Source organism: Lonchura striata, chromosome 28 (assembly GCF_046129695.1).
Source record: "Lonchura striata isolate bLonStr1 chromosome 28, bLonStr1.mat, whole genome shotgun sequence".
NCBI classification, from domain to species: Eukaryota; Metazoa; Chordata; class Aves; order Passeriformes; family Estrildidae; genus Lonchura; species Lonchura striata.
The window spans coordinates 1180075-1250680 of NC_134630.1; the positions used below are offsets into that span (position 1 = coordinate 1180075).

Below are 70606 nucleotides of genomic sequence, written 5' to 3' on the forward strand. Positions count from 1 at the left end.
TAAAACTACAAAACCTACTTATTCTATCATTTCTGACTAACACAACTCGTGACCCTCTCGTGAGAGTCCAGACACAGGTGGATTGGATTGGCCATCAGGCTCAATCCTCATCAGAATCCAATCACCCCAGGTAAACAATTCTCTAAACACATTCCATATGAGAAAAACAAGGAGCAGAAATATAAATTGTTTTCTCTTTCTTTCTTTCTTTCTCTCTGTGAACCTTTATGAAAAAGCTTGAGAGAGAGAGAAATGTGCTTGCCACACACCGCGACTCATCTGAAGAGCTCAAAGCATCATTTTGAAGGCTCCAAGTTCTATTTGGAAGGTCCAGAGCTTCATCTGTAGGGTCTAGAGCCTCAGTTGTTTTGATCTCAGAGGGGAGATCTGTGGAAGCTAAGAAGAGGGTTTGAACCCCAGAAAGACCTTTTGGACTTTCTAAAGAAGGCTTTGGACTCTACAGATGTGCCTTTACCCTACAAATGAAAATCTGGACCTTCCAAATCAGGTCCTACAGCCAATAAAAAGTAATATAAAACAGGCTGGAAGCTCAGAAATTCAGGTTGTGGCCCTAAAATTGAGGCTTTATGCATGAAAAAAATTAATAGGTAAGATGATACAAAAGACCCTTTAGAACTTAGTGATTCTTCTCCACTGCCAAGAAGTTAAGCTTTAGGCTGTCATGGGGAGCTAAATGCCAGCAATAGCTTTCTGTCCTGTTACCTTTTGTGTGGAAGAAATCCCTGAACACATTCAGTTTTGGATGTGCTCTCTGAAAAGTGCAGCAGGGCATTTTGAAGTGGGCCTTTTGCTCTCCTCAGAGAGAATTGCAGGCCATGCTCCAAGGCTATGGGATTCCCCACATCTCTATGCAGATGAGGAGGAAATGGGTGTTGTCCTACCTTGTAGAGCAAGAGCTGTTGTTGGATGTAGCCAGCCACTGTGTCCCAGACAGCCATTCACTCTGGAAAGCAAAGCCAGGCTGTGCTCTGCATCTGCTGGCTCTCAACTCTCCCAGAACCCCTGGGCTGTGGAGCATTGGCAGATGTGCCACTGCTGTCTGCAGCCTTGGATAGAGACACCCACAGGACAGCTGCCGTGTCCCACAATGCTGCATGGGTCCTGGCAACAGTCCTGTGGTGTCTGCAGATGTCTGTACCTCAAGGGGTGATGCTGGGCCAGTCTCTCCCAGAAGCCTGTCTTGGTCTACCTCATGCTGGTGAGTTGATCCTCAGTGGAGAAAGCCCTGACAACCTCTAAAATCTGCAGCTCCCTGTCTCAAGTGTCACAGAAGAAATGTTTCATCTTTCCCAAAAGGCTATTGAAGGATGAGCCACCTGCAGACAGACTGTTGAAGCTGACATGCGCCCCAGTGTGACTCGGGGAACACCCACACCACCGCAAAGAAGCAAAGACGAGCACTCTCACTCCCTCCCTGCCCCCAACCCTCCACACACACCTCCCCCACCCCAGAGTGTCTTGGGACATAATTTACTCATGAGTACATGAGGAAATGAGTCTTTGAAATCTTAAAAGAAGGATTGGAGATGGCCAAATTGCAGACTGAATTCTAAAAAGGGGCTTTGATCCCCGACACTGAAGTTTTAGAAAACTAAAAAGGAAGGTTTGGGGGCAAAAATGAGCCTTTGGACTCACAAATAAGGCTATGGAACTTGAGCCTCAAAAAATAATGCTTTGGACCCTCTAAATATATCTTTCAACTCTAAAAGCATAAACCTTGGCAATTATTAACTGCTTTTTAGGAATTTAGCAAATTTTAGCAATCTTATAGTCTAAAAATATGGGTTTAGACTTTAAATTGACTATTTGTTCTCCCAAACACAGGTTCTGGTGATTTACAATGTATGCGGTTCTCCCTCTTTGTGTGGATTGTGTCATAAAAGTAATGTTTGTACCTGAAAAACTCAGGGTTAAATCTGAAAAATAATCATTTGGACCTTGAAAATGTGTGGGATCTAATTTTTTTTTTTTTTTCCCCTTGGGTTTCAGATTCAGATTCTGACCCTAATAATGAGGGGGCTGCAACTAAAATATCCCTGTGGTATAAACCCTGTTCTTGGCACCAAACATGGGTCTCATAAAAGGTATTCTGAAGAAATTTAACTTAATTACAGGCCAAACTAGTATGTCTTAGGTTAGAAATAAGGGTATGCATTCTATTCCTATCTGTTAGGGGTGCAGAAGTTATCTTCTGTTAACTGGGCAGTTTTCTTTATCTCTTCCACAACCAATCCTGCTTCTGGGGTGATATTTAGGCCATTGAATCTCACTGCATGATAAAAATTACATCATCCCATTGTGAGAAGATCTGCCCAGAGTGAGGAGCTAAGCATTCTTACCTGGATATAATTAGAGATTTAAAAGACCACAAGCAGCCTTTTCCCACTAGATTCCCAAAAGAGCAGCTTTCTTCTCTACTGGATTCCCAGAGGAAGACTAGGCCCATCTGAACCACTACTAGACCTTCAGAAGAAAACTACACCCTTCTACGGAGTCACTCTTCAAAAGAACCACATCAGTCACTTCAGGAGGGCTGCAGCCACCATATAATAAGACTGCTACCAACACCCTGACCCGCAGCACATCAGGTTGCATTTTAACTCTGTCAGTGGTTTTTTCTTTGTACTATTGCATTTGTATTTTTTTTTTCCTAGTAAAGAACTGTTATTCCTATTCCCATATCTTTGCCTGAGAGCCTTTTAATTTTGAAATTATAACAATTTGGAGGGAGGGGATTTACCTTTTCCATTTCAGGGGAGGCTCCTGCCTTCCTAAGCAAACACTTGTCTTTTCAAACCATAGACAGATTTTGTTGCCCAATGTGCGGCTTGAGGGCATTGAGAGAAAAATGGTGAAAAAGGGAGTAACAGTTCTTGAGTAATCTAATTTTTGTGTGCTGATATAGAAACCTCATTAGGTGTCACCATGTAGTCTATCTGTCTGAGACTGAGAAGCAAGATGTTTTCTATTGCCATCTGTGTAGCCCTTGCCCTCTGGGCAGTTTTCCTTATCTCCTGTGAATGGGCCCATCAATGTCTCCGAACATGGCTCAGAGATAACTCCCTCCAGAGCCATTTCTGTTTAACAGGGGATCAAGAGCCCACCACATGACTCAGAATGGCATCAGCCTATGGTGAGATGCTCTGCCCGGGGGAAGGAGCTAAGCATTCCCACCTTTATATATCCTGTGATTTTTCAGACAGAGAGACAGCCTTCCCACAGGTTTCCAAGAACACACATGTTGCTATCATGCTGGCATGGTAGTGTGGAGGAAGGGTTTTAGAAAGGCCTTGGGAATGGGAAACACCAGTGCGAAACCCCCTCATTTTGTGGCAAAGATGGGTCCCACATTTGCCCACTGCCGAGGGAGAGCCCCGGGAATTAGAACTCCTAGGCTCTGCAAAAGCTGAATATTGCATTCGATTTGATTATTCCCCAACCAAAGAAGTGAAACTATATGAGCAAGTCAAACAGTACAAGGTAGAATTCAGGGCGGGTCAATGGTGCGCAGCTATCTATAAGCGAAGGTTTACATCCACCACTGATTTCCATCCCTGCAAGCTGGACAAGGGAATGTGGGGACAGACCATACCCAGGAATCCCCTCTCGTCTTATTGGAGGTCCATGCACTTCTGGGCATCTGATCCTTGCTTCCCCCAGCATGACCCAAATTCCAATTGGGAATTGGTCAGCAAAAGGTGAGAAAAAAATTACTAAGCAGAGTACAAGTCAATTTGATGAACATTGTGATGCAGAAATTTTCCATTGGGCAAAATCCAAAAGAGTTGCCATCTCTGTGTTTTTACCATGGGTTGCAGCAGCCAAAGCATTGAGTGAATTAGGCAATCTAGAATGCTGGGTGACGAAGCAGGCAAATTTAACATCAGCAGCCCTGAGTGACCTCCTAGAGGACGAGGAAATAACCAGAAAGGCTACCCTCCAAAATCGGGCAGCTATTGATTTCCTGCTGTTGACACATTGTCATGGATGTAAAGAGTTTAATGGATTGTGTTGTTTTGATCTGTCATCTAAAGGTCAGAGTGTCCACTCATCCATTCAGGAAATGAGAAGCCTCATTGGGAGTATGAAGAAGGAAAATGAGGATTGGTTTAAAGATCTGTTCAAAGACTGGGATCTTTCTGGGTGGGCAGTGTCTCTTTTAAAAGACATCTTTTACTTTCTAGTTGCACTGTTTTTAGTTCTGTTAGCATTCGGGATTCTTAAGCGAATCATCTCCAAGGTCATCACCTCAAAGCCAAAGGCTTCCGCGCCTGTTTTCATCGCTGCTGCTGTCACAGAAGGCGATTGGTGGGAAGACGACAAGCAGAATGACACTGCAGTTTAAGAGCCACAGTTTTACCTTCTCCCAAGGCACCGTTCATCTTATTAAGTAAAGAAGAGGGAGATGTTGCTATCATGCTGGCATGGTAGTGTGGAGGAAGGGTTTTAGAAAGGCCTTGGGAATGGAAAACTGAGGAAAAGATACATTTCTGTATGCCCCATTGTTTCAGGAAAGTTTCGCTTCAGCATTCCTCTGTAAACCCCCTTCTCCCCACCCCTGAGCAGTTCCTATTGGACCCGACCCCTGTGATGATTCTGATGTGCCTAAGCTGGACAGTGTCTCCATTGTTTAGACCTTATCTCTTAATTTTGCTGTATAAAAATTGTATCTGGGCAGTAGCCCAGGGTCTTTGGTCCCTGCAACCATTCAGGCAATACAATCTCTTTGGACAGCATACCATTGGCCTCTCTTTGTCTCTTTATCTCGATCCCTTGCGGCAACCGAGGCGCACCGGTGCTCAGACTGTGCTAACCCAGCCACTGCCTGGTAAGCCCAGTGCAGTGGGACCGCAGCAAACCCCGGTCCCTGGAGGGGACAGCTAGCCGGAGAGTCCCGGGGGGCCGGGGAGGGATGGGGGACAGCCACAAGTGACCCCCGAAAGCCGCACACACAGTTTTCCACTACACTAACTACACCTTTTCTACAAGACCACTGCTCAAACAGAAGCCACATCTGCCACTACAAGAGGACTGCAGTGTCATGGTTTGACACTGGCACAATGCCAGTGCCCCCATGAAAATGTGATCCCTCCCTTGAATGCTGTGAAGTGGAATCTAGAACAGAGCAAAGCAGGCCCAAGCTTAATAACAGGAAAAAACTTTATTAAGCTACTACTACAAAAGAAAAGAGAAAACTAAAGAAGAGAAAAAAACCATACAAAAATCAAATGAAAACTTTGCGAAGCATTCCTCCCCCCACCACCCAACTCCAACAAACCACAGTGAGACACAATCTGGACCCCAATCAGGTTTCCACCCTCCAGACAATCGATACTCAGGCCTTCGAGGGAACAGAGTCTCTCCTGTGCCACAGACCCCTCAAGAAAACACAGCTCCACATCCTGTGTTTCCATGTCACACATGGCACCGCCCGGAGAAAAGTTTGCCATGGTGACCCCTCTCCTTTCCATGCACAGTGCTCTCACCACCAATGAATGGATGGACAGACTGCTTTTAGGATTTTTCCTTTCAAGGATGCCCTGCCAAGAGGGGAGAAAACAACAGTTCAGTTTTTCATTGTTTGGGACCACAGTCCCCCCCATTTTCCATTTCCCCTGGGGCCGAGGGCTCAAGAACAGAGATCTTCTTCTCTTCTCTTTCCTTTCCAGGACAGGGGGCACCACCACAAACCCCCTAACCTTTTCTCTGTTCACTCCATTTTTGTCTTTTTCCCAGCTGAAGCAGGTCTCTTGACTCACTGGCACCCTCCCAAAACACAGTCTCTCTTGGAGGAGAAGATTGGTTCAGGTTGTGGCTAACATGGAAAAGTCCAGCCAAAAACCACTCCTTGTCCCTCTCCCATCTAGAATTCCTCCTTCTAACATCCCAGGGTCCAAGGTGTCCCTCTTCCTCTCTTTCAAACCGAGGAGGGGAAAGGAAAATTCACAAAGCTTTCATTTCTCAAGGAAGGGTTAAAAGTCCGAACTCCCAGGGATGGCTCAATGCCCAGACATCCAGCAACTCCCACACACTGGGCACCTTGCAGTTCCTCCCCCCCCACCCCACTCCTCCTTCCTCCTGGTGGAATTGCTGACAGAACTGCCGCTGTCTCTTTCTCTCTCCCTCTCGGGAGAGAAACTCTGGGGGGGGGGGAATGGAGACATCCCAGATTTCTTCCACCTTTCCATCTGCAGGGGCCAGCCCGGTTCCAGTCCTTCCACCACCCTTGGGCCTACCTTTGTCAGGCCATGGGGCTTCCCCTCCCCCACCCAGCTCGTGGCTGGGTAGGGGAGAGTTTGCACTGCATGCTGACCAGAACCAAAAAGAGCGAGTTCGCCTCGCCATTCTGCTTTTAACCCCTCTGTGTTCTCAGAGGCGTGTCCACCTTCAATTGGTCAATATCCATATTGACCTCTTCCTTCCGGGAAAAATTCTCTTTCCGTGTCAAACCACGACATGCAGCCACTCCAATTTGGACTGCTATCAGCATGCTGGCCAAAGGGGTGTCAGGTTTTATTCTGACTTTGTCGGTGGTCTTCCTTTTATATTATTGCATGTATTTTGTCTCTTTTCCCTTTTCCCAGTAAATTATATTTCTGACTTAGAGTCTCTCACTGGTTTTGTTTTCAAACCAGAACACTAGCTTACCCTGGCTTGGATGGCATGTGGTCGTGGCTATATTTCTCCCATTTGCAGACCCTTATCTAAACATGGGTCCTATAACTAAGGGTACTGTGGCTGTTATTCAGGTTGTTTTATGGGTTAATAAGGTGAGGAATTAATAGATCTTTAACTTCCTCTGGAAGGCAGGTACATGGATTCAGAGGTACCACACACTAACTGTATGCTTTGGGGGTTATTTTAACAATGGTACCTACTGTGAGGAAATGACACCAGGGGAAATTTTCTCCCAACCCTTTAACCATCTCTTTGGGTCTGCCCCACCAGTTTTTGAAGGGTTCAGATCCACTCAAAATGCTAATGATATCATACAATTGTTGGTGTTGCTGATAGGCCTGTTCTATTTAGCATTCAAGAATAAGGGAAGATTAACCTGGATAACCACCCTGACACCTACACCAGAGAGTAGGGATGCTGTTACCCTGGAGCCTGAGCCTGCCCCACAGTCCACCTCAGAAATGAACCATCCAGATTTGGTGGGGGTTCTGGTGAAGAAGACAGGCCAGATGCTGAAGGAGTACATTTCCCCAGCTGGTGAGAAGCCCTCCCCCTGCTTCAAAGAGGGAGTCTAATAGTGCAGCAGTGGAACCCACAGATGTTACAACTGTCCAGGTTCCAGCTGAACCACAAAGGCAGTCACAGCCAGCAGCAGTTGCCCCTGTAGAAATAAGGAGGTCTAAGATTAAATCAGAGCACCCAGATTGGATAAGAATGGAGTGCCCTCACAACCCACAGAGGAGCCAGAGGTTGTGATCATCACCAAGTCCCTGATGTAGAAAAGTCTCCATAATCTGCACAATGACGTTGTATGATGGCGACATGAGGCGTATACAACCTGGCTGCTTCGGGTCTGGGACCTTATGGGTACAGGCGTGCAGCTGGATGGTGATGAGAATTTGGGACTCTTGACCCAGGATTCAGGTATAAATCAGATTTTTGTAAGGGAGCCAGGGTCCCTTTCCCTCTGAGAGTGGCTTTTAATGAGTGTCAGAGAGAGATTTGTGCACAGGGAGAGAATGCAGGAGCACCACCACAGAATGCACTGGAAGGGATCCATTGAAGAAGAGATCCAGCAGCTGAGAGAAGTGGAAGTATTGGAGGTACTCTTTGGGAGGGATGTATGCCCAGGAAAGAAATAATAACCAGGGCTAGAGAGGCCCTGCCTCTAGCCAGGAGGAGGCAGAGGCAAACCAGATCTTCTGGATGGTGTGGATCCAGTGGCCTGGCATATCAGAGCCACAGAAATATGGCACCTTAGCTGACACTGGTGCTCAGTGTACCCTAATGCCATTGGGACACGTAGGGGCAGAATCTGTTTCCATTGCCAGGGTGATGGGAGGATTGCAGTATTGATAGTGGTGGAAGCTGAGGTGAGCCTGACTGGGAAGGAGTAGCAGAAACATCCATTGTGACCAGCCCAGAAGCCCCATGTATTCTGGGCATAGACTTTCTGTTACAGTGCGCTCAGGATATGCTTTGCGTCTTTTTCCCGGGACCCCTGTGGTTGGAATTGGATAAGTGTGGTCCCTTCCTTCCTTCTCTGATGGGGTTGGCAGAGAGCCAGAAAGCCCTCCCTGTCCAGATCCTAGATAAGGCCATGGCCCTTCCTGTTCACTCTCTTTTCCCCCTTATCTCATGGAATAAAGAAACTGCAACCACATTGGGGGAATTGGAGCCTCTTTTGAATCTTTGCCCATCTCCTGATGTGCCTTCCCTCAAGGCCTTGTATATCTGGGCTAGCCTAGTAATTTGGGGGGCTGAGAGGGATAGGAGCATGAACTTTCTCCAGAACAGCTATTACAAAGACCCAAAGGGACTCAGGAGGACTTTTGGCATAGCTGCTGTAGAGGCAGAGAACATTAAGCAATTGAACACCTTACCTGCCTCCCCAAAATACAGAAATACTAGAACACTGACAATCCAACTCTTCTGGGATGGGAACAAACTATAGCCTTATTTTTAATAATAAATACTTCCTACAGTTATTTTTAATAATAAATACTTACTACAGTGTGTACCTGTAGTTACCATAAATGGAGTAAAAGCAAACACAAACAAGAAGCAATGTCTTCATGTAGAGTGTCCTGAGTAACCCCGAATGTTATTGTTATAGTATCGACCTGTGCCAAAAAAATCATTACTGCGTCTTTAAGAGCCTGCGGGCCGGAACGGGGGCTGGGGCTCGGCAGCGCCTATTTAAAGTTGGAGCGCGCAGAAGGAGCTGTCTCTGGCCTCGTGGTTTGCTCCTTGGGTTTTTTTTGCTGCTTGTCAGTACTCACAACAGTAGCAACTCAAGAAGCTCTGTTTCCCAATCAAAAAGTGTTGCAAAGTAAATTTTGAAACAGCTGCCTGCAGTCCCAGCCAGGCATTGAGTGGAGCAGCCCCGCTCTGTGCAGCCCGCCGCAGCCTCCAGCGGCGCCTGGCCGACACGGGCAGGCATGGAGCCGCCCGGGCCCGGCTGCCTTGCCATGCCTTGCTGTCTTCTACCGAGAGGAAGAATCTCTCCACGAGTTCTAGGCCTTGAGTATCAGCCGCCAGAGAGTGCCAGCCACCTTCGCCAACGGAGCTGCCACTGCTGGAGCGATAAGAGAGATGGATGCTGTTATAAATTGAGGCGAATAATTTGATTCAGCCTTTTAAGATCAATTAATAATTTTATTAATTACAGCAAGCTGTAGCAAGCAAACAGCGCTGGGTGCAGCTGCGGAGACTGTGTTCCGCCAAAAGCTGACCCCCTTTCCTTCTCTTCAGTCCCTTTTTATCCTGCATAAGTGAGGGTGATGAGTCTCCTTCCACTGTGGTTATCAGTTCCAGCACAATGGGTTTTACAAGTGGGGGTGGTGAGTCTCCTTCCACTGCGGTTATCAGTTTCAGCAACAATGGGTTTCCACTGCGGTTATCAGTTCCAGCCAGTCCTGCAAAATCTTTCACAATCTTTGTGGTTACCAGTCAAGCCTGCAAATTCCATGTCCCGACTTCCCCCACTTTTATCCTAATTTCATACTTTTGATGAACAAACAAGTCAATGCAGTTCCTCACAGTCCCCCATTCCATATTTTATCATTTTGTTCATCAAATCATTTTATTTCTTGGTGGGCTAGAATTAAAGTCTCTTCTACTTCAGGATCTCTAGGGAGAGTTTCATATTTGGCTTTGATTAGCATCAGGTGTGCTGCTTCCAATCTTCTTTTTACTATTTTAATTACCTTGTTGAATATACATGGGCCAAATGTTAATCCTAACACTAATAATATTAAAGGACCCGCAATTGTAGATAGCAAGGTAGTTAATCAAGGAGAGTGATTAAACTAGGTCTCATACCAGCTCTGCTGGGCCTCCCTTTCCCTTTTCCTTTTCTCAAGTCCTGCTTTTAGTTTTGTTATAGTGTCTCGTTCCACTCCAGTGTGATCTGCATACATATAACATTCTTTCCGGAGAGCCGCACACAGTCCTCCCTGTTGTAAGAATAGCAGATCTAGTCCTCTTCTATTCTGCAGAACTATTTCTGATAAGGACTTTACTGACTTTTCTAATGCTGATATTGATTGTTCTATACGTTTTAAATCTTCGTTTACAGCAATCCTCAGGGAATTAAACTCCTTTGTTTGTTTTACTAGGGAGGCTACTCCCGTACCGACACCTGCTCCCCCTGCAAGTATTAAAACTGCCACTGTAAGTGCGGTCAAAGGTTGTAGTTTTTGTATGTGGTGTTCTGGGATGTTTTGTACATTATACATATATTCGTTGGGGTGATAGATAATTTTGGGAATCACAGCCACCTGTATACAATAGTCAGAGGTTTCGTCAAATATTTCTAAGGAAATACAGGGGGTGAATCCTCCTTTTGAGCAGATCCACTTGGTGTTTTTAGCGGGAACTAGCCATTTAGCTGGAGTATCTTCCCGTTTAGCTTTAGTAACAGTCTCACATAAATATTCCAGGTGTGTGGGTACTCTGCCAATACATCGTCCCCTCCCCGTTATTGAAGCCAAAGTCATTCCTTTACCTCGGGAATCTTTCCAATTACATTGCAGGGGATTGTTACCATTAAGACGTCTCGCCTTTTCAGATATCCCTACAGCTTCGTAAAATGGAGGCCTAACATTAAAGCAGAGCCAACAGTGTTCTGTTAATTCTGGCTGAGTAGCATTTAAGACTTTATATACTCACTCCATTAATTTCCAGAGAGTGTTAAACTGGGAATCCCCACTTGGCGGTGTTGTAGGAGTTGAAGTTTGATTATCTGTTATCAGGTTCCTAGCTGTTAAATCCCCAACTATTACAGGATTAGGGCCCACTGCCTGTGTGTCTGCTGGTACAGGCCCTTTCTTTATGGTAAATACGCTCCCTCTGTCTTTTTCAGGTTCCCAATACTGAAATCTCCATGATCTTCCCACTATCCATCCTGGGTCTGTGGGCTCAGTTATGTTTAAATGCACAAATTGGCAACTCCCTTTCTACTCACCTAAGAAGACGCCACTAGAATCCTTTTGTGGAGGTGTACACCCATATGGTCTCCATGATACTTTAAGAAATTTATTTCCTGCTGCTTGCCAGTCTGAGGCTATTGTTTCACACCCTCAGTACCCACAGAAATATTCTCCAGGGTAATTGTAATACCCCTTTCCTGGGTTCGATGCTGGACACATGTAAAATCTTGTGGTATTAAAACAGGGCTCTACAGGGGCTAGTTTACATAACTGTGGGGTAAAAATAGGGGGTCCGAATGTTATCTGACTCCGAATTACCCTGCCATCTATTCCGGTTAGCGTCCACTTAAAGGGCTGGTGCAGAGCCGAGGAACCCTCCCCTTTATGTATGATACAAAGCATTAAAATACTTATAATCTGCCAATAAGGGTGGGGTCCTGACCTTGTTTTTATGGCATAATATCCTGTTTTCCCTTTTTGGGTTTGTTGCCTTTTTCGTGTTTCAGAGGCAATCAGACGGGTCATCCAGGGGAACCTAGTACTCAGTTGGCAATAGTTGGAGCATTTTAGCATTATTCTATTGGGGGGGGGGACCTGGCTTTTTCCCCTCTGCCTCGCTCGCCAACCCGGGTGCTTTGAGCCGCGAGGTGAACCATCTTCTCGGCAGCAGTGGTACTCACCTGGGCGTCCCTTCCCCTGCTCCTGCCTAACTTTGTACTGTTCCCAATTTTTATCTTTGATCAGGGGTGGGTCGCACGGGACCCCTTTTAGTTCTCTCCGACAACACCTTTTTATAATTTGGGCAACAAATGGAGTGGGTTCGTTTGTATGGAAACAAAAGTTTCTTGGATGCACTCTTTTTGTGTATATTTTCCACCAATCCTCAGACTCGAAACGAACCCACTGATTTTCCAATTCCCCTAATTTTAACACAATTTTGGTTAACTTTCGTTCAGCCTTATAGCATTTTGTACAGACCCCAGTTGGCGGCCTCCCCTTCTGGCAATGGACCTACTACCGTTCTTAGCAAACTACATGCAAAGCACACAAAAGGATAACAATCACAATCTACCTTATTACAAATTATCAAATAATCACTAACAAGCAGGTAATCATATCCCTTTTGTTCCCCTTTGTGATTAACTTGAATGGTACACACAGAGTTCATCGGTTTTTCTTAATGGTAACCTTCAATTCCCCAGGCAGGCTGGTCACTTTCCACTGGTCATCTGTGGTGATCGGACCTTTAACTCGACTGGCATGCGTCCACCCCTTCTCGGCTGTCCGTATCGCAGTTCCTGTAGTAAGCAGAACAACAAAGGGGCCTTCCCAACGTGGGGTTAAAGAATTTTCTTTCTAGGATTTAATAAGCACATTGTCCCCTGGTTTGATTTTATGTATTGTAATGTCTAAAGGTGGCCTCTGTGTCAACATCCCTTTTTCTCTCAATTCCTGCCTTCAGCTCATAATTTGTATAATATAATGCTTAATCTGGGAATTCTTCAAGCATGGATGGTCTGTAGGGGCTTCCATATCATAAGGCATTCTAAATAGCATTTCAAATGGGGAGATTCCTACATCAGTTCGGGGTTGAGTTCGAATATTTAATAAAGCTAGAGGCAAACATTTTACCCATGATATCTTGGTTTCTAACATCAGTTTCATCAGTTGTTTTTTTATTTCCCCATTCATCCTTTCCACTCTCTCCGAGCTCTGTGGATGCCAAGGAGTGTGATATTTCCACTGGGTTCCTAAGGCCGTTAAAACATCTTTTGCGATTTTAGAAGTGAAATGAGGTCTCCTATCTGAGTCTAAATATTCAATTAATCCATATTGGGGAATAATTTGTTCTAGTAATACTTTTACTACGGTATTTGAGGTGGCTCGGGCAGTAGGATAGGCTTCCACGTAATGGGTCAAATGGTCTACTAGTACCAATAAATATTTATATCTCTCCACTTTTGGTAATTCTGTAAAATCTACTTGTATGTGTGAGAAGGGTCTTTGTGCTAGCTCCCTGCCGCCCATTGGTCTTTCTCTCAGTTGTTGTTTATTCACTTTTTGACAAGTTAAACACTGTTAAGTTACCTGTTTTGCAAGGTTATAGACTCCTATACACATATATTTTATAGCAAATTGATCAACCAAGGCTTGTGTACCCCAGTGGGTTTTCTCATGGATTGCTTGTAGGATCCTCATTGCCATCTCTTTTGGGAGTACTTCCCGCCCGTTGGGCAATACCCATTTGCCTTCCTCTTTTTCTCTTATCCCCATCTGGCCTAATTTCTCCTTTTCTTGCACAGTGAAGGCTAGTATGTAATCAATAGGTCCATGAAACCAGCAATGTTTCTTTCGAGGGGTATCACAGGCACATTTTATTGAGTCTATCCCATAGTATTTCCAGCAAACCTAACACGGTGGATCTTCTAAGTCAGCTCCACAAGTGGAGCAATCCTCTCTCCTTGTGACAAGCTCTGTCCATGGCTTTAAATTCATCAGGGCCACTCGTTTCGCTTCCTGGTCTGCCAAATTGTTTCCTCGTATCGAATTTCTAATCCCTGCTTGATGTCCTTTTACATGGACAATGGCTATTTTCTCTGGCCCTCTCAAAGCTTGTAATACCTGCCGAATCAATTCTTTATGTACCAGCCCCTTTCCCTGTGAGTTAATAAGTCCCTTTTCTTCCCAGATTTTTCCAAAAGTATGAACTACTCCATAGGCATATTTAGAATCTGTGAAAATAGTCCCACTTTTTCCTTCCAATAATTTTAGAGCCCTAAGCACCGCATATAATTCGCATGCTTGGGCTGACCAGCTGGGGCTAAGGGGACCCGATTCTGCTGTCTAAAATGTTTTCCCATCTATTATAGCATACCTGGATTTCCTTTTCCCTTCCAGAACTCGAGAGGACCCATCTACATATAATCGAGTCCCTTCCTCTAGCTCTTTTTCCTCAAGATCCGGCCTTATTTTTGTTTGTTCTTCTATTTGTTGAAGGCAATCATGTGTTAGTTCTGTAATTGGTTCTCCATATAAAAACTGGGCCGGGTTTTGCAGGCTCATTGTTTCTATACTTAACTTAGGAGAAGAGACTAGGATGCCTTCATACCTTAGAAGTCTGTCATCCATTATCCATTTATCAGCCTTCTGTTGCAAAACTCCATGAATGTTATGGGGAGATAAGACTTTTAGCTCACTTCCAAAGGTTATCTTCCCAGCTTCCTCTACCAGGAGAGCAGCAGCCACTATAGCCTGTAAGCATGTGGGCCACCCCCAGCTAACGGGATCCAGGAGTTTGGAGAGGTATGCTACTGGTTTCTTTTTCCCAGCCAAATCCTGAGCTAATACACTATATGCTACTCCCTCATTTGCACAAATAAATAAGTAAAATGATCTCTTCAAATCTGGAATGCTAAGGACTGGAGCATTGACTAGTTCAGTTTTTAATGCTTCTAATTGATCTTCATAATTGGTGCTCCATTTCAATAACCCATCATTAGTTAATTTTTCATATAAAAATTTGACTTTTCCACTAAAATTTTCGATCCATTGTCGGCAATACCCGAAGAGTCACAGTAACTGTCGGACTTGTCTTTTGTTCTGTGGGGCCTGTAGGGAAAGTATTCCTTGGAGTCTATCAGTGTCCAATTTCTTGGTTCCCCTTGTTAACCAGTGCCCGAGATATTTGACCTTTACTTCTACAAACTGTAATTTTGACTTAGAGACTTTAAGTCCCTTAAGGCTTAAATAATTTAGGAGTTTTATACTTTCTTCCCTTACTTTTTTTTCCTCTTTCCCTGCAATTTATAAATCATCCACATATTGTAGTAACACCATCCCTTCCCCTAAAGAATAACCTTCCAGTACTTGTTCTAAAGCTTGTCCAAACAGATTTGGGGATTCTGTAAATCCCTGGGGAAGGACTGTCCACCTCAATTGTTGTTTTCTATGTGTATCTGGATCCTCCCATTCAAAAGCAAAATAATCTCTAGAAGTTTCCTTAAGGGGACAAGCCCAGAAGGCATCTTTGAGATCTATTACACTATACCACTGGTTTTCTGGGCCAAGTTGACTTGAAAGGGTATGTGGGTTAGCTACCACGGGGAACCTTTCAACGGTTCTTTTGTTAATTTCCCGTAAATCATGTACTAACCTATAACTACCATTGGGTTTCTTTACTGGTAAAATGGGGGTATTAAAAGGGGACATACATGGTTCTAAAAGTCCCTTTTCTAAAAGCCTTTCTATTTCTGGTTTCAGTCCTTGCCTCCCCTCCTTAGATATAGGATATTGCCTAATTCTGACAGGTATCTCTGGGTTCCTAATAGTTACTTCAAAGGGTTCAGTATTCAATTTTCTTACACTATCAGGGGTATACTACACCTCTGGATTAATCTTTTTCTCATCCTCAGCCTGGAGAGGACACAATTTTACTGTCAGTTCCCCCTCACTAATCTCTATCCCTATCCCCAATTCAATCATCAAATCCCTTCCCAGTAAATTATAATCTGCTTCTGGTACTAATAAAAACGACCCAATTCCTAATTTGGAGTTACTTTCTAAGAGTACATCCTTGATTATAGGTACTCCAAAGGGTTCCCCTTTGCCTCCAATCACCTGTATTATTTCAGATGAAATCTTACACCCTAGGGGAAGGGTCTGGAGGGTCGATCTTTTTGCCCCTGAGTCCACAAGGAACTCATATTCTTGCTGCTGGGGACCTATTTTTAATTTTACCAGGGGCTCTGTTCTTTCTCTTGTCCCCAGCAGATAGAGCCCCTGACACCCCTAATCTTCCTTAAACTGCTTTTCATCAGCCATCCTTTGTCGGCATTCCCGTTTCATATGTCCCTTTTTCCCACAGTAAAAACAAACAATCCTATCTCCTCCACCTTGTCTTCCTTCATGCACCTGTTGACCAGCTCCCCTCAAACCTCCTGGGTGACCACCACCCCTTCTCTGGGGAGATTGCCTCTGTCCTTCCCTTACAGCTGCTAACATAATCTTAGACTGCTTCTTGTAGTTCTCATCCTCCCTCCTAACATAAACCTTCTGGGCCTCCCGCAGTAACTCATCCAGCCCCCTTGCTTGCCACTCTTCTAACTTTTCCAACTTCTTTTGAATATCCACCCACAAATTTACTACAAAATGAACTTTCAACAATGTCTCTCCTTCAGGAGTGTTAGGGTCCACCCCTGAATATAACTTAAAGGCTTTTCTCAGCCTCTCCAACCACTCAGTTGGATCTTCATCCTTCTTTTGTTGTTCCTTGAATGCCTTTTGTACATTCTGTCCACGAGGGACAGCCTTCCTTATTTCCTGTATTATTATATTTCGCAAATTGCCCATATGGGTACCGTGTAACGGGTCTTGATTCCACTGGGGATTATGTAGGGGCCATTTAATATCTGCTAATGGTCCCTGTTGATGTTCATCATCCCAGATTCTCATGCCCATTTCTCTAATCATTCTTCTTTCTTCTGCAGAAAACAAAATCCCTAACATGGATTGCATCTCCTCCCAAGTATAAATATTAGGTCCCAAAAATTGATCCAACCGCTTTGCCACCCCTAAAGGATCTTCTAACAAATGTCCCATTTCCTTTTTAAATTCCCTAACATCCCCTGAGTTTAATGGAACTGATATATATCCTATTCCCAGAATCTGGGCAGGCTGTCCTGGTTGCGCAGCATTCGGGTTAGGCACCATTCCCATTCCATGCTCTCTAAGGGGAAATATACCCAATTCTTGCTTTCCCTTTTGTCGGGTCTGGCTTCAGGTTACTCGCCGAGAACCCTCAGGGATATTTTCCTCCAACCTTTCACCTTCTGGTCCCTCATCCTCCGATAATTCTTGGGTGGGTGCCGAGGGACCCGGGTGGTCTATTAGCAAAGGTTCCGGGAGGGGGGGTCTAAAAGTTGTGGTGGTGGAGGTGGCAATGGAAGAGGTGGGGGTGGTGGTGGTATGTATGGAGGGGGAATGCCTGGAGGTAATTCAATTTCTTTTGTCCTCTTTTTCTTCTTCTCGGTATTGAGAGCAAATAATTTTGCCCTTTTCTCTCCTCTTATCCAGAGGGCTGCATATTCACTTTCTTCTAGATTAAAGGGTTCTTTTGAATTAACGTAGAATTTAAGGCCTGACAAATCCAATCCTCAGAAGACCCAAATACTGGCCAATATAACTGATCCCCTCTTATTTGTTTCCCCCCCCAAACTTCCATGCAGTAATGAGCCATTTTTACTTTATCTTTTCCCTTCCTAGAAGGAAAGTAATTCCAATATTTAATCATTAAGCCTAATGGACTATCCTCTGAAATATGGGGAAGTTTTACAGGGATTCCCCCACCCATGGGTTCAGCAGGCTTGCTTTTCCTCTGACCCATCTTCTGGAGTGCCTTCTAACACACACACACTTGCTTCCCTCAATTCGTGGCCCAGTCCGTCGCCGGATATGGGAACCGCACTACTATGAGGTCCGCACTTGCTTGGGGAGTCCGAGCTGCCGGCCCCCCTCTCATACACCACACTCGTCACACTCCAGGATCCCCACCCCCGACCAGGTGGTCCCATTCTCCCAGAACAGGCCTCCTCCGGACACCAGGTCCTTTGGAAAATACTTACACCATCCGGTGTCTTCGCCTGGGGCTTCGTGCACAAAGATTAAGGGGGTCACCGGCAGTTCCTTGCTTGCTATCGGATTTCAGGTTCGTCGGTCGGAGTCCGGGGAGGAGTGTCCCCGTAATGCCACTGTTAAAGCAAAGGCAGTGAGGCGCCTCCTTAGCAAGGCCTCCTCTCCGGGTGTTCCGATCCGAGTCACGGCACCGAATTTGTTATAAATTGAGGTGAATAATTTGATTCATCCTTTTAAGATCAATTAATAATTTTATTAATTACAGCAAGCCGTAGCAAGCAAACAGCGCTGGGTGCAGCTGTGGAGACTGTGTTCCGCCAAAAGCTGACCCCCTTTCCTTCTCTTCAGTCCCTTTTTATCCTGCATAAGTGAGGGTGATGGGTCTCCTTCCACTGTGGTTATCAGTTCCAGCACAATGGGTTTTACAAGTGGGGGTGGTGAGTCTCTTTCCACTGCGGTTATCAGTTTCAGCAACAATGGGTTTCCACTGCGGTTATCAGTTCCAGCCAGTCCTGCAAAATCTTTCACAATCTTTGTTTGTGGTTACCAGTCAAGCCTGCAAATTCCATGTCCCGACTTCCCCCCCTTTTATCCTAATTTCATACTTTTGATGAACAAACAAGTCAATGCAGTTCCTCACAGATGCCACCATTCTCCCTTCGACTCCATACATGTGGTCAACTGTGGGGGCCACCATCTGGGGTAAGGGGTCACTCTGCCATTTTGAGTTTCTTTTTTCCTGGGAGTCCCTGAGACTTCAGCAACTTTGTAATTAGTGACTATTACTGTTAATTTTTGCCCATTGCTGTTTTGCCTGGTAGTAGGCTGTTATTTTTTCCCTTTTTGTGCCTACTTGTATTAGTTTCTCCTTATTGGTGGAAAGGGATTGATGAAAACTGTAAGGGGAAGAAACCATTTGAAAGCATCTGGTTATAAAAATAGTAATAAAAATTAGAGCAATAAGAATTTGGACAATCATAGTTAGGACAATAAAGGACAATAAAAAGCAAAGAATTACGGATATCTGGGTGTCTGGCACTCTGCCATAGAAACACACCTAGCAAATGAAGGATTAACTCTTAAAAGTAATAGCCTGTTGCACATTCATATATCTTATACATGATGCAAACATTCTTTTCAAGCAAAGGATGTCTTCTGTTTCATTTCTTCCCCCCACCTTCATCTTGCAAATAAATTTTTTGGCTCTTAGAAATCTGGAGAAGTCTGAACAGTCCCGATAAGGCAGCAATAATTCTTCTCTTGAGGTTATTATATGTAATAAATGTAATTCGAGGCAGTATAATATGATATGTGTAACATTTGATATTGTTACAAGTACACACGCCAGCATTGGGAGCTGCCCCCACATATTTGAAAACCGGTTTCTGACAAAACCTCAATTACAACCTAATACATGTGGCTCACCCGGAGATGGGTCATTTCTCGAGGTGATACAGGAGCCTAGGCGTTGATGACCCCAACAACGGCTCTAGATTGGGATCCCTGAAATACTCTGGGCTGATACATCTGAAAGCTGTGTTCGCGTACCTCCATCAAGAAGATTCATCACCACCAGACCCCAAATTGTTCCACGCTAGTACAGAGAAAAGAGACTTTATGAATATATGGGACTTTGACTAGGAAGAAAAGACTCATTGCCAAAATCCCAGCCTCAGGCAGAATATTTCCTATAAAAACTGCTTGTACCAGGAGGGTGGTCTGTGGGCATAGGGGGAACCTTTGCTCAGGCTATCTGCTCTGTGATGCACCCAGTGCTGATCCTGGACTCAGCGCTGTCCTTTTCCTTGTGGCTGGCTCAGAGAGAATTCAATCTTAAATAAAATTTTTATTTTTTCATTTTTAATTTGTCTTGATCAATTTTTATCTATAACAATATCTTAATGTCTTGTTGCTGTTATCTGTATGCAAAGAGTTTCTTGGTTATCTTATCCATTCCTTGAACTAGTTACAAAAAGTATCTTACATCACATAGTTTCTGTTTTAATATTATGCTATAACCTAAAAACTATATTGACTACAGTACTTTAAAAGGATTAATACAAAGAAAGTAATACAATATAACTTTCCAACATAACACATATAGTATTTCTTTTAATATTTGTGAAGAGCCAGTCATATAATATGCATTTTTCACAGCATCCACCTTTTAAATTGTCTTAAACCAAGACATAAAGGAAACAGGATCTCCAACTTGGCTCTTAGAAAAATTAACCCTGTGAAAAAGGCATATTATATGATTGGCTCTTTGCAAATGTTAAAAGGAATACTATACGTGTTATGCTTGCAAGTGCTGTATCAATCTTTTTTAAGTAGTACTGTATTAATCTTTTTCAAGTAGCGTGGTAATTATAGTTTTTAGGCTGCAGAATAATATCAAAATAGAAACTATGTGAAGTAAGATTTTTTTGTAACTAGTGCAAGAAACAAAAGATAATAAAATTTTTCACATGATCCTATTTGGATAGAGATGACAGCAACAAGACACCAAGATCTCAAGAAAAGAATTATTGCCTCCTTGTCAGAACGCTCAGACTTCCAGGAGACAAGAAAATTCATTTACAAGATGATGGGAGAAGTTGATATTAAGCAGGAACACCCTTTGTTTGAAAAGAATGTTTGACTTTATGTGTGAGATATATGAATACACAGTAGGCTATTGCTTTTATGGGTTAATCCTTTGTTAGGAAGGTGTGCTTTTCTGGCAAAGCAAAAAGTGCCTGGATGCCCATAATTCTTTGCTTTTTATTGACTTTCATTGTCCTAACTTTGATTGTCCAAACTCTTATTACCCTAATTTTCATTACTATTATGCTTCTAAAATTTTAACACAAGTTTTTCACAAACCCCAAGACCAAACCAAATAGAATTTTGCAGGAAAATTCACTACGCCAGAGGTTTATATCCAAAAAGGAGACAGAGGATTCCTGTAATTTTATTTGAATAAAGGGAGAGGCCATGGGGTATTTCCCTGGGGTCTCTAAGCTTACTGGAGGATGAAGCCTCCTTTTAATCCTATTTTCATGGCTGTATCATCCTCTATTTTCCACATTGACTGTGGTACTTGAGGGGTACAGATTTCTTTAATCGCTTCCTATAGAACTCCCTTAACATGTTACACCCCCCCACCCCCCTTTCTTTTGTTCATCATCTTTAAATTCAGGAACATGGCCTTGGTTGAGCAACATTTCCTTGTAAACTCGTAACATTCCTTTCTTACCTATCAGTCTCTGGATTTACCGACAAGCAGGCTTACATAGACTCTTAGTAAAGACACACTCATTACTTTAAGAATCATCTTAAAAGTCACCATTTTAAAAGTTTGAACCACCTAAAAATGTGAGTTTTGAGAGGAAAGATGTGTCCTAATATCTTTACAAATAATTTGATGGGTGAAAGTATGGGTGTTAGCATCTTTGAAATGGGTCTTAATGTTTCTACTAACTTTGGCCAGCAGGTTTGTTACTTGGCCCTGACAGTTTGGCTCCTGAATAGACAAAGGTCTGAACTTCTGAACTTTGGTGTAAAATGACAGCTTCAAGAGGAGATATGTGGTAGGCAGTTTAGGAAGGCTGTACCTTCCTAGTTCTTCAGCCAATAGGGAAAGGAAGAGAACAACATGCAGCCAGGAGTTTGTGATAAAAGGAGGCTGTGTTCTCCAAAATCTTGAGAGAGAAAAGATCTGTGGGTGTGTGCCCCAGTGGACTCTCTCCTTTTATTCAAATGAAGGACTCCTTTGTCTCATTTTTGGACATAAACCTCTGGCATCTGTGCATTTTCCTAACAGTTTACTTTGGGACAGATACATTAAAATCTACCCCATGACAACAAAAATTAACAGGATAGAGAGTCCAAGTGCTTATGTACACTAATATCCATACAAAAAGTTTGCACACAACATTGGGACTATCTTTGGTTTAAAAGCCACAGAATAAAAATCCTTAATCCAGGTCCTAAAATACCATATAAATTCTAAAAATTATTACAGCTCCCCTTCAGTCCTGGGCCATGGCATCTCCAAGGTTCCCTGGACCCTCTCTGGGCCAGCACACTGCAAGCCTTCAGTCAAAATATGCTCTAAAACATTCAGCCTTTCCCTCCATCACCTCTGCCTTCCCTTTTGTGGTGGGTTCAGTGCTGACCAAATGTCAGTGCACCCACAGAATATGCTTACTCATTTCCTGCTGTGAGATACGATTAGGAGGAAGGCAAAGTAGGCTCAAACCTTTAAAATGTTAGAAAGAAAACTTTATTAACAGAAACTAAAAAAATAAGAAGAATCAGAATAAAACCTTTGAACACTTCTCCGCCCCTTACGAACACCCTCCTTTTCTTCCCAATGACAATGTAAGAGACAAAACCTAAAATTTTCAGTCAGTTTACCACTTCTAGAATAGTGTTTCTTCAGTTCACACAGGGAGAGGAGTCTCTTTTTACATGCCATGGAGACTTCTAAATGAGAAACAATTCTCTTGTGGTTTCAATTTCCATGAATAACAGCCACCCGGGAATCTGCATTTGTGAAGCCCCTCCCATCTTTGGCAGCCTTCCCACTGAAATAGAGATTTTTGGAGTTCACTTGAGTTAACAAAATGAATTAAGCATTTAAATTTTAGCTTGTAGAATTATGTGTTGAATTTCAACCTTTTACTTAAGAAACCTTGCCATGGTACAAAGAGCATCGGTAATGCAAGTTTCTGAAGCTTCTTGCATAAAGAACAACAATGGAGAAAGCCAAAGATGCAAAGAACACAGATAAAGGGGCTCCTCTGTCTCCAAGCTTATCAAGACTGACAGACGTACTCAGATAAGCACCGAGGGACCAAAAGCATACACACAAAAACAAAAAATTCAGAAGTTCAGTCATGAGGAAAACAACAATCTTCAGCCTCCGGACCACTGAGACCGTACGACCACCACAGCAAACCACACATGCCCAGAAGGACGTGGACCTCTTTAGCATGAGAAGCAAGGACAGGTGGGGCCAGGGGTTGAATATGCATGAAAGGTTGTGTAATATATTGTATATGGAACACCTTTGTGTATAAAGATGTGGGTCAGACCAAGGTTCAGGGCACAAGTTTTTGGAGAGATATCTCGGCTGGTGCTGGGCGCTGACATACATACCCACTTCATAAACACACCAGGTTGTGGAGTGTATTTATTCATTCTGTGTATTGCTTCACCACAGCAGCCTTTATGGACCATGTCAACTTATGGGGTACTGTTTTAAGGATGAGTTGTTCAAAAGCAAAAGTTCTCTTCATCTACTCCTGATATCATCTTACTCTCTGAGAATAGAGGTCTTCTTCTTCCCTGGGGGCAAAGGGTCTTCATCACTCTTTTCTCTCTCTGTTCAAACTTCTCATTGAATCACAGCTATTTCAACTTTTGCCTGCTTCAGCACAGATGCTTTTGTTCATATCCACAGTTTGAACAATCCACCCCTATATTTTCAACGAGTTACAGGGATATTTCAGTGCATCATAGTCCATCAGCATGGCATACAAAAGGATTTTCACCCTAAAATTAAAGCATCTCCTCATTCACCTTCCATCTGGGATTTGACTCCTTACTGACTTGGGTGTCTCCATATTGTCCTCTATGTGTCTTCATTTGGTCCTTTTCTTTCACTTGAGAGAGGATTGATGTGTGTAGATCTCATCCGCACACTGAAAGAGTTAGTCACTCACCCAGGACCAGCAGATGGTCACGTGATCCCTGCTGCTCAGAGCTGTTCTACAGTCGAGGTTTCTTAGCTGCTGTGCTTTGTCAGGATCAGCCGCATGGCTGTTCTTTGGTTTTAGCTGTGTTCAATTCCAGCTGAGGGGTCACTCTCCGCATGGGCTGCAGGGCTACCTCCGGGGTCTTTTTCGGTGGCCACACTGCAGGAAAGGCGAGGATCTCAGCATCCAGGCTAGGACCCAGCAGCCAATGGTCTCCCTTCCCCCTGCCCTGCAGCCTCTTGGGTCCAGCCCGGCAGGCTCCCCAGAAAGGGGCCCGGCCCCACGGCAGGGCCCACCCGGCCTGGCCCGGCCGAGATGTGGGCCATGCTGGCCTTGTTACCTGTTCAAGGCCACAAGGAAAAGAGAGCTTTTCCTGGGGTTTCTTTGGTTTTAATATGTGTGTTCACAGAGGCGTGTTCACCTTTCTAGTGGTTTAAAGTGTCAATATTCAAAATGAGTTACCAACTGGTTTTATGGGGCACAGAGGAAGCGCTCAGCAGCTCCTCTCAAAAAAAAGAAAAAGAAGAAAAAAATTTTTAAAAATCACTTCCATGGTGACTCCAATGCAAAACCAACGCACCTTCAAACACTCCAAACCTCTCTGGCAGTCAGAAAATGGAACAATTTTACAGTGGCTTCCCCTACCACCTCCTCCCATTCCCCTTTAGGTTTCTAGCAATGTGAGGAGGGAACCTGGGTCAAGGCCGTACAAGGATCTGGGATGTGGAGTGCCTGGGCTCAACAGTCCCACCTACTATTCCCAGGTCCTGCACCATAACTGACAGGATAGTGGTGTTATAAGGGGATTTTCACAGCTCCAAAAGATTTGCATTTAACCAAAATTTAGATACAGGCTGCAACCCCTTCCTTCCTTCTGTTGGAAGAGCGTATATCTTTTTAGACACCAGTTGTCCAGTTTGCCTCAGAGTAACATGGAGATGCTCCATATCCAGTTTTCTATATCACAAGAGCACTAGTATGCCTGAAATGAACAGGGCTTATGCCTTTATTAATGTTCAGCTCTTTTTAATAAAGATCAGCTGGGCACGGGACTCGACATGGAGCTTGCCCCCACTGTTGTAGTTTTTCCAGGTAGCCAAAGGGTGAGGAGGTGTGCAGTCTGCTGCTGAAATCCCCAGCAGCAGCTATCTCCTCTCCTTTCTTTGTGCTAACACCAGAAAAATCTTGCCTTTTTGTTCCTGCTTTCCACAGCCCACTCTAGTCTAGTCTTCCTTAGGTTATGGTGCCAGGTCAAATGTCAATGGGGGATGTGTTTTCCTCTTCCTCAGCCAGTGTACCGTACCTGCCCCCTCTACTGTGTTTAGTTCTCCATTTAGGGGTGTTCTTATACCCCAAAACAAGCTCCCATGGTTCCATGGGTTTTCCTATTTGCATCTTAGTCCTAGAATGACAGCATGGGTGGTGGGTAGGTGACCTCCAGGTAGTTTAGAGAAAACAAAAAGAGCAATTAGCTAATTAACGTTTCATTATTGGTACTTAGCTAGAGCTAGCAACTGTTCCAGTGTTGCCATGGGAACTAGGAAGGCCCTGTCTGCCCGGAGATCCCGGGAGAACTGGGAACTTTATTCATTACAATCCCCATCACCTCTCACAACACTAACTCACATTCCCAACTCCAGTCTTCAAATCCCCTCCTAGCAAACAACAATCACAACTAGGAATAATCAGAAACTCATCCTTTTCAAACCCATCTCTTCCATTCACCAAACTCTTACAGGCATCCCTGTGTTATTTTACACAAATTCCACCCACTCATCTTTCTTACTTAAGTAATATATGTTATGGAATAATTCATGTTTATGTAAAATATACATGAAATAAGTTCTGCTTGTATGAAAAGATACTTAAAGTTTTAAAAGACCATAAGCCGAAGCCGGGGAAAGATTGTGAAAATACAGATGGCAGCAGAAAGAAAAACCTAATTTACAAACGAAAAAACATGGCTCCGTGCAGAGATGGGCCCTTTCCTGGGATAATCCAGGTGACACCTAAGCGATGAATACTTGAGAAGTATCTATGTCCCAATACCAGGTTCCGATAACTAGACAATCAGCATTCATCGCTTCCCAGAAACAGCTTTGTCCAGCCTAGCACAGAGAAAAGGAGACCCCATGAATATGTGAAGCAACGAAAAAATAGGAGAACCTCTGCCCCAGGTGGAAAAACCTGTATAAAACTAACTGGACAGAGACAACATTCATGAACAGAGGGGATGCAAAGCGATAGAGTTCAGATGAGTGTTCACCCAGTGCCAATCCCAGTCTTGGCGCTGCCTCTTTGATTGTGGCTATCAGAGATAGAATCTCGGTCACAAAATAAAAACCTATTTTTTAATTATTAATTTGGCTTTATAATTTTATTACCTATAATACTTATAAAAAGAACATTACAACAATTGTTCCCCCTTTGACATAAAATTCAAATTAGTTTGAGAAGTTCCTGTGTCTGCCAGGAAACATACCTCTTGGTTCAGTAAGGGTTCCAGTGTGGTTCCCCAGCACAACAGCAGATTCCGGACACCCTTAACAATCCACATATCATGTTTTCCTTGTCCCCTCTTTCACATCTTCCATGTACCTGAGGTGCCTTTCTACCCAATTGCTGCAGGGACCCACTCAGCCACTTCTTCAGCCCCTCCTCCTGCTGTTTGTGGGCTCTTACCTTCTGTGAGAAACAACTCTCACTTTTAAAATTTTAAAAGGTTTACTAAACTTTAACAAAAATATACAACAAAAGACTGGATAAGGAAAAAATTCAGTACTGGGAGTCTCCATGGCTATCAGCTCATCTACAAAATGGATGCTCTGCCTTTTATACCCTTAGCCCCTCCCAAAGTTTTGTCAGTCAGCTCTTTCTCTGCCGTCCATTGATGGAGATGACTTTCTTACATCTTGATTGGAGGTCAGGTGTTGTTAGGCCATGCCTCCTGGCCCTCTCCAAATGTCCTGACTACTAAGGCTATTATAAGAGGGAGGGGAAAGAGGACTATGGGAGGACATGTTCCAATAACATCACTATACATACACATAATATTCACCCTTTAATTATGAGAGCCAACCTTTACATTACTCATCTATAACACTTTCTGCAGCTGCTGAACTCTCTGCAAAATCACTCAATCCCTGGTGATACCTTCCTGTGCACACCAAAGCTGCTCCCTGTATCTTATAATGTATACCAAATCCGGTGCCTGTCAAACCACAGTGTTTAAATGCACGCCTACAGCACATATGGGTCGTTCTCCAAGAATCACAAACTGTAAAGCACGAGGTGCCAGCACAGCTCAGTGAGTGGGTACAGCTGATGGTGCTACAGGGATGGACAAGTGGACAGAACATCCCACCAGACTCATGGGGCTGGGGAGGCCTCTGCCCACAGGGGTGACAGTGTTGGCCACAGCCTCAGCTCAGTGCCACACCTCCCCCACAGGTTCCCAGCTCATGCTGCCAATCCTGAATATCTGCACATGAGTTTGGCATTCCTCACCACAAAGAAACTGTCTCAAGTCCTGAGAAACAAGGAGACAAACCCCAATCCTCCACTCAGGCTCCATAATAACCCAGGAAGGAGTAGGGGTGTAGGAACAATACCTGCCTATTTTCCTTCTCCTGGAAGCTGGGAACAAAAAAGACTTACAGCTGGCCCTGTATTACACTGCAGATTTTGAAGACAGGAGAAGGTGGAGAACATCCCAGTCATCACTGTTCTTTCCTTATCACATTATCACATAGCCCCCCTGTGCTATTTGCCTTAGCCATATTTCTCCACATTCCTCTTCAACCAATCCGTTCCCAAACTAACATCGTATTGCCCCCTTTGGGTGTGGGTTGCCAAGACCCTTTTATGGCTCCTCTTATTGTCCCCTCTGGGCGTCTATGCCTTCAATTATTTCTGGGAGAATGCACAAACCATCTCAACATTCTCCCAAAGGACCCTTCAGAGGTATTTTGGGATCATCAGCCCCATAGTCAAGACCCTTTTTCAACTTTCTTTTGTCGTCCACTCTGGGTGTCCTGCCATGTTTTACTCCCAGAACTTGTACGCACCAGTGAGGATTTGCCGAGACCCTTCTTGACTTTCCCTTACTGCCTGACTCTGGGCATCCATGTCCAGTGGTCCTTTCCTATGGACTGTTCATGGATCCCCCTGATCCACATCTCATCTGTCTCCTGGATGATTTCAGATACCCAATCAATCACCCAGTACCAGCCAGCGCTGAAGGGAGCTGATCACCAACACTTCATGAGGTGATGCCCAAAACTAGGCAAGAAAATAAAACTCTATAGTCAATTCAGCTACAGAGCAGGTATTTGTTTATTCAATGCTGGGAGTGAGGGGATCCCCCAGCCACAAAACTCACTCAAACTTCTTTAGCCTTCACTTACATTTTAACAGTCATTCTGTGCAATGTCACAATTATAACATATCATTAGCATATTCATATTTGCATAAAGTTGTGTTATGGTTTTGTAACAGTTCATTGCTTTCATGCATGTCAGTTCCTTCTGTAGTGGTCTTCCAGTCTTCTGGTGATTTTTTGATAAAGGCTTCTGTAGTCTTTCTCACATTTTAACTTTTTACCTCTGTCTTCAGCACATGCTCTCTGCTTCTTGTTTTTCAGTCTAACTTGTTTTTAGAGCTAATTTAGCAGCTTTCAAGTTCTGTTAAAACTTGCTATCTTACTTGCTTTTGCTTGCACATGTTATCTCACTCACTCCACTATCTTGTATGCTTTACCTGCACATCTTGTTACAATATTACTTGTGGTTAACTTTTTGTTACGCACCAATTAGGTTTCAAATCCCCCCTTTCTTTTTACTTTTGTGAGTTCTTTCACAAATTATCATGTGTTTATTCTCTGGAAATATGTTCCTCTTTTTACTCTGTGTCTCAGTTTATATCTCTTCCAATCATCATAAGACATTGTGGTTCACTGACAGCACCACAAAAAGCACTTTCTAAATATGCATGTACACAAAATTATTATTCCTAACAAAATACCCATGAATAATTGTTTCAACCAATTTAGCTTAGGGAGCCAAGACGTAAATGTCTCCCATAAATCAGTTGACCAAGATTATCATCCTTTGTTACTTCATGGAGTATCTATGAATGTTGCCAGATTGTATGTATATCTGTTGTTTTTTACCTGATTGACCTATATAAATAAAACAACTAGTATTTATCAATGTACAGACTTGTCCCATTTGTGCTGTGTGATGATATCTAATACCATACAGTTTTGAAATACTACTTCTTTTAAAGAATTAATTTCTCTTTGCAACCATCCAATGGGACCTGCACCATTGAGTTTGCAATTATTTCCATCTCTGCTGAGATGTTCATTATTGCTTTTTCTAAGTGTACAATTCCTAAGGTTGGGAATAAAGCTCTGACAAAACTGTGGAAGCCTGTATTATATCTAGTCAGAGGATTAGAAGGCATATTTTGACTAAATTGGTTTCTCAAAATTCCTCTAAGGATTCCTGTAATTAAACTAATATGATTTATAACTTGTATAGGTGGGATGAGATACCTCATAGTATACTGACCTGTCCAATTTCCATGTAGTTGTTTAAGGGCTATTCCATTTCCACACAACCACCAAAAATAATCTGGCAAATCACAGGTAGCTGCAATGCTCATGTTGCAAACAAATAGTCATGCCATTGAGCAAATTGATCTTTAAAATTTATATCTGGTATGTTTTGTAGAATGGTAGTAATTCTGGTCCAATTTGTAGTATTATTAAACTGGCCAGTTGGTCCTATAAAGTTTGACTCCACATAAATAACATACTGATTGATGAGTGATAACTGAAAAAGGGGTTTTCCTAAAGATGAACCTATTTGTTCTCATTGTGTACAAATATTATACAAGGTACATGGGCTTCATTCTATCCAATTACTAGAGGATACCCCTATCAATGGTAAGTGTAATTGTTGTACCTCTCCACACAGCCAACAATCTCTTATTCCAGTATGATTAGTTATGACCTCAGTATTTACATCAAAAGTTACTACAATCTGCCAAAAAGCAACAAAGCATAACAAAGTATTAATGATTTATGGCTGAGTCAGCTTCAGTCCACCATTATGAATGATTGTTACTGTCCAAGGTACAACAGGAAATGTCTTCACTCAGGTGTAATGAATCTAGCTGGGTTTTTCTCTCAGTTGAATTGCAGTGAAGGTTGTCAGGAGGACTTGAAATGGTCTGTCCCGCTTCTCCTGTAGAGGATCACCTGAAAAATTCTTAATGTACACCCAATCACCAGGATCAGTCATGTGCAATTTATAATTTGGTTGCTTAGCTTGGTTTTCAAATACAATATTATACTTCTGATGCAACTAAGTGTTAATGGCTTCTAAGTATTCATAAATATATTGATTCCCAACCTGTGCCAGGTTTTCATCATGAGGGGCATTTAATCCATAAGGTCTACAACACAAAATGTCAAATGGGCTAACCCTTTTTTTTGGCCTTGGCTTTATCCTTATTCTTATAAGGGAAATTGGTAATACTTGGTACCAGTACAAATTTGTCTCATGACAGATCTTAGCTATTTGTTGTTTAGGCATGTAGTTCATTTTCTCTACTTGACCACTGTCTTGTGACCTGTAAGGAGTATGTAGTTGCCACTCAATTCCCAAGGTATTGCTGATAGCTTGTACAATTTATGCACAAAAATGCAATCTTCTATCAGAGGATATTTCCCTATTTACTCCAAATCTAGGTATGATCTCATTCAACACTACTGTTAATACTTTTCTATCTTTATATGTCCTACAAGGGAATGCTTCTGACCACCCGGAGAAGGTATCAGTAAGTACCAGCAAATATCAAAAACCCTCGTTTCTTGGGAGTTCAGAAAAGTCTATCAGCCATAAGTCTTCAGGAAAAGTTCCTCTGTTAATAACTCCTTGTTCTAGTCTAACTGTTGTATTTAGATTATTCTTCAAACAAGTCATACATAGTGATGCTACTTCTTTAACAATATCTTGCAAGCGTGGGCCTGCAATTGATTCCCTTAAATATTGGTGTAAGGGTTCTGCTCCCCAGCGAGTCTTATCATGTTCAGATATCACATAATATGTCATTAACTTTCATGGTATTATTAGTTGACCTGTTTCTAATTATCCCCAACCATTCTCTAAAAGTTTTCCTTTATTTTCATTAATCCATTTGTAATTGGAGGATTGGTATTCTACAGGCTGCTTGGTTGATGCTACAGTAGGTATTACAGCTGCCACAATTGGTTAATTTCTTTCAGCAGTGATTATATCTTCATAACCTGCAAATTTGTTACCTGCTTCTGGAAGAGTGTTACCTTTAGAGTGCCCTCAGCAATGTAAAATTGCCACTTGCAAATGTGAGCTTCACTGCCTCAAGAGGTTTGAGGATTTCAGTTGCATGTTTGACAATCTTCTTTTGTGCAGTCAGGAGTCCTCTTTCTCTCCATATGACTCCATGGGCACGAACAATTTTATAAGCAGATTTGGAATCAGTCCAAATATTAACTTTCTTTCCTTTTGCCAGTTCTAATGCTCAAGTGAGGGCTGTCAGATCAGTCTTTTGTACTGAGGTTCCTACTGGTAATGGGTTTGACTCAACTACCTCCGATACTGTGGTCATGGTGTATCCTGCCATTCGCACTCCCTGTCTCATAAAACTACTGCCATCAGTGAACAAGTTCATGGCACCTGGGAGCTGCTCTTCCTTTAGGTCTGGGTGGCTGGAGTACACAGTTTTGATAGTCTGTAGGTAGTCAAGTACTGCAAGTTCAGCTTCAGAGTTTCCTTGCAGAAAAGAGGCAGGGTTAACTATTGGGAATGAAGAGAGAGAGAGAGATGGGGACTCCGTGTGTTGGTCAAAGAATCCAAATTTACATCTCTTGCTTGCAGAAGTCTGATGTAATTTTCTATTTTCAGCAAACCCATCTGATTTAATCTTCTTGCAATCTTCAAAGCTGTTTGTTCTTGCCAAGGCATCCTGTTACCAAATCTCTTATGCTAACCAGGTCCCAAGTCCATCATCTGTCCTGTGTATCCCAATAGTTAACAACATTGGTCACTTTCATTTCAATATCATCAGATTTGGCCGGGACTGCTTGGTGTTTTAGGAACCTTGGAGGAGATAGCCAATGACAGCCCTTCTGTTCTAAAATAGCTTGCACCATGTGTGACACTAAGTCATATTTTGTCCTAGTGTAAACTTCCATTCCTCTTCAATGTTCACAATTACTGCTGCTACTGCCCTAAGGCAGGGAGGCCAGCCCTTGCTCACAATATTGAGTTGTTCAGAAAAATCAGCTACTGCCCATTTGTAAAGACCCAGGTGTTGTACCAGCCCCCAAGGCCAATCCTTGTCCTCTCATGTGAGAATAACCAAAACTGTTTACTTACCCCAGGAAGTCCCAAGGCCAGGGCCCTCATGAGCTTGCACTTAACTTTTCAAAGGTGTGATTTGTTTCAGGAGTCCACACCACAATATTTTTAGAAATTTTCACTAGCACATATAAAGGTTTTGCCATCAGTTTGTAGTTGTATATCCACAACTGGCACCAACCTGTGATTCTAAGAAAAGTGCAGAGTTCTCTTACAATTTATGGCTTCAGTGTTTGGCAGATTGCCTCCTTCCATGCAGTTCACAGGGATTCGTTGTCCTCCAAAGACTTCATATCCAAGATAGGTCACCTGTTGTTGCATCAGCTGAGCTTTCTGTTGAGACACTTGATAAACATACAGACCAAGAAAATTCAACAAACTTATTGTCTATATAAGGCACTCTTTGATAGTTTTTGTAGCAATTAGTAGCAATCATCTGCATATTTTAGGAGTGTTTCCTCCCCAGGCAGAGACTGCCATTGTTCCAATTCTTTGCCCAATTGATTCCCAAAAATTGTGGGACTGTTTTTGAACCCCTGACATAACAGTGTCCAGATAAGTTGGTTTTTCCTGCCTGTGCTAGGGTTTTCCCATTCAAAGGCAAGTATGTTTTGACTTTCTTCACCAGTGGCAGACAGAAGAAAGTGCCTTTGAGATCTATCACCGAGAACCAAATTAGATCATTGCAGAGTTTAGTTAGCAAAGTGTAGGGATTTGCAACCACTGGGTGGATACTTTTAGCAATCCCATTGACTGCTCGCAAATCTTGCACTAATCTATAAGTTCCATTCGTTTTTTTCACTGGTATAGAAGTATTAAATTTGGATTCACATTCTTCCAACAATCCTAGTGTCAAAAACTTGCTAATAATTGGTTCAATCCCTTTTCTGTCCTCTATTCTCAAGGGATACTGTCTCCTAACTACTGGCCTGGCTCCTGTCTGTAATTCAATCTTAATAGAGTCAGCCAATTTTGACCTCCCAGGACATCGGTATTCCATACTCCTAAGTATATCTGATTCATTATTTGCTGCAAATAATTGCTATTGTTTACTGATCCTCTATCAATGGCCAAACATAATGCTAAAATCAGTTTGCCTTTGGGTACTTTAAATTTCATTTTTCCCTCTCTAAATTCAATTGCTGTCTCTAAATTTCAAGGAGATTTCTGTCTAATAGGGATTTTGGTGAATTTAAGAATTCAACTTCTTTAAAATTCCCTAGCTCTATCTTAACCAGCGGGTCCAGTAAGGAAAGATCTGCAGGTCAGTGTAACTCACTGTTATCTATTGCTGCAACAACAGCTTTCTGTAGAGTGTTCAATAACTCTGGACACTGGCATTTCCAGTGCCAGTGCTTTCTTACGGTAAACATACAGATTTGATCCTAACTTCCCTTGGGATTGATTTGAGCCATCACTATTATTTCTTTACCTCTGCCTCTGCTTCGTCCCTGACCACATTCTCTTCTTTGATGCTGCTCTAAGGCTGTCACTGGCTCCTGTGAGTTTTTCTTCTCCTGCTTGTCTCAGTTGTTACATACCCTCCATGTTTCTTCCATGATTGCTTCTAAATTTCTATTACCTGGCTCTTTTAATCTCTGTGATACCTGGGCTGGACTGTCCTAGCATCAAGGAGATTAACTGCTGCTTCCCCATTTCTGAAGAAAGATCAAGGGTTGTAAACTTTCACATTGCCACTCAGAGCCTATCTACAAAATCAGTAGGATACTCATGCTGTCCCTGTTTAAAATTATACATTAATGCCCAATTTACTGCTTTCAGAATGGCATTCTCTAATCCAAATTTTATTAACTCCCAGTATCTGGTTAGCGAGGCATATTCACCTCGATCATTCGGATCCCACAGGGAATTTATGGTAGGGAATAGCACGTTGACATTACCCGTAGGGCTCCACTAGCAATTTGTCCCTGCAAATCTGCTTAAGCTGTTTTAATCACTAATTCTTTTTCAGTTTCTGTTAATTCTGTCAGCATTAAATCGATATCACCCCAGTCTGGGTCCTGGTTCTTGACTATCAAGTAATTTTGTTACTTTACTGGGGTCTTCCCTGAAATTTTTCAGCTCTTCAAACCAACAATTCAAATCACTAGTGGAAAAGGGTGTTTTTATAATCTACACTGGCATCTGACATAGCATCTGCATTTTCTAGATTGTCTGTAATGGTATCTTCATCTGCAATGATAACTCTATAGTGGGCATCCTCCTCTGCAATGGAATCTGCTATCATGTGTTGGTTTGGCACAGTCTGGTTTTTGATAGCAGGGGGAACCACAGGGTTATCTTCTGTGAGAAACTGCTAGAAGCTTCCACCATGTCCAACAAAGCCATTCTCTGATGTCTCTGAAGATGGGCATGCTGCTAGCCCAATTAGAGAGGTTGGTAACATCTCTGTGATTACATATTTGAGAAGAAAATCAAAATAGCGTTCATGCAATTTTTTTTCCAGGGGTGGCCAGGTGCCACCACTGGAGGCCATTCCTGAAGCGGCACAGAGCAATATACCACAGCTGCAGCCATCTCAGTGTGGCCAAGAGAGAGCCTTGCCCACCTGGCCACTCCTAGCCAGCTATGCCATGGGCGGGGACAGTGGCAGCTTCCCCTTCCCGGTGCCCTGCACAAGGAGAGGCATTGAATGGTGCAGCGCCGCGGCAGCCACCACTGCCTGAGCAATGGCAGCAGGGCCGCGTGGCTGCAGCAGAAGCATGACAGGTGATTCCCCAGTGTGGAACCTAGACGAGATCAGCTTCTCAGCACTGTGGGATCCTGCAGGAATCTTTGAATTAGCAAAACTTGTTGACAATGGTACCTACAAGCAGCAGTTCTTCTAGTCAGAGAAGAGGAAGCGAGGACTTGTGAGGGAAAACAAAATGGCAGCACCAAGATCAGTGGTAAAGAAAGAGGGTGAATAAGTGCTCCAGTGGTCAGAGCCAAGATTCCTCTGCAAGGTGTAGTGAGGACTGTGGTGAAACAAACTGTTCCCTTGCAATGCATGAAGTCCATGGGGAACGAAGATAGCCACTTGCAGTCTGTGGGAAAAGTGCTCACACTGGAGCAGGTGGATGCCAGAGAAAGCTGTGACCCAGTGGGAGAGCCGAATAGAGAGAGAGGGCCCCAGCTTCCAGAGATAGGGACCCCTTGCTTCCAAACTAGAGCAGCCTATCCTTAGGAGACTGCACCCCTAAGGGATGAGTGACCTGAGCCACAACAGTTTGGGATGACTGCCTGTGGGAGGGACCCCATGGCATAGCAGAAAAAAGACTCCTCTCCCTGAATGAACAGAAGATCTTGAGTGATGAACTGACCAAAACCCCCACACTCTGTCTCCCTGTGCTGTTGCTGGGAAGAAGGGACAGGTTGGGAGGGAAAAAGGTGTTTTAAAGGCTTATTTTACTTCTCATTATTCTCCTCTGACTCTGCTAATAATAAATTTACTTTATACCTTTAAATTTGAACTTGTTTTGCCCTTAGAGTGATTTTTCCTCCCAATCCTTATCTCAACACACAAGCCTGCTGTTCATTTTTTTTCCCTCTCCTTTGCCTGACTGTAGCAGAAGAGGGTAAGCAAATTACTGTTGTTGGTGCCTGGCATTTGGCCAGTGTCAAACCACAACATATGGCAACTTAACCTTCAATACTTACCTGCATCTGCAATGCTATCTGCACTCGGTTGGACATAACAAGTGCTACATATAGCATTCCATATGCAGATTGCATTGGAGATCCTGTCACGTGTTGATAGCATTGCACAGTTCTGTGGAGACAGCAACACTATTACAAATGTACACATATAGCACAGCAGGGCTCAACACTGCTCACACCAAATATACACAATACGACACCATGTATGGTGTTTGCCCCCTCCACACCCACATGTTTCCCTCCTCTTTAGTACTGGAGGGACATCAGCCAGTAGGGGACACTGCTGCAGGGGAACTGCACAAGCACTCAATGCCCAGGGAGATGCTAAGGGCACAAAGCACCTCATCCTATGCAGAAGGCTTCAGGGCTTTACACAGCCCACAGTGTAAAGGGACAGTGTGAAGCCCACAGGGGCTTCAGCCAGACACTTTTTTTCTGGTAGTGGCAGGAGGAGACACCATGGATCACAGTGGAGAGGAGAGACCCAGCAATGCCCCTCCAGCCTACTGCTGGCCTAGCAGCAGCTCCAGCTGAAATGATCACTAGAAGACACTCACAGCCCATACTGCATTTGTTGAACATGCACAAGAAAAATCCATTCATTGCATATCTGATATTCAAGTAGCTTCAACATGGACCTTACTACAGCCTTCCCTTATCCTCTTGCAGAAGAGGATAAGAAGCCAGCAATAACTGCAGTGGAGCCAGTGTTTGTATCTCCAGACTCCACTGGAGAATACACTCTGCACTTGCTTTTTGCAGTGACACCACTGCTTCAGCAGTGGGCAAAGAGGTGTGAGCCAGGCAATATATAAAAGAGAACAAACAGGGGTAAGCCAGTCTTACTTATCATGATGTTTCTGCTATCTTTCTGGTTACTAAATCCCCCAACACCATCAGGATAAATAAAACCCTCTAACACTGTCTTTTCAGTGTTAACAAGTAAGGCATTACTTTATCCTTGGTCCAGAGGAGTGTGTATGGCCAACAAAATGCAGCCTCCATACAGACATCGATGCAAAACTTTTTAAATTATTTATACGTTGTTAGCAATGTATAAATTAATGGAATTAATGACCATTGGTTCTAAATTACGTAACTCTCATAATTAGTATTCTATCTTCTATTGGCTGTTGAATTTTGCTTCTTATGCTAATTAGTCCTTATTTTTGTCTTTTTAGCATCTTTTTCCTCCAGTAGGAACTTTCCAACACATATACTGAATCTCCGTTAGTTCTTTATCTTCTGGTTTCTGTGAAAAGATCCTTATAGTCCATAATTTCTGCATTCTAGATGTCCAGCTTCAACAACATATTTCCCTCTGCCTGATTTTGTTCATTGAAGCATATCAGAGTTAGTTTAGCAAAATGTAAAGTTTCAGTAATTTTCCCAAGCTATATTCTCATAAAAGGAGCATATGAAAACTTTACTAAATGCTGGCTAAAAGTGATTTAAGACTAACACACTACTCATAACTTTAATACTGGTTATGATTAATTTTTTAAAAATAATTAAAATATAATTTAAAATATTTTAAATAATTAGAAGATAATTAATTTAAAAACTACAGAAATTTCATAATTTCCAACATTTGGGTCTAGGAAATGGAGCAGCCAAAGCACACAGGTGTATCGAACTATAAAAATGAAAAGTAAAAAGAAGCAAAAAAGCCTGGGGAATCAGAGGTTCTAGTTAAAATGACACCTCCTGTCTCAATCCCCAAAGACCCTGTCTATGTTTTCTTTGTTTGGATAAGGGAGAATAGGAGAATAAAAAAAGAAAAATAAAAGAGGGCAAGAATATTAATAACAACTTATATTCCAAACTTAGGTAACTCATGTATTGTAGGCAGACACAGATGCCATTGCAATTACTGTTGTAAATGTAGGCATCATTTCAGACTCCATTTCTTCTGCAGATACTATTAGAGATTATGATTCCATGGCAGAGGGAAATGCATCTGCAGATGAGTACCCCAATGCAGTTACCATCACACATACCATTCATAACTTGCATCTAAGCTTTGTCTTCCAGCAACCAGGCTGAAAGAGACTCTCTTGTAAGAAGCATAGGGTCACTATTTACTGGCCTGCTGCACTCTCCAGATTATGCTGCTTACCATAGACTCATATCAGAGATGTCACTGAGAGACTACCATGCCTTGCACAGTCCACCATTACCTGCTGCAGCTGTTTCACGTGAGTGTCAGTGAGCAGCATAAAGAAGGATTACAGTGATACAGGGACCTGACCTGTTCAGAACTACTTAAGGGTTAAATGACTAGAAAAGAATTAAGTGAAGAAAACGTTATGTGCTATGTATATGCACCAGTATCCTGTTATTCTAGACATTAGCAAACAGATGTAGAAACTTTGTCCTTGGCTATGTACTTTACTCTGATAAGCTTCCTTTACTCTGATAAGCTTCCTGATAATATGTAAAGAATGCATACTCAGCAGATGGACTGTGGTCAGTTGAATAGGCCATATATCATGAAAGGAGGAAAAGATGGGGCCCAGAGCACAGAAAAACTACCACGCATGCTCGAAATAAAAGTTCAACTAGCGGACAGAGTGATGAAGACTATGGACGACCACCAGAGGACCCCTGACGACCACCGAAGACCACCCAAAGATGCAACTACGCTTGCGCATCCTTATCTCGGAATAATCATGAATATGTAAATAATTGTCAAGACTTGTAATGAATATGCATGTTTTAGTAAGATAAATCACAACTTTCTTAGCTGCACGATGCACATGTTAGGAGGAGAGATCCCCCATGTGCCCAGCGCTGCAATAAAGAATATCTGCTGCCCGGATTGCTTCCGTCTTTGATTCAATTTGGCGAGCCAGGCAGGAGGACTCTCTGCTCGGCCGCGGGACCCGCTGGGAACAGGACTCCCTAGGGTACCCCCGGGATCTTCCCGGAGGGGCTCCTCGCCTCATTCGGATCACCGCGGGAGCAGACAAGAACTCCGTTCGCCCCGGCGGCACAGGTATCCTTTATTTTTATTTGTTTGGGACCGGTCATTTGGTTAAGCTCCCCGCAGGGGGTAGCGTTTGTTATACGATCGTATTTGGTTTTGGATAAGCTCCCCGCAGGGGGTAGCGTTTGTTATACGATCGTATTTGGTTTTGAATAAGCTCCCCGCGGAGTTTGTGTTTGTTATACGATCGTATTTGGTTTTGGTCTACTACTTTGGTATATTAAGACATACACTTCTGAGTTAATGGTTTGGGAACTGTTTAACACGTACTGGGTTTGGTTGCTTATTTTTGGAATTATTCTGATTGTTGTTGGAATTTTGTGTTGCTGTAAAAAGTGTCCTGTTTGGTGCATAGTATAATGGGTGGACGACAGAGCGGGGGAATCGTGAAGAAGAGCCCTTTGGGTTGTATTTTAATGCATTGGAAGGAAATAGGTGGGACTCCTGGAGGGACAGTGAATAAGAAAACATTAATTAAATATTGTAACCAGTGGTGGCCTTTGTATAAGTTGGAAGATGGTGAGAAGTGGCCGTTCAATGGAACTTTGCAGTATAATACTTTGTTGCAGTTAATGTCGTTTTAAGGCGGGAAGGAAAGTGGGATGAAGTGGGATATGCGGATATGTTTTTCACTTTGCGGAATCACCCTGAATGGCAGAAGGAATGTGGGATAAACGTAGCACCCCAAGATCCGTTGGTGTTAGCTATGGAAAAGGAACAGAAAAAGAATGGGACTAGGTTAAAACGGTGTTGTTCGGCTTGCAGTATAGGGCAAAGGTGTGTAAAACTTAAAGAAACAGAGGAAAGAATAGAAGATTATAGTTCTCCACCCCAACCCCCTTCTCCCCCGGAAACCCCTCCCCCCCTTAGATCCCGACCTTCTACCTCATCAGATGAATCAGATAAAAGTAATCACATAGAAAAATCTGGTGAGGCTGTCCCTGGAAAAATGAGCTTTTCTCCCATCACAGCTCGAACTCGGAGTAAAATGGGGCCGATAATTCAAGCCCCGTTAAGGCAAGCGATGGGAGCAACAGGACCCACCAGAATTAAGATTCCCTTTTCTATGAATGACTTAGATGTTTGGCGAGAAGTAGTAAAGGGATACCGGGATGATCCGGAAGGGGTGGCAAAACGATTTGAATTAATAGTTAAAAATCAGGATCCAGATTGGAAAGATATAGATTTGATGTTGGATGCCTTAACTGAAACAGAAAAACAATTAATAATTAAAAGTGCTCGTACACAAGTACAAATTCAAATCACGGCAGGAACCCTTCAGGGTACGGTCGAAACCCACGTCCCTAGAGATGACCCTAATTGGGACCCAAATGACGACCAAGATTACAGGCTACTTAAAAGATACCAAGAATGGATTAAGATTGGTATCGGGACGGCCGTACCGAAGGCAGTAAATTGGTCAAATTTATATGAAATCAAGCAAAACTTGGCAGAAACTCCTACGGAGTTTCTTGACAAATTACGGACTGCTATGAGAAAATATACCACCCTAGATCCCGCTTCTGATACAGGCAGACAACAGCTAGTTTCCTTATTTTTGGGGCAGTCATCAGAAGACATAAGGAGAAAACTCCAAAAGCTGAAAGAACCTGATATTAGGGATTTAGAAAAGCTGCTAGAAGAAGCCTGGAGGATATATAGAAACCGAGAGGAGCAGGGCAAGTATAAAATGGGACAGGTAATTGCGGAAGCCACGGTGGCCGCATTGGAAAAGCAGAAAAGTGGAACTCAAAATAATAAAGAAAAGAGGCAGCGCCCAACCTTACAGTCAAATCAGTGTGCATACTGTAAGGAGATAGGGCACTGGAAGGGGGAATGTCCTAAGTTGGCAAGAAAGCCCCCTTTGTTAGCCCAGATGGGCTCAGACCAGTGAAGGGGACCGGGGGAAACCACCCTAGCGGATCCCCTGGTTAAAATTGAGCTAGGGAAAGAAAAGAAAGAAATAGATTTCCTTGTTGATACCGGGGCTTCCTATTCGGTACTGAACCAACAATTAATGCCGAAAGACAAAGATTTTATCACTGTAATTGGAGCTACAGGACAAAGGGAAAAAGCTTATTTCCTTAAACCACTTAATTATCGGCTTGGAAAACAAATTGGAATTCACAGGTTTCTATATTTACCAAATTCCCCAAAGCCCTTGCTAGGGCGAGATTTGCTAGAACAACTTGAGGCAAAAATTGTTTTTCAGAAAGGGAAAATTGAATTTCAAATTCAAGAAGAACAATTAGTGGAAGTTTTGAGTCTAGCCTTAATACAAACTCAAAGCCATTCTGAAATACCTAGAGAGGTTCTGGACCCGGTATATCCAGGGGTTTGGGCTAGTGAAGTTCCGGGGAAAGCCAAAAATGCAAGCCCTGTCGTAATCAAGTTGAAACCAGGAGTAAAGCCGGTAAGAATTAAACAATATCCCTTAAGGCTAGAAGACAGGGAAGGAATCAAAAATATTATTAATCGATTTCTGCAATACAATTTACTAACGGAATGTGAATCAGAATACAACACTCCTATTTTACCCGTTAAAAAGGCAGATGGAAAAAGTTATAGATTAGTACAAGACCTAAGGGCAATTAATAAAATAGTTGAAGACATCCACCCGGTTGTAGCCAACCCATATACACTATTAACTAAATTGAGAGATACCTTACATTGGTTTACTGTACTGGATCTCAAAGATGCCTTCTTCTGTTTGCCGCTGGCCTCAGAAAGTCAGAAGCTATTTGCTTTTGAATGGGAAAATCCGGATTCAGGAAGAAAAACACAATTAACTTGGGCAGTATTACCACAAGGATTTAAAAACAGCCCCACGATTTTTGGAAATCAGTTAGCTAAAGATTTGGAAAATTGGACTCCCCCAGATGGTAAAGGAGTCCTCGTGCAATATGTTGATGATCTTTTAATAGCCACTGAGAACAGGGAAGAGTGTCTCTCATGGACTATAGAACTTCTCAATTTCCTAGGAATGAATGGATACAGAGTATCCCAACAAAAGGCTCAAATAGTGCAACAGCGAGTAACTTATTTAGGATTAGAAATTTCCAGAGGACAAAGAGAATTGGGAACTGAGCGAAAAGAGGCAATTTGTCGCACCCCGGAGCCTCAAACAGCCAAGGAATTGCGGACATTCTTGGGAATGGCAGGTTGGTGCCGCTTATGGATATACAACTATGGTATAATAGTTAAACCTCTATATGAACTGCTAAAGAAAACCCGACTTAAAATAGAATGGACGGCGGAGGCTCGAGCCGCCTTCAAGAAACTTAAAAAGGAACTGATGAAGGCTCCGGCCCTCGGCTTACCAGATGTCTCTAAACCCTTTTTATTATTCTCACATGAAAGACAGGGGATGGCACTTGGAGTATTAGCCCAAGAACTTGGCCCTTACAAGCGAGCAGTGGCGTACTTCTCCAAGCAGCTGGACGAGGTAAGCAAAGGATGGCCAGGATGCCTACGTGCAGTGGCGGCGGTTGTAATAAACATTCAAGAAGCACGCAAATTCACATTAGGGCAGAAGATAACGGTGATGGTTTCCCATACTGTCTCAGCTGTGTTAGAACAAAAAGGGAACCATTGGCTCTCCCCACAGAGATTTCTGAAATACCAAGCCATCATAGTAGAACAAGATGATATAGAAATAATTGTTACTAACATTATAAATCCAGCTTCTTTTCTCAGCGGTGCCCAAAGAGAACCACTGTCCCACGACTGCATAGAGACCATCGAAGCCACCTATTCGAGCCGTCCAGATCTCCAGGACACCCCTCTGGAAGACGCTGAAGACTCCTGGTACACAGATGGAAGCAGCTTCGTGAAACTGGGACAGCGGAGAGCGGGATATGCGATAACCACTACTCAAAAGGTAATCGAAGCCAACCCTCTTCCTGCAGGAACCTCGGCCCAGAAAGCAGAAATAGTGGCCCTTATAAGGGCACTAGAACTTGCAAAAGAAAAGAAGATAAATATTTGGACTGATTCAAAATATGCTTTCGGGGTGGTGCATGCGCATGGAGCAATTTGGAAAGAACGAGGACTGTTGAACACCCAGAAGAAACAGATCAAACATGCAGAAGAAATATTGAAATTATTGGAAGTGATTCAACTACCGGAAAAAGTAGCTATAATGCATTGCCGAGGACACCAAAAAGGTAACTCTGACCAGGAAATAGGAAATCGATTGGCTGATAGTGAGGCCAAGCGAGTGGCAGAGGAAGTTAAGGTATGTGCTTTGATACCAGACAGTAAACCAATTGATTTAGAACAGTCACCTAGATACTCAAAGGAAGACTTGAAATTGGCTAATGATCTAGGAGGTGAGCCCGGAACAAAGGGCTGGATACAGTTGAAAGAAGGTCACATACTAGTTCCTTCTAATATTTTGTGGCCCCTAATACAAGCAGAACATAGAAAAACCCACTGGGGAGCAGATGCATTATACAAAGAAGTGACCAAAAGAATAGTAGGGCGAAATTTGTATACCACAGTAAAACAGGTAACGCAGCAATGTGAAATATGTCAACGAAATAATCCAGACACAACTAGCAAAATAAAATTGGGGATGATAGGTAAAGGAAACTGCCCTGGGCAACAATGGCAAATTGATTTTTCTGAGCTCCCCAGAAAAGGGGGGTATAGATATCTTTTAGTCCTGACAGACACTTTCACAGGATGGCCAGAAGCATATCCCTGCAGGACTAACAAAGCGCGAGAAGTGACTAAAGCGCTATTAAATGAAATAATTCCTCGTTTCGGAGTTCCATCGACAATATCCTCCGATCGAGGACCACATTTTAATGCTAAAATTGTTCAACAAGTGGGAAAAGCATTAGGAATAGACTGGCAGTTACATACCCCGTACAGACCTCAAGCAAGTGGCCAAGTTGAAAAGATGAATCATATGCTCAAACAACAGATAGCAAAGATCAGTCAGGAGGCAAATTTAACTTGGCCCCAAGCTTTACCATTGGCATTATTGAGAATAAGAGTTAAACCTCGGACAAAGGAAAATTTAAGCCCTTTTGAGATATTATATGGGCGACCCTATCAACTTCAATTTAAGGGTGAAGAATTGGCACAAATTGGGGAAGGATATTTACTGGAATACATGAAAGCATTGCAGAAACAATTATCAGAAATACATAAAAATGTTTTGGGTACTAGAGTAAGGGGATTAGATCACCCCCTCCATGCCTTTGAACCTGGTGATTATGTATATGTTAAGAATTTTTCAGGACAACCCTTGGAGGAAAAGTGGAAAGGTCCATATCAAGTGCTGCTGACAACATTCACTGCGGTGAAGATTAAAGAACACCCAGCTTAGATTCACTACTCGAAAATAAAGAAGGCCCCTACGAAACCATGGACTGCTACTCCCGTAGGACCTACCAGATTGCGATTTTCCAGATTATCTTGACCTATGGGGGAGCCTGGGCACGGTGGGATTTGAATCTTCATCTTTCGCTGACGGAAGGTATATCTCGAACTCTGAATAGAACTAATTGTTGGATATGTACACATATGCCTGAATACAGTGGAAAACAGATCTTGTTAATAGGCATCCCCATACCTGGTAATAATCCGTGGACGAGATATTGGGAGAATACCACCTGGGTAAATTATACATATAGAGCTCAGCCATTAAAAATTCATAACCCTCCAATTAAAAAATCTTACTATAAATGTGTGCAGAGGTGTAACCCACCTAAAGGATTAGATAAAGTTGGGAGTTGTAATAACGTCCAATATGTAGGAAATCAAACGGGTTGTAATAAAATAAAATATATCGGGTCCCCCACCTCTATTAATAGTACCCTCTGGCCAGTTCCAGAAGGAAAAGGATGGTATTGGCTGTGCAATGATACTGCATGGAAAGTATTACCTGAAAATTGGGTGGGAACATGCACCCTGGGAGCCGTAGTCCCAAACATAACTATACATAATCGTTTATCCGAAGGTTGGCTTCAAACACATATTCGAAGAATTAGACGGGAAGTAGAAAATCCCCTAATAAAAAGGCAGAATGCATTTCATTCCTTTGCTAGATGGTTTCTCCCTTGGCTAGGGGTAAGTGAATTAGAAAAAGCTATAATAAATATTTCAGCAGTAGTAGAAGACATTGAAAATAAAACAATAGATGCAATTCAAGCACAGCAGATTGAGATAAATAGCCTTGCACAAGTAGTACAGCAAAATAGAATGGCTTTAGATTTATTATTGGCTTCACGAGGGGGGGTTTGTACCATTATAAATACAAGTTGCTGTGTATATGTAGATCAGAATAATCGAATTGCTACAGATTTAAGTGAAATCTGGAAACAGACTAAGATACTCCATGAGGTAACCAAGGATGACACCTCGTGGGGATTTGAAGAATTGTGGAAAGTCCTAACATCCTGGTTACCTAATTTGAATTGGTTAAAACAACTTTTTATTTCCATAATACTTGTAATATTGTTAATTATCATAGTCTGGATTTTAATTAAGTGTGTCTTACTTTGTAACAAAGAAGCAACTAATATTGAAAGATATAGATATGGAGGCGTAATATGATTGCAAAAGAATTTGCAATGGTTATAGAAAAGGGGGGACTTGATACAGGGACCTGACCTGTTCAGAACTACTTAAGGGTTAAATGACTAGAAAAGAATTAAGTGAAGAAAACGTTATGTGCTATGTATATGCACCAGTATCCTGTTATTCTAGACATTAGCAAACAGATGTAGAAACTTTGTCCTTGGCTATGTACTTTACTCTGATAAGCTTCCTTTACTCTGATAAGCTTCCTGATAATATGTAAAGAATGCATACTCAGCAGATGGACTGTGGTCAGTTGAATAGGCCATATATCATGAAAGGAGGAAAAGATGGGGCCCAGAGCACAGAAAAACTACCACGCATGCTCGAAATAAAAGTTCAACTAGCGGACAGAGTGATGAAGACTATGGACGACCACCAGAGGACCCCTGACGACCACCGAAGACCACCCAAAGATGCAACTACGCTTGCGCATCCTTATCTCGGAATAATCATGAATATGTAAATAATTGTCAAGACTTGTAATGAATATGCATGTTTTAGTAAGATAAATCACAACTTTCTTAGCTGCACGATGCACATGTTAGGAGGAGAGATCCCCCATGTGCCCAGCGCTGCAATAAAGAATATCTGCTGCCCGGATTGCTTCCGTCTTTGATTCAACAGAGCCCTGGGAGCAGCAGTAGCTGCTGACTCTGGAGCACAGGTAATTTTTTCAGCAACCTTCCCAGTCAAAGCAAAGGAGTCTGAAAGAGCCAGTCCAATCTGGGGAATTGACAAATGGTTACAGGACTGGTGCCACAGCCAGGAGTTTGGCTGCTTAGACCATCAGACTTGCTTTGAACAACCCAGTGTGCTGAGGGCAGATGCAGTCCATCTGTCAGAAAAGGCAGAGAGTATCTTCACTCACAGGCTTGCCAAGCTGGAGAAAAGGGCCTTAAACTACAGCTGCTGAGGGAGCAGAGTCCATCCCACTCCTATCACAGACAGCAAGAGACATCTTGAGCCTCAAGGCATCCTGGTCCAGATGGGTCTGCCTGCATCCAGATGCAAGGGCTTCTCCAGCATCATGGGCATAGAGTCATTTTGTTACCACCTCAGCCACCACAGCTCTCAGAAGCTGTGGCCGATGTTCCTACCCCTTTCCTCTCCAGAAGACAATGGAATTATTTTCTGCAGGCACTCCTGCAAATCATAAGGGGAAAACTGGCTTGAGCAGCAGAACAAGCAGGATCCAGTGCTGACTGTAGTGGGCCATGACCCTTTGCTGCTTGGACAATGCCTGCCGACATTTTGCAAGGAGAGATGGTGATGTGGCAGTGCAGCCAAAGCAAGGGCTGTACAAAAGGAGAGGAGATGGCTTTGGCTGCTCAGGAAACCACAGCTCCCTTCCCACAACTGTGGGTGCTGATAGAGGGCTGGGCAGCTCCTCGCTAGTACTGTCCCAGAGCATTGCCTAGTCTGTGGGCAGGAGGAGGCAGAGCAGCAGAAGAGCAAACACTGGAAGATCTGCAGGTGAGTCAGTGTTCACAGGGGCCTGGTTGCTCATGGAGGACACATCTGTGCACAGTAAGCTCCTTTCTCGTATTTCATGCTCTTACCCTCCAAATCTAGCAGAGGGCTTAGTTGGTGTTGGGTAAGAGCATATTCAGGGAGAGCATCTTCTAGCACACAATTTGTCAGGGTTGAGCTGGGTGTGGGTATGCTGGGACACAAACACTGCAGAGGCATGACTTTTACAGTGGTGAGGGAAGCAATGCTGCTGCAGTGAAGAAGGCATTGCTGTGAAGAGGCCCATCAGTCAGATTCTCCTCACTATGGAAGAGAATGAGGAGAGCAAAAGGGCCAAAATATCATCTGCTGGCCTCCAAGGACCAGATGGCAGTAGGTGTGGGATTAATTTCTCCCTTACACCATCCCAGGGAGGAGCTGCAGAGCTCAGAGGGTGCCAGAAGGGCTGGTAGGGGATACCAGTTTTGCTGCAAATGGTGCTTGTGGGGGAAGAAAGGCAATGTGAAGGTGCGTGCCTGCTTGCACCCACACCCCTCTTTTCTTCCCCCTCCAGGTCATGGAGGTCCTTGCCCTGACCCTGGTTACTCTTATGGCCCTGCTCCCCCCCACCCAGCCCTGCTCCTCAGAGATGAACAAGGTCAAGGACCTCCTGGAGGTGAACTGCACGGGGCAGGCTCTCAGCACAGTGCCCCCAGACCTGCCTGCAGACACAGGCATCCTGCTGCTCAGTGACAATCGCCTGGAGTCCCTCTCCACCACTGCCTTTCTGTCCCTCACCCAACTTCAGGACATTGACCTGGCCAACAATGGGCTGGTGGCTCTGCACACAGGGGCCCTGCTGCTGTCCCTGAAGGAGCTAACCCTCTCTCACAATGCACTGTCAGCCCTACCCATCCTGGAGGGCCTGCCTGCACTCACCCACCTGGCTGTGGCTCACAACAGCCTGGAGACATTGGCCCCAGGGGCTTTCCGCACAGTGCCACAGCTGCAGAACCTTGACTTGCGAGGGAACAAGATGCAGCAGCTGCCCCAGGAGGCCTTTGCAGGGCTGAAGGCACTCAAGGAGTTGGACCTCTCAGACAACCTCCTGAAGGAGCTACCCAAGGAGTTGCTGCAGGACCTGCAGAAGTTGGAGACCCTCTGGCTCTCAGGGAACCAGCTTCAGACCCTACCAACTGACTTTTTCCCAAAGGGGCACCTCTTCATGTATGTTTTCCTCACTGAGAACCCCTGGCATTGCGACTGTGACCTGCACTACCTCCAGACCTGGATTCAGAAGAATGCTGACATTGTTTATCAGCCAGAGCGGGGCCTGGAGGAAACAAAGGTGGAGGTTGCACCTGAGAAGGTACTGTGCCACAGCCCTGCTGAGCATAGGCAGAAGCCCATCATTCGCTTCAAGCTTAACTGCAGCATCATGGAGGATGTGGATGAGGAAGGAGGGGATGAGTATAATTATGGGGAAGAAACAACAGAGAAAGCTACCATGAGCACCTTCCCCCCACATCCATACATCCCCAAAGAGCACACTACCATGCCCTGCGCTATTACCTCATCTTGCCTTCCCACCCTTACTACCACAAGATCTCCTCTCACTAGACCTTCCCTCAGCACCTCTTGTACCCCCACCCTTTCCCCAAACACTTTGCTTGTGATGCTGACGAGCATCAGAACTCCCAGCACCACCACTCCTGTACCAGCCAGTCCCACCATGACACCCACACAGACCCCCAGCACTGCCACCATTCTCACAGCTGCTACCACCATCAAACTGCATGGACCTGCCACCCTTGACAATGCCACCTCACTGCTAACAACTATGAGCAGCAGCCCTTCTAGCACCAGTGGCCATCCCCAAACCACCCTTGCTACCAGCAGTATCTATGGCAGCCTCATGGGGTCCACTGGCATATTTCCCAACACTTCCACAGCAATGCCTTCCACTGCCATGATAGAGGCCTCTTCCACTGTCAGATCTCCATGTCAGCCTCTGATGTCAGCCAACACCATGCTTTCCACACATGCCCCAACACTACCACCTCCCTTGGACACCACACACTTCACCCAACCTGCATGTTCCCTCCTACCTGCTCCTCCTCCCCTCTGCCCTTGTTCCATCCCAGGACGAGCTGTACCTGTGCTGCGTTTGCAGGCAGGTGGGGAGGGTCTGCAGTGGGGGCAGTGGGTGCTGAGGCACTGCTGCCTGTTGCACTGGGTGCTCTACCTGGCTTCCTTGGCTCTGCTGGTCCTGACCATGCTGGCTCTAGCAGGTTGGCTGGCATGGATGTGTCTGGTGGGACAACCCTCCTGGCACCAGTCCCTGCAGACCCAAGAGGTGTGGTATCCACTGCTGGAATGGAGGGAGTCAACAGGAAACCCTATTATGCATCTCAGCAGCTTCAAAATCCCCCTCCAGCAACCCACATTCTGTACAATCAAGGAAGTGGAGTTGTGCCCTGAGGTTACCTACTGCACAATTAAAGATCTGGAGATACAGCGAAGTCCTGCAACTTACTCCTTCTGCACCACAAAGGAGTTGTGGGTTCACCACAGTCCCCTGCATACATCAGTCAAGCCTTTCTCCAGGAAGCTGATGGTCACTGATCTTAGGTTCCTGAGGGCCCCATCTGCTTACAGCCTAGACAGGGGTGTTGAGGCCATTGGTGATGTCAGAGTGAAATATGCGGGTAACACCATGTAAATGTTTCTGTGCACTCAGAGGAAGAGATTGAGGGTCATGACTCTGCTTTATATGCTTTGTTTTACAAGGAAAGATCTACTTGCCTAGGATGAAGCCATCCAGCTCCTTCCTCTAGTATTCTCAAACAGCCTGAGGTTTCCAGAGCTAAAATAATTACTTGGGTATTTGACTGAGGAAGATAATGTCCCAAACTGGTCAGTGATAGTCTGGGGCTGCCACTGCCTAGTTTTGGGACGAGTGTGGGCAAGCAGAACTTATGTTGAGCTCTGTCACAACTGCTTCTGCTCAAATTATGCACACAAAGATGCAATACACTTTCTACCCAGTGCCAGGTTCTTAATCACATAATAAATATCCTGTGCCTGAATTTAAAAGGGGTGCTGGTTTGATTTCATTTGACCTGCCACAAGTCCTGGCAGGGCAGTGAATGAGAAATTTGTCTTCAGTATTTGGAATAGTGAAGGCAGGGAAGAAAAGTCCATGGAATCCCAGAATCCTAGAACATCCTGAGTTGGCAGGGACCCCTGAGGATCAAGTCCAATTTCTGGCCATGCAAAGACACCACAACAATCCCACTCTGTGCCTGAGAGCATTGTCAAAACACTCCTGGAGCTCTGGCAGCCTTGGAGCTGCGACCATTCCCTGGGGAGAGTGTTCAGTGCCTGACCACCCTCTGGGGGAAGAATTTTTCCTAATATTGATCCATTGGGATGCCCTCAAGCGGGGGGTACATGAGGGTCCTGCCCCAGGTCTCAGAGAACAGAGGTCAAAGCTGGCTTCTGCCTCCCCTCAGGGGAGGTCTCCATTATGAGGTCTCCCCTTGAAGTCCTCCAGACTGAATACATCAAGTGCCCTCAACTGCTACTCATACCCTTCCTCTCTAGACCCTTCCCCATTTCATGGCCTCCTTTGGATACTCTTTAACAGCTTTAGATGCTTTGTGTATTTTGGCATTCAAAACTGCACACTTATGCTCCTATTCCTGACTTTGGCCCCAAATGCGTGATTCTTCCCTGTGGTACTGAATCACACAGGAAAAAGCATTGCACTGCCAGGTAATAAGGAAAGTGCAAGTGTTGATGCTTTTGCATGACCCATTATGGGATGGCTGGATATGGAGGAGTAGGGTGGGAGGCTTTGAAGGGCCACAGATATGACTGGTAAGGGATTACACTAGGACAAAGCATTCCAGAGCTGGCCAAAATTTGTGACCACTTGTCTAGATGTCACTCAAACATTTTGGGAGGTGTGAGAGAGAACAAGGCAACAGTCACCACAGGTGGGGGTCGAATGGCTCACTCCAAAATTTGTGCATAAATGCAGCAGCTAGATCCTGTGAATCGTTTTTCCAGCCTGAAAAGCAGTTTCTAATTGCCCTAAATGTATTGGCAAACTGCCGTGAGTCAGCATGGCCTTCTGCTAAATTAACTACTGGAGTTCCCCATGCTCCACAGGTGGGAACATGTACCTGTGCTTGGCCAGCATGAGTATGTCTGCTGGTGAAGGTCTGGTGTGCAAGTGTGTCTTTGGACATACACATACTGTGTTTGTAAGGAGGCACTAGTCTGACTGTTGGTGCTGTCCTCTAACCACAGCATCCTCTCTATTCCTTTTTCCTGAGAAAACAATGAGGCAAGTAGCTCCAGTGCTGGCACAGTCTGAAGGCCCCAACAGTGGGGCACAGACATCTGGGCAGCAGAGCTGTGGAAAAAAAATCTGTGCATCTTGGTGGACAGAGAGGTGAACAAGGTCCAGCAGTACACCTGGCAGCAAAGGGAGGGCAACAAAACTTGAACTGGGTTAGCAGAGACAGGGCCAGCAGGCCAAGGGAAGTGATTATCCCTTTCTCATCAGAACTCTTTAGACTACAACTTTTTGTCTTCTACACATCAGAATCCACCCAGTTCTCTCCCCACAGGCACTACTGGTATCCCAGTATTTCTCAGAATCCCATTATCTTTGCCTCTCTTTGCAACTCCTCCCTGGAATTCTCCCACCTCTTCACACAACAAGTACTCCAGGTCACTCCAGGATCTCTCAAAACCACCTAGGAATCCCAAAGCCCCCAGGACCCCCTATTTTACCCCACCACCAACCCCCACAAATTCTGGCACCTCCATAACTTTACTGCCTCAGGATCCCCTATGCACCCCAAGATCCCTCTCAGTCCTGACACACACACATACACCCTCGTGCCCAGTGAACACAGGCACACAGAGTCCCAGTGCCCAGCACCACCCACCCAGGACACTCAGGTCACTGGTCTCTTGCTCTCCTCCTGTTCCTTGTGAGAAGCACCTGGATATCTGAAACATCCAGGTTCCCCACCAGAAACAAGAAGACCCAGACAGACAGTTCAGGAAGCACTTTTATTCAACCCAAGTGTGGGGGGAAATTGAAGGATTCCTAGCTCTCAGTGAAGGGCTCAGACAAGGGGATTGAGTATTCCTGGAGGCAGAGGGCTACAGCTGACCTGTGGAAGATTTATGTTCAGGTTCACAACAGTCTAGGTCATGTACCCTGAGGGTGAAGTGTTGCTGGAAACCACAGAAGGAACCCACCCTGGGAGAGGGATCTGGACACTTTTGTCCCATAGAGGTACCCATGGATGATACCTGGGTATCCCATGAGGTTCAAAGAGTATACCCTAAGCGTTATTGGGAGTTTCAGTTGATCTCAAGGGGTCCTTAAGGCACCTGGGAGCACGCAAGGCAGGGGGTACAGTGAGAACACAGGCTTGTAGGTCAGTATAGGCATGGGGCAAGGTGCCTCGGGTGATCCAGCGCCGGGTACCTGGCTGGTAGGCGTGGATCAAGTGCGTGTCCTGGTAGGTCTCATGACTGTACCCTCCCAGTACAAGCAGCTCCCCTCCCAGCACAGCTGCACCTCCAACAACATGTGCACGGGGGAGAGGGCTGAGGAGGACCCAGATGTTCTTCTTGGGGCTATAGACCTCAAAGGTCAGCTGGTCCCTGTAGCCAGTCTGCCCAGCCCGCTGACACAGGCCCCCGGCCACATATAGCTGCCCACCTGCCTCCTCCATGACATGACCAGCTCGCTGGCCATTCATGGGGGCCAGGAGTGTGACAGGTGCACCTGGGACATAGCGGAACAAGGATGCCTGACACTGGTATGCTTCATCACACCCACCCGACACGTAGAGCTCACCATCCAGGGCACATGCTGCAAGCCCACATAGAGCCATTGGCAGGGGCTGGCACCTCCTGGGCAAAGAGAGAGGGAGAGGTGAGGGATAGGTTAAGCAGGGCTGTCCTGCAGTGACCGACTACCTAGGGGTTCCCTGGTGAGCCATGGCTTCATTGACCACTCAGCAGGCAACACTTACCAACACCCAGTGAGCCCCAGTGGACAACATCAACTGATATAGAATGGATGCCCCACAGATGGGGCCATCACTGTTCAACACTTTGTAGTCGCCACACCATTGATCAACAGCAGTGGGCTCCATTAATGGACAACATTGGCCATCACCCCATGAATTTTCTGCCTATGAGAGGAATCAAACTACTTTTCTCATTGGCAGATGGCCAACAAGACCTGCAATGAACACACTGCTGGCCAAAAACTCATTTGTCACCCACTAGTCAACACTGGCCAACACCTAATCCCCAGGGGACTTGGTTTTTCAACACCCAGTAGACCTCTCTCAAATACTACTGCAGGTCCATCCTCCACTGGAGACTTAGTGACACATAGCACTCTGTGGGCACCATGGCCAAGACAAAGGGCTCTGAGAGAAAAGGAAAACTAGGCATTGGCTGGAGCAGCCTCACCTCCAGGTGTCATTGGCCAGGTCGTAGCACTCCACACTATCTGTGCAGTAGAGCTCCCCTGAGCTGCCCCCCAGGGCATAGATGAAATTACCAAGTGCCACAGCAGCAAAGTAGCTCCGTCCACATGTCATACTGGCCAGACGCTCCCAGGAATCGTCCATAGGCTGGTACCTGGGTTTGAAAGGCAAAGGGGCAAGAGACTACCTGTTACCAATAACACCATGAACTGATGTTGGCACCACTGATGGCAACAACCCACCTACAACTTGCCAGTCCCATATCTTGGGGTCACATGGTCACCTTGCATGGGAATATCCCCTCCTTCTGGACAGTATCAAACCCATAATGTCCTGGGGCATCTCCAGATAGAAGCCTCCCACTCCTGCTCCCAAAAATTCTGTAACATCCCAGAGTAGGAGGGCACCTCTGACTCCTACACCCAATCCTTCCCAGAATGTCTTGGGGCCACTTGACCAGCCACAATGTCTTGGATCCATGGGGTAGCTCTAGCTCTAGCAATACCTCCCACAATGTCCGGGTGCCACATGCCAATTCCAAGTCCTCTGTAGCTCTCACCTGTAGACACTGGCTAAGGTGTCATGGACTCCATAGTAGTGCTTTCCACCTAGGACATAGAGGTTGTTGCCCACCACAGTTACAGCATGACGGAAGCGTGGGCCATCAGGAAAGTGTCCCAGTGCCCGCCACTCAACCTGCTTCACCAGCCCCACAGCACTGAGGTAGCGGTCTGCAAACCAGAGATGTCTGCTGGGCTTCCGGGCAGCCAGGTTGCCCTTTACTTTGTCTCCACCACAAACCACCAACACTTCTTGCAAGGAACGTACCCGGCACGGCAGCTGGGCCATGGGGGTGAAACTTGCTACCATGAGCTCGCGGAGGACCTTTGGGTTAGCTACACCTGCAGTCACAGATGGGACTTTTTTCAGCTCTAGGCTGGACATAAGGGCAAAGCGAACAGATGACAAGATCTCTTTGGCTAAATCCTCCTGGCCATCTCCATTGGCCATAAGCCACCGAGATGCTGCTTCCAAGGCTTCCAGTTCGTGGAGGACATTGAGACCATCAGAACGGAGGAGGCGGATGAGAAGGTGTGCAGGAAGATCCAGGAAGGCCGGTGTAACCACCACACAGGGAAAAGTGGCCAAGATGTAGTTCTCTGCTATATGGACGACCTCATCCAACCCATAGGCCACAGCAAAGGCCAACACGTCAGGGACAGTTTCTGGGGTCAGGCCATGGGTGAAAACATCCAGGCAGAGAGTGAGGAGCCCCCAGGCCTGGTAGCGCAGGGAGGTCTCAGCTGCCTCTAAGACCATGGGCCATGGCCCTGCTACAGCTCCTGTGTAGGCAAAGGAGAGGAGGAGATGCAGCTCGGCTGGGGACAACCCCGTGACCAGCGGGTTGGCAGGGTCATGGGTGGCCTCTCGCATGGGACAGGTGAAAAGGGCCCGGAAGAAGTCACAGGAGCAGCTCAGGGCCAGTCGCTGAACTAGAAGGAAGGAGGAATAATGGTGGAGAGCAGCAGGGGACCCTCTACAGTGTGTGCAACCCCTGGAACTCAGGTGTCCTGGCCCCATGCCTATAAAAGTCCCAGCTCTGCCAAACGGAGCAGCCTTGTGCGCACCTCTAGAGCCTGATCCCCACCTAGAGCTGCAGTCTTATCATCCCCACCAGAGGACTTGGCTGTCCCAGAACACCCTGTCCCATTCCTCAGCCCCTGATAGGAATCCCCACCTCCTGCCCACCTGGGATGACCTCGTTCCCTGCCTGGAGCTGAAGGTCACAGCCCACACCATTGGCATGGAGCTGCTCCATGGCTCTTAGCGTCTCCCACTGCTCCTCCAGGGCCTTAGGACCTTCTTCCTGGTTGTCAATCTCCAGATGCAGGGTGCAGGCAGCCACCAGACGGGGGGCACCCAGGGCCCGGGCGGCCTCCTCCACCTCTTTTGCCTGGCCATGGGGAACAATTCCCCTATAAGCAAAGGTGAGCACAGCCCGCCAGCCCCACAGTGTGGCCCCAGGTGGCAAGGGGACATGCGGTAGAGGATCTTGGCTGAGTTGTCTGGTCCTGCCCTCCAGGAAGCGGTGGAAGAAGGAGCTGATAGAGGCCAGGACCACAGCATGGGCCATGTCACCCTCTGGGCCCACGGCCACATCCACCAGCTGTCCTGTGGTGCGGAGATGGTCAGCCACAGCCAGGAAGTGTCCAGCGTGAGCCCCATCCTGCAGGCTCCACTGGTCTGGGGCCGGCCCCTCTGCAACCCACATCTTGCCTGTGGAAACACATGGAGCACGGTGTCAGGGAGCTGTCTCCATAGCTGGAGCCTCTGGCTCATGACAGGAGTATTGGCTGGGGACATGGTGTCTTGCTACTGGCACTGTCACATAGTAAAGCCACTGGATCCACCACCAAATCCTCTACCCCACAGCCAGGGCCACCACACTCTGCTGCTGCTCCATTACTGAATTTGATGATTCTTGGCAAGCATAGGTGAGCACAACAGCCCATTTCACTGCCCCATATCTGAGCTTGATCTCCTCACCTGCCTCATCTCTAAACCCTTAGCATGAAGCTACTGACCCACAGCCAATGCTGCCTCCCCACATACCTCAGGCCACTGTCACCACTCAGACCTTCAGTCCTATAGCACACACAACTGCACCCTTCCTCAGGCATTGCCCCATAACTGAAACTACTGATAGCCCAACAGCAACCAAGCCACTGGCCCCCAGCGAAGCACCTGTCACACCTGCTTGGTGCATGGCAGTGCACAGCAGGCATTGTAGTGTGTCACACTGCCTGTCACACATTGTGATGTGTTATCCTGCTAGTTGTCTGCAATGTTACATGCCATGCTCCCGTGCACTGCGTACTGTTGAGGTGTGCTATCATATTACTACCACCCCTTGCCCTCACCATGTTGCTCACTGTTTGCACAGTGTTGCTTGTCCTCGTTCAGGCCATGCGTTGCAGCCCAGTGAAGTGGTTGCTGTATGCTGTGCCCCTGCATTACTGTGTGGCCTGTTATGCTGCGCCATGCACTTGTCCCGCTTACCGCCTGCTGCTGCTCTGCAGAACTTCTGTGACCCGCTAGGAATGTGCTCGGGTAATTATAGACTGGACAGAACACGTGGCCCCAGCCAGGAGCTGGGAGAGGCTGAGGCAGAGGGAGGTCCAAGGCCTCAGAGTCCCCAGGGTGGGACAGTGGGTCACTGAATTTGCTGAGGACAGGCAGTAGGGCCACCTGAAGCTGACAGGAGCTCTGTAAACCCTGTGCTACCCTGAGCAGCTCCTGATGTGGATCCCTGGGCCCTCTGGCCCCTCTATAAACCTTGACCTTCTCAAGAGCACAAGGTGAAGCAGAGCCCCCTCCCGAGCCCTCAGGTAGGGAACAATTGCCTATTCCCACACCCCCATTAGGGAGTAGATAGGTCCACTACCACTTGCTGTGCATCTAAGAGCTGTGCTGTGCTGAGCTGTGGGACTCCAAAGAGCTGGGGGTCTCAGCTCCATGAGAGCTTGGCCCAGCCTCAAGTGCCCCCAGGACCACCCTGCAAACACCCAGGACCCCAGCAGCCCCAGAGCACATACCAGAGCAACACAGCCTGCCATGTGACTGTCCCCCAGTATCACCGACCCTCCCTCTGCTGTCCTCTGGTGCCCCAATCTCATCTTGTCCCCTCCCCTTGCACCTATATTCCCCTCTCCCACGCACCTGCATCCCCCATGCCCACATTCCCTGTCTCTGTAACTTATGCACCCATCCCCTAATGTCCCATCTCTGTACCACACTGTTCCCATATGTCCAGTTGAATTCTGTGTCCCCAAAAATGTTCTCACATGCTCTACAAGTCCAAATTTTTCTTTTTCTATCTAGTTAGAATTTCCCTATCTTGTTATTTCCCATCCTTTACTGCACATCTGATCCTCCACTTTCTGTAGCCATCAAGTAGTGAAAAAGTGCTATTACATCAAATCTTGACCTTTCCTCCAGGCAAAATGATCCAGTTCTCCCCTCCCTTTATGCATACTGTGTCTCCATGCTCTCCATCTCCTTAGTGGGTTTGCAGGACACCCACTTTTCTACACTTGCTTGTAGAAAAGTCAATCAGATATAGATATAAGCAACTTGCTCCAGTTATCAGCTGGCGTTCAGGAGTCCCTTCCAGCCTCAGAAATTCCGTACTTTAAACCCTGAAGCACTTAGCTCTAGACCTCCTGAAATGCTTTTTGGACAAAGAACCCAGGCTCCTAAACACATTGTGAGCAACCTACAACTTCCTCTCTACCCCACCTTCCCCATCTTCAGCTCAGAGCCAAGCACTTCTTCAGAAGCTTTGACTCCAGACCCTCACTGATGGGCTCAGTGCAGTGTAATCCCACACCTTGTCAAGAAGCCTCACAGGGCCCACTCAACTACAAGAACCTCACCGAAGCTACAGCATAGTGCTCACAATTGAGCACAAAATAATGAGACATGGAGGCAAAGTAACTTGTGCACAGAAATCATAGCCAGACCAGAAGATGCTGCTTCCTCTTCAGCAGCTCCAGCTTTCTGCACCTCAGCCAAAATGCTGGGGAACAGCCACATGACACCACCATGTTGTGACAACTGCTGATTGGACCAAATCTTTATTACATGATGTCCTAAGTACATACAGCATTTGGAAGCCAGTTCACAGGGGGAAAGGTGACATTTACAGCTTGGGAGGTCCCATCAGCCTCCAGCCCTCCTTGTTACCGATCTTCATGAGAGCTGCAGTGATTCCAAACCCCAGACATGCTGTGGTGCCAGTGAGGTAACTGTGAGCTGAAGAAAACACATCAAACCAGAAAAGACCCATTAAGGCACAAATCCTTTGCAATAGATCTTGATAGACTGCCATTTTTCATAGGTCCTTAGACCATCAGCAACATTGTCTGGTCAGGGGAATTGGAAAAGTGACCTTTTTATAAAATTGAGTTCTCATGTTTATGGCTTGCAATTTGAAGTATCAATTTCAGTAATACACTGCCCCATCCCCTTAAGTGGGTAATCTTAAATGGCTCATTTGAATGACAAAAATAACTATTACTGCTTCAAACTCTCATCAGCTCAGCAACTAGGACAAGTAAAGATTAATTATATTTCACCACAATTAAAACTTAAAAAAATCCCTCATTTCTTTAGGTTTGAGGATGAATGTCTACAGAAAACAGTTGTGTCAGTATCTGCAGGAGCTGCTTAAGGCTTACAAAGGGCTGTAGGAGCAACAACAATAGGACATAGCTTGTCCCTCAGACTATGTGATGAATTCACAAGGTAGATACCAGATTGTACTCGCCGCCTAAAATAAATCACAGGTGTTGCCAAGAAAATATGCATTTCCACAACAGTATTTTTCCTATCTTGCAATTTTAAGGTATAACTGGTAGCTACTACTGGCAGTACTGAGTGAGGTGTCCTTTCATTCTGTATATCACTTCATGTTCCCTTTGGTATCCTCCCCTCTTACAGCCATATTTATTTCAGCAGGCCAACACAATGCCAATGAAACTGGCATGAATAGAGGCTGAGATGAATCATTACCAAAGATGCCTGATACCAACATTCTTTAACATTTTTCCCCAACTGAAAAGCTTCTAAAACCAACAAGGTTACATTTCAACACAGGCTTGCCCACAGTTACCTCTCACTCCCAAGACAGCTCCTGCTGCACAGCCACCTATGAAATAGTTCAAAGGATCCTCTGGTTCCTCCCGGACTTGGGCACTGAGACAGGTACTTAAGCCAAACACAGCTCCCAGTGTAGCTGTAAAGAAGAAGTAAAAAAACAAACAAACAAACAAAAACCCCACAAAATCCTCAAGGACCAGAGAATTCACATTGAGAATGACTCCAATATTCACAGTGACTACAATGGCAAATGTAGAAAGATCCGTTCCTCATTTCCCAGGGACATCCTATCCCAGCTGCTACAGTGAGACTCAGCATTCACTCAGTCCCCCTCAGCTTCCCTGGGTTTCTCCCCCTGCACTGCTGCAAGCTGGAGCCTTACAGCACTCCCCACCCACTGCCACCAAACAGCACCGCATGTTGCCAGGGTATCAACTAACAGCCCTTCCTGACAAGGCATGGGGCACCCCTGACAGCTGGGAGTACTGGAGAGGAGCAGTGGTGTCTGTGCAGCCACCTCCCCAGCTTTGCCTGGACTCTGCACTGTAACTCAGCCCTCAAGTCTCTGTGAAGCCACCTCACATCACCAGGCAGAGCAACCCCAAGGGCACTGCTCTCCCTACAAACTGCTAGTCCTGGCACTTTCTTCCTCTGCCTGCTGGGACTCACAATGATTACTGAATAGTAGGAAAATGAATTTTGTCAATTATTCTTGTTTGTAAACTGACTCTGAAATTAAATTTTTTGAAATGAACTAAGAAACTGCAAAGTAGAATCACCTTGTCCACTGAATTACACACTTCGTCCCATCAGACCCTGCAATGATAAAATTGCAAACTTTGGCAAAGAGCTGTATCAAGAACAGCTGGATTTGCACCTAATACAAACTCTTGATCATGAAATGTGAACCTGTCTACCAGGCACCATCTGCAGATTTCAATTCATCTTTTTTAGGAGCAACAAAAATGTCCAGATTAAAAATTTTCAATCCTATATAAAATCAGCAGCTCTTTTTACAAACTTATGCAGAAAATAAATTATGCTTATGCCAAAATCTACTGAAAAGAGCACTCCATAAACAAAACCCCCAGACATAGGACTGCATTTCAAATTTCCTGCTCTCCCTGCTTTGGACCAAGGCATCTGTAGGCCAAACGCACAGCTTGAGGCAATGAAAGGACAGACACGACAAATCCTTCCTCAGGTATGAAACTGGTAAGAGGACCCAATATGCCTGTTTAGGATTAAGGGATTTATTGAAATCACAGTTGATTATATGATCCAGTCCCTTCATAATGACCTCAGCTCATTAGAGGAGATGCCAGATCCTGGTTGGAGTCGAACTACTCAAAAATGCAAACCTGGACTGACGGTGCCCCATCTCAAAGCACCAACATTTGGGGAGAGGCAGAGGTGGCACAAACCATTGAATTAGACTGAAAAGCAAAAGTCTGCTAAGATAAAAACTGCACTTCACAAGGGACAAAGGGAACTTCAACCATACAGCCCCTTCAGCTCCCTGCTCCTCTTTTCAGCATCCACTTTCCCTTCCAAGTACAATTCAAGACAACTACATGGTTTCTCCTTGTCTATATGACACGATGGAAAAGAACCCACGTTTATCTTCTTTTTTCCACCAAAACATTGCATTGTTCTTTAGCAAATGCACTTTATTAAATACAATGCCTAAATATATTAAGCAAAAAGTTAAATATGCTTATACTATGTTGTTGCCCACAAACTGAGTATTCTAGAAATACAAAAAAACCATAATGTACCTTTTACTCCAGATTGCAAAAAATATGTTACTTCACCTGCAAATCAAGGATATGTCTTTCCATTTCAGTGTTTTGGCTCTTGGTTAAACAACGACCCAAGACCGGTGGAAGAGAGAAGCACCGAAAATGTGCAGGGGCAGAGGCAAGGGCAAAAATGAGGGCGCAGCCAGACCGGGCACAGGGGAGGGTGCCGTCCCTGCAGAGTTCCACCCTACAGTTACACTGCCGAGGGGCCCGGCCCTTACCCATCGTGACACTGTCCGCCGCCGCCGTCTGCAATGCGGCGAGAGCCGAGCCGGGCCGCAGCAGGATGATGCGATACGCCGCCCCGACCAGGCCTGCAACACAGCACTGCGCGTCATTGCCCGGGCCCGGGCCCCGCTCGGCCGCCCCCCCGCGTGCCTCCCTTCCCCCCGAGGCCCACCCGCGGCCGCTCCCACGCGCGTGGCGAGCCAGGTGCGCTGCGGGCACTGCTCGCCCTCGGGCCCGTCCCAGTAGCCCGCCATGGCGGCAAGGGGGCAACGCAGGTATCGCGAGAGGACGCGCGGCACCGCCCCGAGACGGGGCGAGGCCACGGAGCGCCCGCGGCGTGGCGAGCGCGGCCCCTCCCCGCGGGGCCCCGGCCCCTCCCGCGGGGGCCGGCCCGGGACCTCGACCGGGACCTCGACCTCCGCCCGGGACCTCGACCTCCGCCCGGGCCGGGACTTCAACCTCCGCCCGGGCCGGGACCTCCGCCCGGGCCGGGACTTCAACCTCCGCCCGGGCCGGGACCTCCGCCCGGGCCGGGACTTCAACCTCCGCCCGGGCCGGGACCTCCGCCCGGGCCGGGACCACCGCCCGGGCCGGGACCTCCGCCCGGGCCGGGACCGTGTGCTCCGCACCAGCGCTGCCCGAACACAGGCGCACCGTCACTGGCCTAAGGGATTTCTCCCTCTTGTCCCCAGGTGCCCCACCTGCGGCTCCCACTGTTTGCCTAAGCCTGGGGCTGTGACCCTACCGTTTGTCTTTGCTGGTTGCTTTCGGGGTGGGGAGATCAGTGTGGTTTTGTTTTGTTGTGGATATTTTGCATTGTTGTGGATATTTTGCTTTTTTGTGAGGCAGGCGTTGTTTTTTGCTTGTGGTTCGTTTTTGTTTTTGGTAGGGTCTACAATAACTTACCTATTGGCGTTGAAATATTTTAAATGAATTTTCAAAGATTCTGATTTAATTCTATACTGCTGTATGGTCATATTTCCTTCTGAAATAATAAAGATGCTTTGACACAGGCTATAGAGATACATTGATTTTTCTAGTTGTTCATAGTACACTAAAAAGACAACTCTCTACTGTGCCTTCTTGGTGATGTACGCAAAATCACACAATGAAAAGCCAACGTCCATAAAGGAGACTAAAGAGTCCTTCAACTTTATTTCCATAAAGGGAGAGTCCACTGGTACACCCATGGCTTTTTTTCTTTCAAGGTTTCTCACGTTGCCCTCTTCCTTTTCCCATTGGCTGAGGTACTAGGAAGGTACAAACCTCCTGAACCACCTTACCACATATTCCCCCTTGAACCTGTCATTTTACCCCGAAGTTCAGAGGTTCAGGCTTGTCCTCTGCTTGTCTGTTTCAGGAGTTGGGCTATCTGGGCTCGGTAACAAACCCGTTTGAAGTTAGTAGAGATGTTAAGACCCATACCCTCACACATCGAATTGGTTTGTAGACATTTGTATGCATCTCCACTATCAGTGACACCCCTTCAGGCAAAGCTGTTCCAGTTGTTTTACCAACTCTTGAAATAACTCCAAGATCTGAGTGAAGAAGTCCACAACTGTATCCTTGTTTAGCTCAAGCTTTCTCACTTCGCTACCTCTTTTCCCTGTATGAGAAAAACATGTTAAATACTTGATTTCTGCATTTTCCAGTATGCTGAATCCCCCACAGTATCTCTTTCTCATAGGAGCTCAAAACAGCTGGAGCTACTGCTTCATTATCCAAAGAAATTTTTTGTAGTGCTGTATCCTGCTGGCAGTAAAGTTGGGGCTTCATGAGCCCAGCAGCAGGAAAAGGAGAAGGGGCATGGCCAGGGTTCAGTAGCTGCACTGTGCTGTATCACACTGGAGATGTGCTGGGGTGCGCTCACAACCCAGCAGGCAAATCACCTCTGTTCCAGAGCTGTCTCAGTGCCAGAAGGAGTGGGTGTGGAGTGGATTCACAACACAGGGCCTTCCACTGACTCTCGGCTTGGGCACTGTGAAAAATGTTTTTGTGATTCATGTTAATTGGCAATAAAATCAGCAAATGCTTGTATCTGCTGTGTCCAAAGTAGATGCATTCCCTGGAACGGTTTTGAAACTTTCTGACTAAATAGCTGAATAAATCATTGAAATAGGAGAAGTATAGTAAAGAGATGAGATAGCTAGACAACTGATGCTTAGAATAAAATAGAAGAAGTTGTGGTAAAGCTAAGGAATATTGTGATAAAACGACTAAATGCTTATGTATAATAAAAAGCTTGATGCACTTGACAAAATCACATAGCAGACACCAGTGTAAGGCCTCCCTCCAGATGACAAGAAGAAGGACAGGAAGCCAATGACCACCTGGAAAGATTATGAAATCGCTGATCCCAGCTTATTAATATTTGCTGATTTGAACTAACCAAGCACATTGGAAAATGTCTTGTAGGCTTAAAACCAGTATATATACTTTGCTGAACTTGTAAGTGGTGTGTGCTGTTACTGGAGTGGTGACTCCCTGGCCACCCAGCCCTGCTTGCTTGCTTTCTGTAAAATAAAAGATATAGAAATAAAATTCTGTTTGGCTATTGAAATTTTGTATCAGGCACTACTTCCTCTGCATGCCAGAGAGCTAGCTGTTTTTATACACAGAACCAATGCTACCATCAGGCACTCACTGGTCCTTTAATAAAGGAAGCATTTTTTAGAACAGCTTTACCCTTCTTCAAAGGTTTCCCTAAGCACACCACATGAAGGGCTGTGTGACTCTTCCAGACAGCACGATGGAGAAAACACTTGCCTGCAGGGTGGCATACGCTGAGGAAGTTCTCTCCCCAATAAAAACCATACAGAAGGCACTGAATCTTGCACAGGGCAAGACTCTACACCATTAAGTAACAAATAGTTTTCTGGGATCCAAGTGTAATAAATGAAAAGGTCTTTGTTCATCAAAATGAGCACTAAAGGAGATAAGAATTTGAGCGGAATAGGGAGTTTCAAGATGTGGGAGGAGGAGGCCTGAAAGGACAGCCTGTATCTTGCTTAAGAATTGTGTAAATGTAGCTAGCACAGTAGATTGCATAACCAAATATGTACAAGTTAATTTTTAGACAAAGGACAATCCGCAGAGAGGATGAGGAGCCTTCATCCCGACAACCATCGGAGGGCAAAATACGACCCCCTAGCAACCGGCGGGGCAGACGCAGAGTACACCAGAAGGGGAATACATAGACCAGAAGCAGAAGTAGTGTTAGAACAATGGCGGGGGGTAAAGCACACGCTGTGGTGAAGCAGAGCTTCCCAGCCACCCCAGAGCTGGCTTTAGCTTATTACCGCTTGCTCAATAAATTCTTGTTAATTGATTTACCTATAATTGGTCTCCCCAATTGAATCTGTCTATAACACAAGGAGCTCTTAAAAGGTCTTCTGAGACCATATCCCATGCAATAGATTTGTAATGCATCTTCCACTGACAAGGGAGGTGAAACAAAGAATTTACATCTCTCCTGCTTTGCAGCAGGTACACAGTATCTGTAGCTGCAAGACTCAGCATACTGGTGTCTGCACCTTTCCACTTGCCTCATGGATAGACTGCAGCTATCCTGCTGTACACTACTGGTAGTGGTTTATTTAGCAGATACATATCCTTGGGCTGCAGACCCTCCCCAGGCTGTCAACGCTGTTAAGACAGCTACAATAAGAGGGAACAGTTACCTTACTATAAATGGGCAAGTTCCAAGGAAAGCAACGCATAATTAATGGAACATTACTCCTAAAACACTAACTTGATTCCAAATGCTTTTACTGTTGTTAAATTAACTGTCCGATACAGAATATTAGTTCCCTTAAGCAGTGAGAGGGGCTCCCCACTGTACTACAAGCTGCAGATAACTGTGTTATAGATGAGTAATGCGATGGTTGACTCTCACAATTAAAGAGCAAATATAATGTATATGATAAGAGAAGTTTGTAGATGTATAGTTATATTTCTCCCCCATTGCATTGTTATCACAGGATGGCCTGAGTAGTTGGGACATTTGGGAGGGTCTGTAGGAATGCATCCCCTGTTGACGGAGTAAACAAGTTACCCTTTGTCCTCTTAAAAAGGAGAAAAGCCCAGAAGTTTCTCTCCTCAATTTGCTTAAAAGACACATCATAGGACCTTGGGGACTTCACCTCAAACTTAAGGGTAGCTCATTGGACAGAAGCCAAAAAGTCCCGCCTAAGCAATTCCTAGAAAAAGAAGAGAACAAAAGAAGTAAATCGCTTTCGTGAAGTAGTTTAGCAGGAGCAAGTACCTCTTGCCCTGACTCACCTTTTCATTTTTGCCTTTTATTACAACTTTTTTGTTTCCAACACTGTCACAGGAGCCATCCTGCTTCTTTTATGCCACCTGAGGTAGCTGAGCTATCAAGGGTATAATGCTTATTTCTGAGAGCTTATAAGACCAGGCTCAGAAAACAGAAATGCATTAAGGCTCAGCTTGTTACTATGGTAGTACCTGACCTCCAATCAAGATGTAAGAAAGTGATCTCCACCACAGGACAGTGAAGGAGTCTACTGACATAACTTTGGGAGCAGATAAGGTGTTAAAAGACAGATCATCCATTGTGGGATGAGCAGATGGCGTTAGAATCCTTTGCTCTTGGCGCGCTGTATTATTTTCTCTATTCAGTCTTCTGTTGTACTTTTTAAAAAGGTTTTAATAAACCTCGTAAATTTTTTGAAAGTGAGTATCATTTCTCACAAATGAAGACTGGTCTGGGATATATTCCTTCCCCCGTGGCCCTACGACTTTTCAAAAGTGGCACACCCCTGACACAAGTTTGGCAGATTCTATCAGACTTTCCCAGGACTACCAGTAGTCACAGGTTAAAATCCCAAAGGCACCAGGAGACTGAATTAAAAAAAAGGGGAACGGGAGGTGAGTACCATCTTCATAACTATTTTTGGCCAGACTGTAATTTGGTCATTCTGACTTTCGTCAGTTTCAAATAAGTAGTACACGGGACCCATCCTGGTCTGTTGAAGCTTCAGGATATTGGACAGTCAGAAGGAAAAAACAGTGGGACATGTTGGGGGGAGGAAAAACCAGCAGAAGACATGGGGGGACCCCATGGACAAGGACCCTGTGGCTGGCGAGACATGTGAGATTTAAAGATTTTGGGGACTTGGTAGCAGGGCAGCTGCTGAAGGGTTTGTGGCGGGGGTTGCCCATCAGAGAAGACCGTGCTCGCATCGGGACAGGGCTACAGCTGAGCAGAACCAGATGGGGGGGCTGCAGCCAAAGCCAGCTCAAGCTGGGGGGAGGAGCCACAGCCGAGATGAGCCAGGCAGGACAGGGAGTAGAGTGCAACCATGGGACCAGAGCATTGAACCAAGGAGGAGAGGAATGGCAAGGAGCAATCCGGTGATTTGGATGTCCCTGGATCGTAGGTGTTTTTTTTACTATTTGCAAGAGAGGTAAAGCTTTTTCTCTCTCTTCCCTTTCCTTGTCTTTCCTCCTTTCCTTGTTTCCGTTTTTTTCCCCCTTCTTTCCTTTTCCTTTCTTAGGAAGACAGGCCGTGCTGGAAGGACTGGTGGTTACCTGTCAAGATGGGATTGCGAACAAGTAGGGAATTCCTCAAGGAGGAAGGAAGAAGTGTGGAAGTACCAATATGGATACCCCCTAATAGCCTACTGGGAAGAAAACTAACCCAATGGAAATATGACCCCAATACCAGAAATAAGGACGAGCTCAAAATGATTCAGTAGTGCATGGCGGAACGTGCTAAAAGGGAAATTAGGAGGGATCATGCACACTGGCTGAGATATGGATCAGATGAAGAATGGATATGTCAGGCATAAAATATCTATTTGAAAGCTAAGAAACCATTCAATCAGGAAGAGAGTGACTATGCTGCCTGCTGGGAAGGAGAGACTTCAAGCTCAAATGTGAGCATGTTTAAGATACCAGAAACTAAAGAATGGGACCTGTTAGAACACTTCCCCTCTCCACCTTCAGTAGCCCCAACTGTACCTCCCTTGCACCCTGATGGGTCTAGCCAAACACTAGGAACAGAATGGCACAATGAGAGGAAAGCAGACCAGGGGATGGAAACCAAACAATAGTATTATATCCCCTGAGAAAAGTACCACTGGGTGGGGTGCAGGGAGGAACTGGATTTGTAAAGGTACCTCTCAATTTCTCTGACGTGCGAATGTTCAAGAAAGAATTAAAAGGATTACTAGAGGACCCCACTGGGTTAGCAGAACAGTTAGGCCAGTTTCTGGGGCCAAATATTTATACATGTGAAGAGATGCAATCAATAATGACCATGTTATTCACACCAGAGAAAAGACATGATGCGGGAGGCTGGGATATGGATATGGGAAAGGGAGCATGTGCAAGGACCTCCTGGGGACCTGAAAATGCCCACAGTGTGCCCCAATTGAGACCACAACATCACTGGGGAAGACAAGACATGGAGGAGTACAGAACATTAATTATAAGAGGTATCAAAGAAGTAGCTTCATGAAATCAAAATGCTACTAAAGCTTTCGATGAGCAGCAAAAGAGGAAAAAAACCCCAACAGAGTGGCTAAAAAGACTGAGGAAAAATATGAGGCGATATTCAGGGTTTTACCTGTGGGAATCCTTAAAATCAGAGTGTTTTGGGAAAGTTGCAAAAGACAGACCTCAGAGATAACAAACTGCAATTAGAGCTAAACAGTAGACAGGATTTGTCAGCAGAAAAATTATACAAGAAGTAGAAAGTAAGGACAAATAGAACAATGGTCTGTGTATTAACATGTGGCTAGAATAACTCCCTAAGCTACAGAAAAGTATGTATAATGAGATATTAGAAGTTCTAATCTTAATAATGGAGCTCTGTGCATTGTAATTTAAGGCTTAGAAGTAGGTATTGTATTCAAAATAAGTCAGCATTGTTTTAACCAAAGGTAACATGTTGGATAGAACTACTGTCAATATGCTTTTGCTTTGTGTGATTGGTCAAAAAGCTTTTAAAGTAAGTTGTAACATTAAGTTCTTTGTCTGCTACCAGGGATGTGAGCTGCTGGCATCTTCCCATTGTCATAACCATGTAATGAGAGTGATGCTAGAAAATAAACAGCTCGAGACATGCTCGTCAGCAGTCCCGTCCCATTCGTGATTTGTACATAGGCCCCTGGCCAGCAATATGACCCTGATACAATGGCCAGACAGATCTTACTAAAGATAAATTTTGTCACTCACGCCTAGCCAGATATATAGAGGAAGTTAGAAAAGTTAGATGGTTGGCAAGAAAGGAGATAAGAACTTTTAAGAGGCACAGAAGGTGTAGAGAGTGATGAACAGAAGGCCAAGGCAAAAGCCAAGATAATGTTAACCGCCATTAGGGAAGGAAAGAACTACCCAGGTAAGGGAGGGGGACCTCAAAAGTTAGAAGACAGATGGAGGGGGCATGCAGCTCCTTGGGACTGGACACAAAAAGAAGAGTTTGGTGTCACGGGGTGACGTTATGATGCTGGTATCCCCAATCATGTGTTGTTTGTTTGATATTATGTTCTGTGCTTTCAGAACTGACTCTGACAGTGAAGCTTTGTTTTGTCTTATTAACAGCCGGCTCACCTCCCCCCATGGTCTGCTGTCCAGAAGAGGCTAGTGCTGGCTGTCTTGCTTTTGCTTTGCTTGCTGGCTTTCGCTTGCTTTGCTTTGCTTGCTTCTGCTTTTGCCTTTGCTTTTCTAGTTAGTTTAGCTAAGCAGTCCAATTCTTTCCCTGGACTGGTTCTTTTTTTTTTCCTTTTCCTGAATACCATCCAACCTGCTCCAGACTGGGAACTGGGAAACACCGAGGAACACCCAGAGCCTGCGCTCTGTGATCTGCAGCAGCCATCCCCAGTGCCCAGAGCAATCCCCAGCGTCCAGACCCGGGCAACCACTCCCAGGAAAGACTTTATGGAAGTCTTCATCTCTTCAGAGTGGTGGAAGAATTTTGTTGTCATCTAGTGTTGTCAATTTTTTTGGAGGTTATGGCATCCAACGGAGACATTCCTCAGATGGGGAGAGCAGGTACACCCCACAAGCTGAGCTGTGGTTCTTCCTGCGTGACTGCGGAGAAAACATGAGGAGATGGGATGGAAAATCTACTGCTGCTCTGGCACAATGGGTGCATGAATTGAAGGAAGGCGAGACTCAGAGAGGAAGTTCCACCAAAAGGAGAGCAGCTCCAGTTGCCCGTAGCCAAACTGCCAGGCATGATGATGATGATGACATGTCCGATCCCCTTGAAGGAACCTCTAAGACATATGCCCAAGGAAAGAAGGATAAACAGGCTTAGAGGGGCCCTGCCTCTAGCCAGGTAGAGGCAAGGGAAAACCGTGTTTTCTGGACTGTGTGGATTCACTGGCCTGGCACATCAGAACCACAAAGATATAAGGCTTTGGTCAATACTGGTGCACAATGCACGTTAATTCCATCGAGACATGTAGGGGCAGAATCTGTCTCTATCGCCGGTGTGACAGGGGGATCACAGGACTTTATCTTGGTGGAAGCTGATGTAAGTCTGGCAGGAAAGGAGTAGAAGAAACACCCTATTGTGACTGGCCCAGAGGCCCAGAGGCCCCATTTATTTTGGGCATAGATTACCTTTGAAGGGGGTATTTTAAAGACCCAAAGGGACTCAGGTGGGCATTTGGGATAGCAGCTGTAGTGACAGAGGGCATCCAGCAATTGAACACCTTGCCTGGACTGTCTGAGAATCCAACTACAGTAGGTCCTTTTGAAGGGAGAAGAACAAAAGGTACCAATTGCTACTTCAACAGTGCATCGCCGACAGTACAGAACAACTGGAGATGCTGTGGTTCCCATTCATAAGATGATCCAAGAGCTGGAGAACCAAGGGGTGGTCAGCAAAACCCACTCACCCTTCAACAGCCCCATCTGGCCTGTGCGCAAATCTGACAAAGAATGGAGATTGACTGTGGACTACCATGCATCGAATGAAGTGACTCCACCGCTGAGCGCTGCTGTACTGGATATGCTGGAACTCCAGTACGAGCTGGAGTCCAAGGCAGCAAAGTGGTATGACACCATTGATATTGCCAATGCATTTTTCTCCATTCCTCTGGCAGCAGAATGCAGGCCTCAGTTTGCCTTTACATGGAGGGGAGTGCAGTACAGCTGGAACCGACTGCCCCAGGGGTGGAAGCACAGTCCTACCATGTGCCATGGACTGATCCAGGCTGCACTGGAAAAGGGTGAGGCTCCAGAACATCTACAATATATTGATGATATCATTGTGTGGGGGAACACAGCAGCAGAAGTGTTAGAGAAAGGCAAGAAAATCATCTGAAGCCTCCTGGAAGCTGGTTTCACCATCAAGAAAAGTGAAGGGACCTGCTTGAGTGATCCAGTTCCTGGGAGTGAAGTGGCAAGATGGACGGCATCAGATTCCTACAGATGTCATCAACAAGATCACAGCTATGTCCCCAACAACCAACAAGAAGGAAACACAAGCTTTCCTAGGCGCCATAGGTTTCTGGAGAATGCACATTCCTGAGTACAGTCAGATCGTGAGCCCTCTTTACCTGGTTACCTGCAAGAAGAATGATTTCCATTGGGGCCCTGAGCAGCAGCAAGCTTTCGCCCAGATAAAGCAGGAGATCACTCATGCTGTAGCCCTTGGCCCAGTCAGGACAGGACCAGATGTGAAGAACGTGCCCTACTCTGCAGCCGGGAGCCATGGTTTGTCCTGGAGCCTTTGGCAGAAGGTGCCTGATGAGACTCGAGGCCGACCACTGGGATTTTGGAGTCGGAGCTACAGAGGG

General features: G+C 45.2%; 5 protein-coding genes across 6 annotated transcripts; 3 read left to right on the top strand and 2 right to left on the bottom strand.

The window, feature by feature from the left end:
- Positions 1 to 38114: 38114 nt before the first annotated feature.
- LOC144247578 (uncharacterized) lies at positions 38115 to 43296 on the top strand. The gene is made up of 6 exons (XM_077788719.1): positions 38115 to 38224; positions 38430 to 38572; positions 39133 to 39256; positions 39434 to 39580; positions 40460 to 42800; positions 43249 to 43296. Exons 1-6 carry the CDS (start codon positions 38115 to 38117, stop codon positions 43294 to 43296), a joined length of 2913 nt encoding a protein of 970 aa, XP_077644845.1.
- Positions 43297 to 43317: 21 nt separating this feature from the next.
- LOC144247589 (syncytin-1-like) lies at positions 43318 to 45586 on the top strand. The gene has a single exon (XM_077788765.1). The coding sequence runs from the start codon at positions 43940 to 43942 to the stop codon at positions 45128 to 45130; it is 1191 nt and encodes a 396-aa protein (XP_077644891.1). The 5' UTR covers positions 43318 to 43939; the 3' UTR covers positions 45131 to 45586.
- Positions 45587 to 46567: 981 nt separating this feature from the next.
- Positions 46568 to 49460, top strand: LOC110469487 (uncharacterized). Of its 2 annotated transcripts, none has more exons than XM_031507195.1 (2): positions 46568 to 46630; positions 47181 to 49460. In XM_031507195.1, the coding sequence occupies exon 2, from the start codon at positions 47184 to 47186 to the stop codon at positions 49326 to 49328; it is 2145 nt and encodes a 714-aa protein (XP_031363055.1). In that variant the 5' UTR covers positions 46568 to 46630; positions 47181 to 47183; the 3' UTR covers positions 49329 to 49460. The 2 variants fall into 2 exon arrangements, with proteins under 2 accessions (XP_031363055.1, XP_021383939.1); XM_021528264.2 differs by lacking the exon at positions 46568 to 46630 and adding an exon at positions 46636 to 46684.
- Positions 49461 to 51682: 2222 nt separating this feature from the next.
- On the bottom strand, positions 51683 to 56212 carry KLHL33 (kelch like family member 33). The gene is made up of 5 exons (XM_021528173.1): positions 56200 to 56212; positions 54889 to 55416; positions 53699 to 54632; positions 53123 to 53293; positions 51683 to 52552 (listed from the first exon to the last, which is right to left on the bottom strand). The coding sequence occupies exons 2-5, from the start codon at positions 55409 to 55411 to the stop codon at positions 51976 to 51978; spliced, it is 2205 nt and encodes a 734-aa protein (XP_021383848.1). The 5' UTR covers positions 55412 to 55416; positions 56200 to 56212; the 3' UTR covers positions 51683 to 51975.
- A 1545-nt stretch (positions 56213 to 57757) lies between these two features.
- On the bottom strand, positions 57758 to 61122 carry NDUFA11 (NADH:ubiquinone oxidoreductase subunit A11). Its single transcript, XM_021528174.3, has 4 exons — positions 61003 to 61122; positions 60824 to 60916; positions 58814 to 58936; positions 57758 to 57954 (listed from the first exon to the last, which is right to left on the bottom strand). Exons 1-4 carry the CDS (start codon positions 61082 to 61084, stop codon positions 57842 to 57844), a joined length of 411 nt encoding a protein of 136 aa, XP_021383849.1. The 5' UTR covers positions 61085 to 61122; the 3' UTR covers positions 57758 to 57841.
- Between the last annotated feature and the right edge of the window lie 9484 nt (positions 61123 to 70606).

Excerpts from the sequence above, each read along its gene's own strand:
- LOC144247578 (XM_077788719.1), top strand. The coding sequence starts at position 38,115 with ATGCTCGAAATAAAAGTTCAACTAGCGGACAGAGTGATGAAGACTATG. Across the intron at positions 39,257-39,433 it reads AACGTAGCACCCCAAGATCC|ATCCCGACCTTCTACCTCAT; the intron begins GTTGGTGTTAGC and ends TCCCCCCCTTAG. Across the intron at positions 42,801-43,248 it reads GAGTGGCAGAGGAAGTTAAG|GATGGCCAGAAGCATATCCC; the intron begins GTATGTGCTTTG and ends ACACTTTCACAG.
- LOC110469487 (XM_031507195.1), top strand. The coding sequence starts at position 47,184 with ATGGAGGTCCTTGCCCTGACCCTGGTTACTCTTATGGCCCTGCTCCCC.
- NDUFA11 (XM_021528174.3), bottom strand. The coding sequence starts at position 61,084 with ATGGCGGGCTACTGGGACGGGCCCGAGGGCGAGCAGTGCCCGCAGCGC. Across the intron at positions 58,937-60,823 it reads GGCGGACAGTGTCACGATGG|CTACACTGGGAGCTGTGTTT; the intron begins GTAAGGGCCGGG and ends TCTTCTTTACAG. Across the intron at positions 57,955-58,813 it reads AGCTGTCTTGGGAGTGAGAG|CTCACAGTTACCTCACTGGC; the intron begins GTAACTGTGGGC and ends TGTTTTCTTCAG.
- KLHL33 (XM_021528173.1), bottom strand. The coding sequence starts at position 55,411 with ATGTGGGTTGCAGAGGGGCCGGCCCCAGACCAGTGGAGCCTGCAGGAT. Across the intron at positions 53,294-53,698 it reads ACCTTAGCCAGTGTCTACAG|GTACCAGCCTATGGACGATT; the intron begins GTGAGAGCTACA and ends TTTCAAACCCAG. Across the intron at positions 52,553-53,122 it reads CTGGCCAATGACACCTGGAG|GAGGTGCCAGCCCCTGCCAA; the intron begins GTGAGGCTGCTC and ends CTCTTTGCCCAG.
- LOC144247589 (XM_077788765.1), top strand. The coding sequence starts at position 43,940 with ATGGACTGCTACTCCCGTAGGACCTACCAGATTGCGATTTTCCAGATT.